Consider the following 72,089-nt stretch of genomic DNA (forward strand, 5'->3'; position numbering starts at 1 on the left):
CTGATATCAATTAATGAACTCAGAAGAATTGAAAGACCAATAATTGAAAAGAAAATACCGAGAAGAATAGAAAAGAAGATAAATATGAAAATTGTTTGCAGATAATATGGTTGCGTACCTTTATTTAATATGCTTAGTGGCCTTATATAGGCTCACATATTTTATCGAATGATAATTCCACTAAACCACTACTGTAAATGCACTAAATAAATTCTTCTAAACTTTAGAAACACATCTCAGCAATACTACAAAACATGAGAACATATCAGAGTTAAAATTAATAAAATACGTACTAACTAACCGATAAAATATAGTTGTACTACGGACTAGTCAAACTAGAAAATAGCAGTTGATGTCATACAACTTTAATAGTTAGAAATTAATATACATTATATAATTTTTCAAATGAAACATCTATTACCAAATTATGCATGAGAATATGTTATAATCTTTAAATATGAGACGAGGCTAGGTATTTGGTTGACACGGGATTTTAAATAAATATTACTAATATATAGAAGTGTCATCAAGTAGGCAGGTGGAAGCTGGCAGGTGGAGGTTGTCCTGCCAGCTTTCGAGGGTTATTTTTGTCATTTAACAGTAAGGGCAAATTGGCCATCTCAGCTTTCAAGGGTTATTTTCGTCATTTAACTGTAAGCGCAAATTCGTCATCTCATTATAGTTGCCTACGTGTCACAAACTCCCGTTATCAGTCCCTTTCTTAGAAAACTCCAGTGTTGTGCTTTTCTTCTATATCTTTCTTTTTTCATCGTATTTGTATATTGATCTTGAATTATGCACCTCAGTAAATGCTTGGTAGCTTCACAATAAGAATTAAAAGAATTTGTTGATTGTAAGTTTTCTTTTCTTTATTCTTCAAATTTCAGAAAGATTCAATTTTTTATTGTTGTAATTTATTTTGACCATACTGGAACATTCTTGAAATTATAAAAAGATGAATTTTTTTTTTTTTTAATTTTGGCGTTAATTTGGTTGATTGTTTCCTTTAATTTTGAAGTTTCGTTGAATGGGTTTGCAAAATTTCAATTTTATCAAAAGTAAAAATAAACATAGCCGAGGAATCACAGAAATTTCAATTGAGAAATCGAAACCCTTTAGGAAGTGAGCCACATAAAGAAACTTACCTGGGTTGTTATTTGAAGTTGTTTGTTTTGTAGTCAAACATTTGACATAAATAGTTGTTGATATAAGTTTGGGGCTAATGAATTTTTGACTTTAGTGGTGTGAGATTTGCTAGAAATTAGTGTAGATAGAAAGGAATAAAAGTAAATCTTTTTAGGTGAGATGCTCCAGAAAGCAAAATATATAACCCTGCAGATACACACTTTAGAAAAATATTTTCCGATGATATATGATGAAGTTAGTAAAAGATGAAATGGGCAAAGAGATTCTAATTTCAAAATGGAGAATAGTAGTAATTAGCCACATTACACCTGTCAATTTCTACAAAGTACAAAAATAATTAGACAAATCTTAGGTACAACTTGTGTTGCTTTATTGCAATTGTACCTTTTTTCTCTTTCTCCTAAATTCATGGCATCTTTCAGCTCCGGCAACTCTGCTCTTGCCGTCAGTAACACCTTTTTCATATATCCAAATATCTAATTTAAGTTAAAGAGTCAATATTTTTTTCATATTTGATTTACTTATTGTTACTTTTGGGTTGATGGGGTTGTGTTATTATAGAGGTAGTTCAAGTTAAAGATTCTATAATTCTATATTTTTTTGGTTTTGGTTTGATGGGGTCGTGCTATATAAGCTGGTAATTTAAGTTAAAGATTCAATGTTCCTGGGATTTGATTAACTTATTTGTTCTTTTAGATTGATGGAGTTGTGTTATTATAGGGGTAGTTTAAGTTAAAAGTTCAATCTTTTGAGGTTTTGTTAGCAGTAAGAGTGTGTACCAAAATTTTTTCTTTATTTGTTAGATCTTCGCTTTTTCAATTCCATTTGAAGTTAGCTTTCACAACATTCATCATCGTCTGAAGAAGAAGTTCATTCCTTTTCATTTTCTTTGTAAAGTGAAAATAGAAGTGGAAAAGTGTAGAAGAAGAATGAGTTGTATTTGAAGTTTGTTATACTAAGAGTTAGTTGGGAATAACTACCCTTGCCGTTAGTTGGGAATAACCGTTACTCTTTTTGACAATATTTATGCCTTTACCTTTTAATTGTGGGCTGGGTTTTAGAAGTATAGTTGGGGTATTTTGGTCAAAGAAGCTAAGAAAAAAATGTTGGCGGGAATGAGAGTTGTTTGGGTAGTTATGAAGTTTGCAGTAACTACGATCGTTGGTTCTTACCTACTGTAAAATTTTATATTATATTCTGGTTATTGGTCGAAATGGGAAGAAATTAACTAAAGAAGGTAGTGTTTGAGAATACGTATTTAGAAAATTAATACTGCTTGGATTTTCATTAATTAAGAAACATCAACTTAATTGCTTCTAATTTTATAGTTAAAGCTGATGCTCGAAACAGTAGAGGTACAATTGTACTGAAAACTTAAAGCATGAGTCAACTGTGTGCATTTTCTTATAGGGTACATTAGAAATGTTGTATTGTTGATCTATTCTATCTATTATTTCAATTGCCCGTTTAGACTTGAGAGGTTTTTGAGATGGATTTACATTTAAAGATATTAAAAATTTGAGGAACACTTCCTGCAGTTGTGATTGTTTTATCATATACCGGAAGATCACTCGATTATAAGAATGCTCTTTTATGCAGCTGTTGAGATTTGTTAGCCATTTATCGCTAATTGAATTCTTGTAGATTCTAATTTTCTTCATTCCTTTGTCTTGTGTCCTGAGAATGGTTAGTGTGCTCATAAAGTGCATTTCTTTGTTGCACAGTCATTTCTATTTACCCTGTTCAAAGCGTAAATGACAATAAAGAAAGAGTCTTCGGTGCAAACTTGTTCTTCTCAAAAAAGGAGGCGCAATTGCTAAGTTGAGAGAGCTTCTAAAATCAGGCTGAGGCAACGTGAGCGATATACACAATTATTGCCTGACAAAAAAGAGCAGCTTTTATTACAGTGACGCAAACAAAAACTTGAATTAATAAATACATCTCCGCCAGCTGCACTCGCTGACGAAGCATTACGCCCTCAGATAAATGTTAGATCACGTAGACAGGCAACTTGAACAATACGAGAGCCCTTATTTGCTTTAAAAAGAAAAGAAAAGAGAAGGAAGTCTTATGATTGGTTACAGATATCCAGGAAGAAGACATAGAAGCGAGTAATTTCCCTTAACAGAGAGCTTCCTCCACGACTGTGCTCAATTTCATATGTGGCAATTCCGCCAAGATTTCTTCGTTAGTTGGGGGAAGAATCCACCCGAATCAGATTTTTTGAGAAACATATCGAGAGAGAATTGAATTTGGTTAGCCAATGTGTGTTTGGTAAATAAGGATCGGTTTTTTTGGCAAGGCATTTTTCACTTGAAAACAATCACTTCTGTTAAATATTTGCTTCTTTTATCTTCTGTTTTACATCTGATAAATCTGACGGCACATGCTTGTTCTTGTGTCTGACATGTTATGCCTGGACTACCGTGGCAGAATCTGTTCTTATTTATTTGATTATTCATTGCAGTACTCAAGCAGAATTTATTCTTTTCGCCAACAGTTTTGCGTGATCTTTGTAAGTTATGGAGCATGTAATATACTTTATATGTATTTAACAAACGAGTACGTTCTTTTTGAAAGATGTTTAATCTTTTTTGTTGCTGCATCAAAATATTTTAGATACACATTATTTTGATACGTTGAATTCTTTATGTTTGTATGTATAACGTAGCAATCGAATTGATCCATGATGCCTAGATTGGGAGATCCCATTTCTGCTTGTAGCAAACTAGATGTAGGCTCTTATGTTGTCTCCTTAACTACTTTTGGCTTAGTTAATAAGATGCTACAGGTGATCTAACTCATGTAAATTAGAATGTTGAAATAGGTGATCGTAAGATCAACATTTACCTTTTCTGAATTAGTATTGCTGCCCGAGCTACTACCCCACTAGCACAATCTAATAGATACGTTCATAATCAAAAATCTATAAATATCGAATAAAATATTACTATAAATACAAGATATATTTAAAAATTATCAAATTTACACGAACCAATATCCTTTGTGCTAAATTCACTGCTAAGAATGATAAAAGATAAATTTGTCATTTATCTATTTTATTCATGTATTACAGATATTTTTTGTATTAGTTATTTTATTTTCTATTTCACATGAACTAAATAACCTAGTTGTCCATCAAAGCTAAAGTATAGAAATGAGAATGTACATTTACATTTACTTTGACGCTATTCAAAATAATAACTTAAATGTAAGCGGCTGAAGTGGCAAATGGCTTGTCGCGTTTTTACTTTGTGAGGCTCTTTTGGCGGGTGTATTAAAAAAAATAATCCATATATTATATATGATATTATTTAATAAGATTTTAAATTTATATATAATTAATACATATATTAGCTATACAATTCACTTGGTATTATAGAATATATAATTAAAAACTTTCATTCGTATTAGTAATACATGAAATTTAATATCATGAGACTAATATATGTAAAGACGGAAATATTCTTCAAATTCTTTTAAGTATTTTTAAAAATATTTTCTTGATTTTATTTTTTATTTTTGTAATAATAAATTTATTTAAATAAATTAGCTTACAAATTTTTTTATTTAGAGAGAGTTATCTGTTGTAAAATAAAATTCAATATCAATTGATACAATATTTGAAATATGAATTGTTTATTTACCCTAAAATAATTTAAGTGAGGATATAAAAAATTACTTTTAGGAATAAACGATAGAGCTTTGGAAAGAAAATACACAAAAGTATATAATATGTAAGATATATTTATAAACAAACAATACTTTTAAAGAAATACAGTAATAAATATTATTTTTAATACATCAATTAAACACTGAATAAAAAATAAAGCCACTACTACTAATTTTAATATTACTAATAAAATAATTTATTTATTAAGCAAATATCTAAAAATTATTTTTAAATTACAAACTTCAAAAAAAATAATTAAAAATTAGTTAAGTCAAATAATATCACAGGATAAAGTATAACGAAAACATTTGGTGTAATTAAATTCACCGATTTCATCTCTCGTCACATATACCAGTACTAGGTGGCTTAGCCGCACTATGCACGACCCAATATTATTACTTAAAAATTTCACAATATGTGTAATTTTAGAATTTAATTAAAATATTTATTTATTTAGTTGATAATTTAAGTTGTTAATATGACACCCATAAGATTTTGAGAGTCAATCAAATATTTTATATTTTAAAATTTTTTTTAGTTGTTAATTATTGTGATTAATATTTTTTTTTTATGTATTTTTTTGAAATATATAACAAATTTATTTTTGTAGATATTTTAAGTTGTTAACTATGACAATTTATAGTACATTTTATGTAATTTATAAATAATAGATTTTTTTGAATGTATAACAGATTAATTATTTTTTAGACATTTTAAATTGTTAACTATTGTAATTTATGTGAGGAAGACAACTACAGACTAGCAGATAAGGAAGAGATTTAGGCAACTTAATTGACCTACCAGACTCTAAAGTAAAGAAAGGGTACCACTTATTTGAAAACTCGAAACTTGCCGGTTTCCAAGCGAAACTCGGTGCTACTTTAACACAAAGGCCGATGTCCATCATTGAAAGTGGCATCTCTGCTTGCGCACATTGGAGAAAGTGCTCTGCTAATGAAATCGGTCCATTGACACCTATAATTGTTTCAACCAAGGTCGAGCACTCTTCTCTAATTTTTGAATGCACTCTTGCTTTAAGTAGCTACCTACTTGTGGAATAGGGGGGTTCCTTGATATTAAGGTGTTAAGGCGGTCGAAGAAGGCCACAGGTGGAAGCAACCGATGCTTTGATTATTCAATTGACTCCTTGCTGCCAGTCCAGCTTAAAGGACGCCCTCTCATACTTTCTCAGCCGCATGCTAGCATACTAACATATGGTGAGTTAGTTTAAATGCAAGCGTCAAACAATTTAGCTAGGTTAGGGGTTGGTGAAGTCGATATTCGCGAGGAAGAATGCTCTTCATCTCCCCTCGCCGTAATTATCTCTGGAAGTCGCCCCTGCAACCCTTTGACTTCTGCGGGCTACGTTCGAACAAAACGAGAGTAAGGCTTTTTCCACGAGAAAACAGACTGACTACTTGGAGAGTGGCAGTGGGTGGCAAAGTGGCTTTGTTGCCTATTCCATTAGGAACCGCCGATTTCTTGGTACACCACATTCATGCATTTACGATTCATGTGACGGTATTGATACTCTTGAAAGGTGTTTTAAATTATTATGATTTATAATAATTTTTCTTCTATTTCAATTTAAGCAACACTGATATAATTTTGATGTCAATCAAATACCACGATTGAAGCAGTAAAGTAGGCATGTTTTAGATGACTCATAATAACTTAATTAGAAGTGTGCTATAAAAATTCTTATGAAAAAAGTCTAAGAAGACCTCATATAAGATGTCAAATTAATTCAAAATATTATTGAGGTAATTTATTATTTTAAGTCTATTTTATTTTTTTTATTAAATACTCTATTATTAATTTTTTATTATATAGATGACCTCTAATAATTAATTAGGATGATATAGTAAAATTATGATTGAAGCAGACTTGTTATAAATATTTATTTTACTTTTTTTTATTAAATATTATTAATTATTAAATATTATATAATAATAATTATGAATGATATAATAAAATAATAGAGCAAACAGATAGATGACAAGCTGACACGACGAGAGCAGCTCCACTCCCACTTATTATATAGGAGAAAGGTCGATGAATAATTAATTGCCGAATGGAATGGATAAAATCATTTGGTCTCTCCTTTGTCAATATTTCTTTTCTTTTCTGTATTGTAGAAACATTGATTTTGACATTGGTGCGTCATTAGCTACTCTTTGATTTTATTATATTATTTTAAATTAATTATTATAAATTATTTATGTATTAAAAAATTAATAATATTTAATTAAAAAAAGAAATAAATATTTATGAGATGTTTGTTTTAACTGTTTTAATTATAATTTTACTATATAATTCCTAATCAATTATTATTGTTATTTGTGTATTGAAAAAATAATAATATTTAATTAAAAAAATAGATATTTATGACATATTTGCTACAATAGCTTCAATCATAATTTTATCAAATATTGCTTCAAATTAATTATTATGAGTCATCTAAGTATTAAAATAATAATATTTAATAAAAAATAAAATAGACATAAAATGATAAATTAAATCTTGATGTTCTAAATTAAGTTAATGTCCTTCAATTGTGATTTTACTATATCGCCATAATTAATTATTGTAAGTCATTTATGGACTAAAAATTTAATAATATTTAATGAAAAAATAGATATTTATGACATGTCTGCTTTAGCTGCTTCAATTGTAATTTTACTTAATATCGCTACTAATTAATCATTAAGTATTAAAAAATTAGTAATATTTAATAAAAAGATAAAATAGACATAAAATGATAGATTAACTCTTGATGTTTTAAATTAAGTTGACGTAGTATAAGTTATCTAAATATTAAAAATTAATAATATTTTTACTGTGTTATAAGAGGGAGTTAAGCAGCTGAAGTAGGCACGAGGCCGACATACCTACTTGTGTTGCCTGCTTCAATTTCCTCATTAGTAATTTTACTCTATCATCCCTAATTAATTATTATAATTTATTTACGTATTAGAAAATTAATAATATTTAATAAAAATAAGTAAAATAGATATTTCTAACATGTCTGTTTCAGCTGCTTCAATCATAATTTTATTATATCATCCCTAATTAATTATTATATGTTATTTATGTATTAAAAATTTAATAAATATTTAATTTTAAAAAGAGGCATAGACTTTTATGACATGTCTATTTCAACTGCTTCGGCCGTGATTTTACTATATCACCCCTAATCAATTATTATAAGTCATTTATATATTACAAAATTAATAATATTTAATTTTTTTAAAAATAAAAATAAACGATAAACATGTCTGCTACAGCTGCTTCAATAGTAATTTTACTAAAACATCTCTTCTAATTAATTATTATGAGTCATCTAAGTATTAAAATAATAATACTTAATAAAAAATAGACATAAAATGATAAATTGACTCTTGATGTACCTTCAATTGTGATTTTCTATATCACTTCTGAATAATTATTATAAGTCATTTATGTATTAAACTAATAATTTTTAATTAAAAAATAAACATTTATGACGTGTCTGTTTCAGTTGTTTCAACTGTAATTTTACTAAATATTGCTCCTAATTAATTATTTCGAGCCGTTTAAGTATTAAAAAATTAATAATGTTTAATACGAAAGATAAAACAGATATCAATGATAAATTAATTCTTGATGTTTTAAATTAAGTTAATGTATTATATGAGACTCACTTAATTTTTTGCACAAATATTTTTTATAGTAATATTGCTATATCATTTCTAGTTAGAAGTTGTAAGTCATTTAAGACACGTCTGTTTCGCTGCTTCAATCTTCATTTTACTATATCACTTCTAATTAATTATTATGGTCATTTAAGCATTGCGTCACTTAAATTGACATTTGTAATTTATTACCTCACTTATAAAGAATGATAAGCAGGTAGCAGATTGATATGTTTACTTATGTTGCCTACTTAGATATTTCCTTTTATATTTGCTTATTTTACTTTTCATTTTAATCTATTATACATTTGAGAATTACGTAAAATATTATAAATCATAGTAATTAACAACTTAAAATAATTAAAAAGACATAAAAATTTTTGATTGGTTCTCTAAATTTTATTATTGTCATATGAATTTTAGAACAAAAGAAAAAGTACTACAAATCACAATAATTAATAATTTAAAATATTTTTAAAATATATAAAAATTTAATAAACTCTCAAAAATTGTATCAATACCACATAAATTAAGACAGAGGGTATAACATGTATCAATTAAAAATTACGTAAAAAGCATTATAAATCACTATAGTTAATCTAAAAATGTTCTACATGTTGGATCCGTACTAACACGGGCTATATCCCTTCTAGTAACTAAATATTTCCTCCCTTTTTTAATACTAGTTTAGGTGTACACGCCTCGCGCGTGTACCTTACTTTATTGAATTCAAATGTTACACTAAATAGAATATTTATTTAAATAATATAGATGAATACAATAATTAAATTCAACATCTTTTGGAGAATTTATTTAATTAAACCTAACCTTTACAAAAAAAAATTGTCAAAGTCAATCAACATTCATCTACCATCTGTAACCGGAATAAAATAATATGATGATCGAGACATCAAAATAATATAATTAAATCTAACCTTTATACAAAAATTTTCTCAAAGCCATCTGATACTCATCTACCACCTGTAAATTATAACAAAATAAAACAATAATAGAGATATCAATACAATTAAACTTAACATTTACACAAAAAAAAAAAAAATCCTCAAAGTAGAGATATAAAAATAGTACAATTAAACCTAACCTTTACCTAAAAAAATTTTCAAAGCCGATCGACATTCATCTATCGCCTGTCAATTCATCTACGACATGTAAACTACAACAAAATAATACAATAGTGATCACAAATTTTGATCCTAAAGAATGAATTGAATGAAAAACATAGAAGATATATATACACACAGTTGAATTCTATTATGTTGACAAAAACAGTGAAGAAGTTGAGGATTAGAAGATTAAACATTCATCAATCTAGACATGCAACTGAATCAAGTTAGATGATCATAAATCATATTTTCCCAATAAGTAAACCGAATTCTTCTCTAGTTTAACGCGCATCTCAATATTTATAGAAGTATTTCCTCAATAGAATCCTATTTTAAGAGTATTTTTCTATCCTATTTTAAGATTATAATTAATTTATAAATTTAATTAAATAATAATTGAAAAAAATTGGTGAAAAAATGATTTTGTCAAAAGGAAAAACTTTTAATGAAGGGTAAAAAGTTCAGATCATATTTCTAAGGGTCTTCACACTTTTAATATATCATAGATATGTATGCTTTATTTTTTGTGAGTTTATTTGACTAAGTTTTAAAGTTAAATTAATTTAATTTTTTTATAAAAATTTTAAAACTATTTTAAAAATACAATAAATTGCATTTTTTTAAACTTAATTAAGAGATACAGTTTAAAATTTTGATTAAAATTTATATTATTTGACTTTATTAAAAAAAAGCATTTTACAAAGAAATGGGGGTGTAATTGCAAATACGTCATGTGTACGCAAACTATTCAAGGACTTTAAAGAGATGAGCAATAATACCAAAAATTGAGTACATATTTATAACTCAAAAATGTCACTCTCTCCGTTCATTTATACATTTACCTTTTGCTTGGTGAAAGTCAAGTTGATCAAATTTTAAAATTAAATTAAAGTTGATTAATTAAATATTTTAAATTCAAATTTTTAAAAAGAATATAAATTTTTTTTATAAATTATAATAGTTCTTATATTAATATGATTAAAAAATATTTATTTTAAAATATTAATTAAAGTTTATATAGTTCGAGAGGGCGTAAACTTAGACAAATCATTTAACGATTGATTCCTTGGTAGTGCTGAGTGGAGATAACTTAAATATCTATAATTGTAGTTGCCGAATGGGTGGGATAAATCATTCCTCGTTTTAATGATGGCAAATATGAGTAATCTGAGAATTTCTTTTTAATTATTTTTGATAAGAAAAAGGAGGAAACTGTTGGAAAGAAACATAAACTATATTTTTCCACCTAATTTAGTTCAAACATTTATTAATAATTTTAATTTAATTAATAATCAAAATAATTAAATGGGTAAAAATAAAAATATGAGGGTAAAATATTCATGGAAGTGTTGCCTTGCATCTCATTATTTCTCTTCACCATCTTCCATTTCCTTTTCGAACGACAATGCAAACCCTCCCCTCTCCAGAAAAATAAATAAATAGACAATGCGACTTCCCCACATGCTTTCTATGGGAAACTCGAGACTCTTTCATAAATAGAGTTTGAACTTTTTTTTCTGTGGGTGGGGGGTGGGGGGGGGGGGGGGGGGGGGAGGGATCGGTTATGGAGGACAAAAAACGCAACTTTAGAAAACTCAAATCCATCGGACACAACTAACAAGGATATAACAATAGATGTGCGGTTGACGTAACACATAAATGAATACCGAGCTGACAAGTAAATATTTAACTTTAAGTATGTATATTCAGATGTATTAATTTATTTTTATTATATTAATTTAATACTTTAATTTATAAAAAATTATTTAAACAATTTTAAATTTTGTATATTACGCCAAAATTTATATTATGAAATGAAATATATTAGTAGGCGTTTGACTATGAAAATTAATTTTTTAAAAGTTAGAGTTGTGTTTAACCATATTTTTTTTTAGATTTTTGAAAAGTTTTTTTTAAATATAATTTTATACCCTCAATTTTTAGAAACTATCAAAATCACTTAACTGACTAATTTACCTACCAACATACAACCAAATGTGATTATTTGGTTCTTCCTTATTTTTCCTTTTTTGTTGTTTCATATATGATAAAAAAAGTAAATAAATAAACTTTCAAATAGCCTCTTACGTTATGAATGATTCACATTAAAATGGAAGAACTGCAGAGTGTAAAGAAAATTTCTAAAACAAATTCTTATATAAGACGCTTATGAATTTTTTTAAGTGGAAAGACAGTGCTGGTTGGAAATGCATGACATCAATGACATCCACTATGGGTCAGGGTGCTTGTTGCGCATTGGAGAGTTCAATGGTTTTAACAAAAAAGTTAGAGAAAGCAATGAAGTGCAAGCATATTTCTATGGAGAATGCATTTAAAACATATGGAAGTGAAAGATGGAGCCATTTCTTTTCATTAACAGTAATGACAAATTATGTGGGAATTTTTTGTTCAAGCATATTTAGGTTAAGAGTTTTTTTTTTTTTTTTTTGAAAAAATTAACAAAATTGAGGTCATTGTAATGATACAAAAGTTGAAATTCGAATTGGAGAAAAGTAAAAATAATAAAAATTTGTTTTCACTTTTTAAAAAATAAATTGAAATTGTTTTTAAAACTTTCATGGCCAAACACCACAAATTTCATGAAGCAAAATACTTTTTCGAAAAAAGTAAAAATATTTTATGGTCAAAAGGCCTCTTAGCTGTTGGTTGAAATCAAATTGAGGTGTTTAGACATATATTATCAAAATTGAGGTGTTTAGACATATATTATCAAAATTGAAGTGATTACTTATTGGCTCATGTCAAGTTTGATTGTATTATGGGCATAGGGATTTCATCATAACTTACTGGGTGTTTGGATGAGAGTTAGCCTTCTGTTCGGGGTTCAGCCGAACCCCCTTCGACGGAAAAATATACTATTTATATATGATTAAAATTATTTTTTATGTGGTTATAATAGGTGTTGAACCCCATTTGATTAAGTTTTTTTTGAATATGAAACCCCCTTAGTTGAAATTCTAAATTTTCTTTGAATATAAAACACCCTTCTTTGAAATTCTGGCTCCGCCTCTGATGAGAGTAGTCATTTTTATGGATTTTTTTCGGCTCCCACGATTTTTTTGTTAACATATGATCATTTTAAGATGTCACTTGCGAAAATGTAATACTTATTATGTTTTAATTTGTTTGGTCTGTTTTAATCTAATATGTCATGAAATTTTAAAAAATGAAGATTAAATTTTGTGGTTTTTAAAAAATGCTTTAATATATCAAATATTATTTAATTTTGTAATACGTGGGAAATCGAAATTAATGAATTGCTAAAAGGAGGAAGTTCAGGACGAAGACTATTTTGACTTATACACTATAATGAAGACCAGATCAGATAAAAAAAAGAGTAGTATAATGAAAGACTGATCATGTCATTTTCCTTAGCCCCTCAGTCGGTGCTTGTACTGCTACTTTGTCCGATTCTCTTAATAAATGGCCTTTCCATAGTAATCCTCAACCTGTAGATTATTCTGTTTTTTGCACTTTCATAACATCAATAATTGGCTCATAATTACAACAATTACAAGGGGTTAATTATCTACATGTTGTATATTAATGTATTGCGAAGTTCCTTTTTGACAAATCTTGAACAGTGGTCAATTGAATTCAAGATTGGTTACTGTTAAATTTTCAGCCGAAAGAAGACAGAAAGTCAGTACTTGGAAGTCAGTCACCTCATTTTTACTTCTGTGTTTGAGCCCAGAATCTTGTTTGAAGAGTATGAATTGAGTAGACACCTGAAAAATGAAAAATCTTGAACACCCCATTGAAGTGGAGATTGGTTACTGTGAATTTTTCAGCCAAAAGAACACAAGAAAGTCAAGATTTTTGGAGTCTGACACTTTGTTTGAAGTTTACTGCTTCCTCCCAGAATCTTGTTTGGTGAGTACAAGTGGTGGAGACACTGAATAATGAAAAATCTTGAACATCCAATTGAAGTCAATATTGGTTAGTGTGCATTTTTCAGCCAAAAGAACTTCAAAAAGTCGAAGGTATTTTGGAGTCTGACAACTTGTTTGGAGAGTACAAATGGAGGAAGCACTGAAAAATGGGATCTTGGTTTTTACGGTCAATGGAAAAAGATTTGAGCTTCCTAGTGTTGATCCTTCAACTACTTTGCTCGAGTTCTTGCGCACTGAGACTTGCTTCAAAAGTCCCAAGTCAGGCTGTGGTGAAGGTCATACTCCTTCCTATATCCTTGTGTTATATATGCATAGAGGCGGATTTAGAATTTAAACTTGAGAACGTCAACCTGTAAGATTCTTAGCATTTGAACACTTTGACTAATGAAATTATAGAGTTCAAACTTTAATATTTGCTGAAATTTTAGAAGTTTTTCACATGTAAATCTATGTGTACTTTTTGATATTGGTATTTTTGTTGTAATGTGTTGACTCCTTCTGCATTATTTTTCTTTTTTTGCTTTTCTTGAAAAATAGGTATCTCTAAATGTGCATAACACGTTACCCGCTTGCTCTAAAGAGAGTTATGAAAATGTCTAAATGACTAAATTCTCTGTAATGCTACCAATCTATTGCTTTTTCTAGGTGCTGACTTTAAACATCGTCTTATGTATAGAAATCGAGCGGTGCTATACTTGTAGGATTGAAACTATATGACTTGAGTTGAGGGGAAAGGAAAAGAAAAGAGAGAGCAGTATTTATGCTGCTAGGTTCTTTTCTTTGTGCTGCTTGGCCTTCTGATTCTGTACATGGTTTAGTTCTGTAATTTTAAGTGCCTGCTGTTTGTGGAGTCCTTCTGTAGCACATAAATTGGTTATTGTTATTTTGTCCTTTTGTAGTAATTGGATGTTTTCCTTTTATAGGTCACTACTACTTTGTATCTCCTATTCCTTTCCGTTTCTGATTATTAGGAAGCTAGGAGACCCAGTGGTGAAATCTTATGCTTATCTTCTGTATCTATCTATATCTAAAACTTAAAGAATACAAGTTAATGTGAGGTATGCCTTTTTTTTATTCTATTGGTAAGTTTAGGCAAGCTTGAAATTGTATTACTTTGGAAGTCTTTGAAGAAGTTTTCAGCTCACCAACTTGATTTTCTAAAATATCTGATGTTTAATGCGCAAAATGAGAATTTAGTTCGAGAAATAGCTATCAAATTCCTAATTTGAATGGTTGCAGGTGGTTGTGGTGCTTGTGTTGTTCTTCTCTCAAAGTATGATCCCCAGCTTAAACGGGTTGAAGATTTTAGTGTGAGTTCATGCCTTACACTTCTTTGCAGTTTAAATGGTTGCGCAATTACTACAAGTGATGGCCTAGGAAACACCAAGGATGGTTTCCACTCAATTCATGAAAGGTTTGCAGGTTTTCATGCTTCTCAATGTGGATACTGCACTCCAGGAATGTGTATGTCCTTTTTCTCGGCTCTTATCAATGCTGATAAAGCAAACCACACAGATCCTGCACCAGGATTCTCTAAGTTGACTGTATCTGAAGCCGAAAAATCTATAGCAGGGAACCTTTGTCGCTGTACTGGATATCGGCCCATTGCTGATGCCTGCAAGACTTTTGCGGCAGATGTTGATGTAGAGGATTTGGGTCTCAATTCCTTTTGGAAAAAGAAAGATTCCAGGGATATAAAAGTGAGTAAGTTACCTCCCTATAATCCAGGTAAGAAGTTTACTACATTTTCTACATCCTTGAAAAGAGAATCTGCCGCATGTTTGGACTCCAGAAAGTATCCATGGGACACTCCTATTTCTATTGACGAGCTTCGAAGTTTGTTGCACTCCAATTTGGCTGAAAATGGGGCAAGAATTAAGCTGGTTGTTGGTAACACAGGGACAGGATATTACAAGGAAACCCAGCGATATGACCGATACGTTGATTTGAGATATATCCCTGAGCTTTCAGTCATCAGATTAGATCACATGGGAATTGAAGTAGGGGCTGCAGTGACCATCTCTAAACTTATTTCATTTTTGAAGGAGGAAAAAAAAATCAGTTTGAATTCATACGGAAAGCTGGTTAGCCAAAAGTTGGCTCAGCACATGGAGAAGATTGCTTCCCCATTTATTAGAAACTCTGCTAGCATTGGGGGAAATTTGGTTATGGCACAGAGGGACGGTTTTCCTTCCGATATTGCTACATTATTTCTTTGTTTGGGTGCTACTATCTGCATAATGACTAGTCAAGGACATGAAAAACTCACATTTGAGGAGTTCTCAGCAAGGCCACAACTGGACTCGAGGAATGTGCTGCTTAGTCTTTTGTTTCCATTTAAAAAGGAAGGAAGTTCAACCTGTTCTAAGTTTTTGTTTGAAACCTATCGAGCTTCACCACGACCTCTTGGAAATGCTTTGGCATATGTAAATGCTGCTTTCCTAGCCAATGTTTCTTTCCACGGGAATGGGGTCCTGATAAACGATATCCAGTTGGCTTTTGGTGCTTACGGCACAAAACATGCAACAAGAGCCAAAAAAGTAGAGGATTATCTAACTGGGAAGATATTAAGCGTTAATGTATTGTCCGAAGCACTTAAATTAGTCAAACATGTTGTGGTACCTGAAGATGGCACTACTCACCCAGATTACAGGTCAAGCACGGTAGTCAGTTTTCTTTTTGAGTTTCTTTTTTGCTTCACCACTGTTGATCCCATGATGTCTAGTGGTTTGTTAAAGGGAATTACTTTGGTAACGGAGGTTTCAGAAAGTAACAAAGCCGGTTATATTAGTGAAGAGAAACGACAGACTCTATTATCATCTGCTAAGCAGGTTGTGGAATCAAGCAAAGAGTACTATCCAGTGGGTGAACCAATGAAAAAATTTGGAGCCTCCATGCAAGCTTCTGGTCTGTTTTCACCTTTAGCAATTTATTTCCCCTCATGCATCATGTAACCTGAGTTTTATGTCATTTTGAATCCTATTTGTGGCGCTTCTGTAAAAGTTGGTCTGTGATGAGGTAAACTGATTATAGCCCTACATGTATTACCTTTGTATGTATCCTTATACCGTTGCCAACCACCTCCACAACCATCAAACCACCAACCACCACAATCGACAACCTCTATCACCAATCACCTCCACCACCAGCCTTCACCATAGAGCCAACATCACCATCCACCTTTACCACTAGTCACCACCACCAACCTCTACATCACAATTACCATCACCAGCTTTCTTTACCAGTAGTCACACCACCAACCACCTCCACCCCCCACTACCACCATAATTCACCACCACACATCCATCATCTTTTGCCAGCACAACGCAACCACTACTGCATAAGCACCATTTCAGCATCTTTCGTTCAACGACGATCACCACCTGCCATAACCCTACAACTTTCATTGCCAAAAAAAACAACCACCATAATTTTTCAGTGTTCAGATCTAGGTGCAATGTTTTAATATTCAGTTTCAGACATTTTAAACTTTGAAAAAATCAACAGGCGTCTTATTACCTTAGTGAGGAAAAACAATTACAATTGCAGGTGAAGCTGTTTATGTAGATGACATTCCATCACCACCAAACTGCCTACATGGAGCATTTATCTATAGTACAAGACCATTAGCAGGGGTAAAGGGCATCCACTTTGGATCTAATTCAATTCCTGATGGAATTGCTGCCATTATTACTTTTAAAGATATCCCAAGCGGAGGAGCAAATGTAGGATCTAAGACCATTTTTGGTCTCGAACCTTTATTTGCAGATGATCTCGCCCGATATGCTGGTGACCGAATTGCTTTTGTGGTAAGCCCTTGGTTTCAAGAATCTTTTGTTAAAATAGGTTTAGGCAAAATGATTGCTTATATACTTCTCTATAGAGGACATTTTAAACTATTTCTTTTATGGTTAATGTTCTCAAATAACTCAGGTTGCGGAAAGTCAGCGATCTGCAGATGTGGCTGCAAGCATGGCCACTGTTGAATATGACACTGAAAATATAGATTCTCCCATTTTAACCGTTGAGGAAGCCGTTCAGAAATCCAGTTTATTCCAAGTACCAGCATTTGTATATCCAAAACAAGTTGGTGATTTCTCAAAAGGAATGGCTGACGCCGACCACAAGATTCTCTCTGCTGAGGTACTTTGATTAGCTCTCTAGTGATTTCTTTTAAACAAGTTCTTGAAACTCACTTACTAAGAGGTGGGATGTCATATGTTTACCTGTAAAATTTACTAATGGTTCATGATGAAGTGTGTGACCATCTCATTTAAAAGCTTAAGGAGTTGGAATGAGCACATTTTTTTTATTTACTTTTTATGTTTTCAACAGTTCAAATTTATCAGTGGTTGGTCCTGCTAATAATATTTTGCAGTTGAGACTTGGGTCCCAGTACTACTTTTATATGGAGGCACAAACTGCTCTAGCAGTTCCAGATGAAGATAACTGTATGGTTGTCTATGCATCAAGTCAGTGTCCTGAGTATGCAGGTAGTGTAATTGCTAGTTGTCTTGGTGTCCCCGAGCATAACATCCGTGTTGTCACAAGAAGGGTTGGAGGTGGATTTGGAGGCAAGGCAGTGAGAGCAATGCCTGTGAGTATCTGCTACTTCTAATAGAGAGTGAAACTAAATGAAGAAAACATGAATTTTCTGCTTACATGGAAGTTAAGTCAACTCTTTGCTTACACGGGATGGAAAACATAACTTGTAACTTTTTGCACATCAATGATCAGAGGAGACAAACTTTAAATCTATATTTTTTTTAAAAAAGCCTCTTTGTGTCTTCCCAGGTGGGATCAAGTTTGACATGAAATTTTTTTCTTTTATTGAGACCTATAAAATTTCCATGCCCTCTAAACAATGTAATCATAGTAGTGGAGTGATATGTGGAAAACATGGCTAAAGTTTGTGGGAGTCTTCAGTAGTAGGATGAGAAAGAAACTTCATATGCAGCTATCTATATGTTTAGATATAATTAGAACTTAGAAGGTGATACAAGTATCTTGTGGACATTCCAATTCATATATTTTTAAATAAGACGTCGTCTAGGTTCCTTTTTCCATTTTTTGGTTCTGTTGTACTAAACTCTCTTTAGAGGCTTTGTTATTCCATAGCTAAGCATGAACAAAATGTCCTCATTTTTTTTCCCGGTGTCCTCTTTGATAACGTCTTTTATGTTTTCCCAATCATGTATGAAAAATTTCACGACATTGATTAGCTTTGGGGTTTAATTATTTACATGATAGATATAGTGCATGGATCCAGATAAACTATGAAATGACAACGGAAGACATGAATAATCCTGAAATGAGTGCCTACCTCATCTTTCAAGACATAACATTCACTTCCACTCCTCCTTTTATATTTCTCTTTTTTTCTTTCTCCTTCCCTCTTTCTATTGCAACAGCATTTATAGTTCTGCTGTGAAAATCTATACATGATATGTTAGGTCTCCACAGCTTGTGCACTTGCAGCGCTGAAGTTACAATGCCCTGTCAGGATATACGTCAACCGAAAGACCGACATGATAATGGCAGGAGGGAGACACCCCATGAAAATAACATACAGTGTTGGATTCAAGTCAAATGGCAGAATCACCGCCTTACATCTTGATGTATTGGTAAATGCTGGGATCACTGAAGATGTAAGCCCTGTCATACCATCAAACTTTATTGGTGCTCTCAAAAAGTATGATTGGGGTGCCTTATCTTTTGATATTAAAGTATGTAAGACAAATCTTACCAGCAAATCAGCTATGCGTGGCCCTGGGGAGGTGCAAGGATCTTATGTCGCCGAAGCTATAATGGAACATGTAGCAAGTGTACTATCTATGGAGGTGGACTCCATCAGAAAACAAAATATTCACACCTTTGAAAGTCTCAAATTATTCTATGGACATAGTGCAGGAGATATAGGTGATTATACTTTGCCAGATATCATCGATAAGTTGGCCACATCATCAAGTTTTGTCCAAAGAAGTGAGATGATAGAACAATATAACCAAAAAACTATATGGAAGAAAAGGGGCATTTCTCGAGTTCCACTGGTCTATGAATCTACACAACGACCAACGCCTGGAAAAGTAAGCATTCTTTCGGACGGATCAGTGATTGTAGAGGTTGGAGGTATTGAAATTGGCCAGGGTCTATGGACAAAGGTCAAGCAAATGACTGCCTATGGTCTTAGTTTGATTGAAAGTAGTTGGAGTGAAGAGCTTGTGGAGAAAGTACGTGTCATACAAGCAGACACTTTAAGCTTAGTGCAAGGCGGGTTTACTGCTGGAAGTACTACATCTGAATCGAGCTGTGAAGCAGTTAGATTGTGCTGCAAAATATTAGTTGAAAGACTAACGCCTCTGAAGAAGAAATTGCAAGAACAAAATGGTTCTGTTGATTGGACTACTCTGATTTGCCAGGTTTCTCTTTTCTGTTGTGCTTCTCTTTTAACTTCCTTATATTACAATTTTCTATGATATAATCATTCACTGTCCCTTCATGAGGTTATAGTTCATGCTCCAAACAGAATTATAGTTTCTATAGATGACTTCAAACTGAAGCAGTCACAAGGATAGTATATGGTGAAGAACAGACTAAAATTGGAAACATCTGTCAGTATAGTGCTGGGCTTTAATTTTTTAAGACCATAATAAATTAATTTAGACTTGAAAGGGAATGTATGAAATCTAGCTCCTGATCCATTTGTGTGAACGAAATCTCTTAAAACAATAATACATTATGCATATCTAGATATCTCAATTCATCTCAACTGTGACAGTTGAATACTCCATCTTACAAAATGATCATCTAGACACCTCCAAAATTGTCCCGCCAGCGTCGGGTGTCCACGAGACGCAGTGGGGACAAGTTGGAGTGTTTAGTTGCGAGCTGAAATCAAGTTGAGGTGTCTGGATGTGCACTCTCAAAGTTGGAGTGCTTACGTGCTAACTGAAGCTAAGTTTAAGTGTTTGTTTATGTATTATGCCCTCTTTGTGTATGCATCGAATAATATTCAAGTGTTCAAATTCTGATTCTTCCGTACCCCTCTCAGGCACAATTTCAAGCAATAAACTTAGCAGCAAATTCTTATTATGTGCCGGAATCCAGCTCTGTGCAATATCTGAATTATGGTGCTGCTGTCAGCGAGGTAAACTTAATTCTTTTCCCACTCAATCTTGTAGCTCAATGTGGAAACTCTTGTTGTTTCATCTCGTTCTCGAGGATTACATCAATTCTCAATATCCTAATGAGCTCAAAACATTTTACCGGATATTCTAGTTTTTGAAGCATTTAGCAACCATATGGTGCTGTAGCACCTTTTAAAGGAAACTAACAGTAAAGATGTTGGTTTTTGCAGGTGGAGATAGATATCCTGACAGGAGAAACAACAATTTTGCAATCAGATATTATGTATGACTGTGGACAGAGCTTGAACCCAGCTGTTGATATGGGACAGGTCTATCGAAAATTTACTCCCAAGTTTTTGCTTTTATAATGCGGATTTCCTTAAACAATTAAGAAGTATATGACGGTAACTATTGTTCATGACAGTAACTATTGTTCAGTTGAAAGAACCCGTTCTTAATTGTGTTTGCTTATTTTAAATTCATCTTATTCATCTAACCCCTTTTTTTCCGATAGATAGGATTTATTAATAACAAAAAACATTCGTACAAGGTTTGACTTATCTTAGCGCATATATCATTATTTGGTAATGACTTACAACATTAAACTCTCGAAAATTACCTTGTTTTTTCTGTGTAGATATTCTTCATGGTTGGGCATCCTAACTTAGCCAGCATGGACCCGCAATTGTCAATGATGTTCGAATAGTGATTGTTTCCATGTGCATGAAAATTTCCTATTGATCACCTTCTTAATATCAATTTATTTTCTTTCAGATTGAAGGGGCTTTTGTACAGGGGATTGGATTTTTTATGCTCGAAGAATATCTTACGAACACAGATGGATTGGTTGTTTCAGATAGCACTTGGACATATAAGATCCCCACAATGGACACAATACCCAAAAGTTTCAATGTTCAAGTGCTAAACAGCGGACATCACGAGAAACGTGTTCTGTCTTCTAAAGGTACCGTTCTATCTTCATTCCATCAATCAGACAAGATCTCAATTTTCTTTTCATTTGTTTCTTAGTTACTATTATGGTGACTTGTCAGTGAATTCTTCTTGATGATTTTGTGACCATTTTCCATGAATTATGGATAAACTTAATTACTAGAAGAAGGTAAAAAAGAGGACCAAGGCTATTTCCAATTATAGGGATAAAGCAAATCTCACTTTGAGGTTTCCTCAAAATGATACATGTCCATTTGTTTGTGTATATTATTGATTCTACTATTACGACTTTTTGCAGCATCCGGTGAACCGCCACTGCTTTTGGCATCCTCAGTTCATTGTGCAACAAGAGCAGCCATTAAAGCAGCAAGGAAACAGCTTAAACTTTGGGGAAAGCTCGACGGGTCAGTTACAGAATTCTATCTGGAGGTCCCTGCCACTTTGCCTGTAGTGAAAACACAGTGCGGCCTAGATTATGTGGAGAAATACTTGGAAACTTTGCTTGATCTGACATCTAGCTAAAATGCCTGAATTCTAGCATTTGGAGACACTCCGTGGACTGGATCTATGTTAGCTCGAACTCTCTAAAAATGTTGTCGTACCTGTGTCGGATCCTTAAGAAATACACTACTTACGGAATATTCGAGAAGCATCCATCAACATTTGTGAAGAGTCCAACAGAGGCTTGGATCATATGTATAAACAAAGACTTAGCTTGAAAAAGAATTTGGTTTGTTACGATTCCATAAAATAGCATAAGCAAATTTTATATTTTCTTGTATACAAGCCCAGTCATAAATCTACAAGATTTTGTCCATATATACCATATATATAATAAAGCAAAGAAGTTTGCATAATTTTATGACAAGTGGTATATTAAGAACCAGCCACTTAGTATTTTGGCAATAAAAATCTATTTTCTTGGCAACAAAATTTATTTTACTGATTAATTATTTATTTTATATATAGATTTTTAAATTTTCATGTCTATTTTCATATTGTGGTAAAAAATATTGAATGAACACTATTATTTATTTTTATTCTATTATTTCATATTTTCATATTTATTTTCATATTTTCACAATATTTTTATATCGTCATAAAAATAATTATAATTGACTCCTATGAATGAACACTATTTTAAGTATTTATATATTTCAACTCTATATATATAATAAAGCAAAATGTTTGATGAATACTTTTATTTATTTTTATTCTATTATTTCATATTGTGATAAAAAAAATAATTAGAATTGACTCCTATTAATGAACACTATTATAATTATTTATATATTTTATATTGTGGTAAAAAATAATTAAGTTTGACTTCTATTTAATTAGTATATAGATTATTTCATAGATATGTAAAAATTAAAAAAAAAATCGACATAAAAATTTCGTCAATTACTCTTAATTACACTATCATTAGGAGTAATTTCACAATTTGTATTCTAAATATATATTTCAATCAAGCTATAGAAGTAATTTCACAATCTGTATTCCAATTTTCAAATATATATTTCAATCAATCAAGTGATTTAAGAAGATAATCCGTCAATTACTTCTAATTCCACTATCATTAGGAGTAATTTCACAATTTGTATTCCAAATATATATTTCAATCAAGCTATAAGAGTAATTCCACAATCTGTATTCCAATTTTTAAATATATATTGCAATCAAACGATACTTTTAATTCCACAATTTGTATTCCAATTTTCAAATATATATTCCAATCAATCAAGTGATTTAAGAAGATCATACAAATGGTAGATGGATATGATAAGTGAATTGTAGATTTTATTAGTCCCATGAGTGAAAAGTAGATGGCTATGGTTAGTGAATCGTATATACATTAAACAAACCTTTATACTGCCAATCATTACTATATATGGCTATGGTAAGTGCTACTAAATTGTAATACAACTAATCATGATGCAATAATTTTATATGGAAAAGTAATATATTTTCGTCATATATTCTGATCATAGTTGATTCTAACTAATTTTGTAAAAAAAATCATATAATTATAAAAGAAAATGCATATTTAACATAATTATTATTAGTTAAGACAAGTATCATCTTGAGAACTAACTATTTGAATTCTTATAACAAAAAACTATCATTTCATAACAAAAAGTTATTTTGTTGATTATTAACATTCATTTCTATTAGATGAAAACTATTATGATTGTTTAATTATTTCATATTAAGAATAGTAGTTAATTATTTCATATTTATTTTATATTATGATAAAAATAACTAAGTTTTATTTATATTGGATGAAAAATATTAAGAGTTAAGGGACATTAATATCATACATTTATTCAAAATTTTCATATTATGGTATATATAAATCAATTAAGTTTGACTAATATTGAATGAGAACTACAATTACGGAAAGAGAGATAATTATGTAATCAATTAAATATAAAAAATTACAGGAGATGTAGTGCACAAAAATAGAAAATTTTAAGTATTTACTTTTCAACAATTCTATATTTATCAGAATTAAAGCATAATATTTATATTTAAATGATTTATACTTGAGTTGTAGGTTAAGAATTATAAATTGCCAATAAGATTATTAATTCGGATTAATTTTCCTTTATCGATAGGCTTTTTTCAATATGTTAGGTTATTCTATAAAATATTTACTATATTGTGTATAATATTACCATAACAAATAATTTACATGACATAAAATCTCTTTTTTGCCATATTAATGAATTTTAAAAAAATATAAAAGCAAACGATCTATAGTATATTTCAATCAATATCGATTATTTCCTTTTTTAGCTAGAATTTTTTTTGCTAATTCTACCTAAACAATTTATTACTAATTTATTGCTCAAACATGGTAAATTGCTTACAAATTAAAATCTCAATTAATTCTCTTTCATGTAGGGACTCTTTTTCGCAAGTAAACAAACTTGTTCATTTAAATCACAGCCTTTTGTGTGACCAAATTAATTGATCAATTTATTTATTTTTACTTTGTTTAGATTTTTAAGCAAATATTAATATGAAAAAGTTATTTCATATTTTAATTATCACATTAATTATATGAAAGTTTTGATTAGTAGTCAAGCAACATATATTGTAAAATAATATTGTAATTAAGAGTCATTTCTATATAAAAATTTCTATGTAAAATACTATATATATGTGAATTCTAACTCCACAATATCAATCTATGAGATTATCTGAAGAAGAAAGCATAGAAATAAGAACTCGCTCAACTAAGGAGGAGGCTTTATTCAACTCTTAGTTTATTTCCACAGAAGAAAGAAAAGACCATTGTTGTGTACACATACGGTTCTATAGAGAATTAGTTTTGAACTTTTTTATTATTTTCTCTGAATACTATTCACTCACATACTCACTATCATATTCTATAATGATTTAATTATTGTTATATAGTTTCTTCTGCAATTTGTAAAAAAAAAAATTGATACTAATTGCTTGAGGATATGTATTTTGTTTTTTAATTTATTTCTGAGTAGTTGATGATTTCTAGATTATGAACCCAACTGATTTTATTTTCTTATTTAGTCTTGCTATTTTTTTTTTATCTTCCAATTAATAGTTGTATTCTCTTTCCTGTATTTTTCATTACTTCGATTTTGTTTACATGTTTGAAATCTTTGTTATTGGTATGATTATTCATTAAACTTAATTGATACTACTTTGTTTTTCTATATAGTTTTTGGAAGAAATTAAGATACAAAAACCTAACAGAATTACAAATTATTGAGTGTCATTTTGAGAAAATGTGAATTTCCCTATTTGATTTTCAATGAGGTTGTGAATACTTGTCTCTGTGTGTGTGTATTGGTGAAATATTTATATACACATCTATATACATAATAAAGTTATATAGTCTAGCCTAAATTTAAGTCAAGTGGCATCTTGAGAACTATCCTCTTGAATTCTTACAACAAAAAACTATCATTTTATAACAAAAAGCTATTTTATTGATTATTTAAATATTTAATATTATTTCTTATTTTGTATTTTGGTAAAAAATAACTAATATTTATTTCTATTGGGTGTAAGCTATTATGATTTCATACTATTTCATTTAATATTATTTCATATTGTGATTAAAATAAATTAATTTTATCGATGAAAACTATTACGATTGTTTGATTATTTCATATTAAGATTAGTAGTTAATTATGTCATATTATTCTATGTTTTTATTGCTTATTTATTTATTTATTTAATATTATCTCACATTTCATATTGTGGTAAAAATAAATGATTGTTCAATTATTTCATATTAAGATTAGTAGTTAGTTAATTTATGTTTTATCGATTATTTATTTATTTATTTGTTTGTTTATTTATTTATTTATTTATTTATTTATTTATTTATTTCATAGCCTTCATATGTTTAAAAAAAGTTTGTAATATTATTTGTGCAATTACTTGACATATATGAAAAGACATATTGAGTAACTCAATATGACAGGGTAATCAATTACAATCAAGAGATATAATTGGAAAAGAAATATTTTAATTGAGATGAGAAACTTTTAGTATTAATGGAAGGATGTAAAATTTTGAATTCAAATAAAACAAAAATACGAATTTAATTGAAAGACAGTGAAAATTAGATATTACTACTATATTGAGACTAATCCAACTAATTAAACAAATATTGAGACTAATCCAACTAATTAAACAATCTTTGTATGAATTTCACTAATTACATTTTTGTATAATAGAAAATAGTTAATTTCCAATCTTGAAACAAATATTATCAATTGGGGAATATGATAATATAGATGTCACCAATATGGGTTGTGGTGCAGTGGATGGAGCTACTCCACCCTTGACCAGAGGTCGAGGGTTTGACCTTGGGTATGGAGAAAACTCTGTTGGGAGCGCTGCCACCTTAAAAATATAGATGTCATCCCTCAAAATATGCAAACAATATAAATAATAATATTATATTTAAAAAAATTATGATTTCATTATAACTGAGTAAATCAAGAAAGTATTATAAGAAAAATTTGTGAATTAATAATCAGTAAGCAATCAAACAAATTATATGAAAAAAGTTTAATTGACATTTAAAATAAAAAATTTCAACTTTAATTGTAAATAAGTTTGACCTATTTTTGTAAAATAATAAATGAATGAATATAAGAAAATCCGTAATTAGGAAAGAAAATAATTGTTACCTCATTTGAGTAATTAGAAAATTATAAAGATAATTAAATAATCAATTGACTATAGTAAAATCATAATTTTATAAGAAATTTTTGAGAAATAAATCAGTATTGAGAAAAAAATTAATTGTTACCTTTTCAAAATTCTTCCCCAAATTATAAAGGTAACTAATATCAAATTAATATAATCAAACTATAAAAATATGAGAAATTTATGGGATTGAATTTCCGAAATCATAAAGGTAACTAATATCAATTATTTCCGTTTTTGAGTCCTTTATGTAATTGTACATTAATTAAATATAATCAAGATATAAAATTAGGACATATTTATGGTAAGTAGATATTTATAATATTAATAATAATTTTATTTTCATCAAATTAATTAGATTAAATTGATGTAAAAATCCGTTAATATTGAGAATTATTTTAACAGAAAATACATTCAAAGTTACGTAATTGATATACATCACAACAATAGCAAACCCAGTATACTTCCACAAAATGAGGTCTGGGGTAATTGATATACATATATTGGTAAAAAAAAATCAAACATTGACTACTACTTTAGCCATAAATATATTTTTAAATTTACAACATTAAATTTAAGGAACTTGAGTTATATATTATGATTATAAAATTGGTTGTTATTAATTGAAGTTAATTTGTTGATTGCGTAGTCGTATTACAATTATATCGTACATTATTTATTTAATGAAAACACATATAATTAATTAACTTATTTTGTGCAATCTACTATGAACTTATTAATTCAAATGAAATAATTTTTAAATGGTAAGTTTGGACTATAAAAGAACGGAGATTATTTTATTAAAATTTTAAATTAATATGCATTAATCTATTTTAGTGGGGTATTAGTCTTCAACAAGATCTCCACATTTAAATGGAGTAATTGTATGACTTTAGCATCTCTTATGTATTAAAAAAATAGAGACAAAAAAATATAATGCCACAATATTTTTGAATTATTTAATTCATTTATCACGTTTTAAAATACTGTTTATATCAATTCAGTGATGACTATATGAAAAAGTTAAATTTTGAAAAAATGAATATCTTAAATTTTATAATTTAAGTTAATTTGTGTACTAATTTGAAAAAGTTAATTTATAATTTACATTCTATTTTTATTATATGAAAAATTTGACCTTATATGGCTACATATACTAATTCAATAACACAAAAATATTGTCGCACATTTCTTCTCTCTCTCTCTCTCTCTCTCTGTGTGTGTGTGTGTGTCTGTCTCTGTTATTGTTATTGATCATTAGCCTTATTGGTATTTATCAAGTTTTTCATTATTAATATGTAGAAATAAGAATTGTCAATAGTTTGCTAAATATTAATTCAAAATTTTCATAAATTTCAGGCTTTATATATAAAGATTTCGACATAATAAGAATCACACATATTGATGAAAAGTTATCAATATTTCAGAATGCGAGTTCAGCAGCAGTATATATATATGAGAAGGTTGAACAATGTAATCACAATGTAACATAGGTTTGAAACAAGAAAATCATTTGTTGAAAATGATTTGAATTATTTGCAGTGATTCTTCTTTCTTGAGAAAATTAAGTTTGTTAATTTTTTAATCTCTTTATACAAATATAAATTTATAGTATGAATAATATAATTTCTTCATTATATATTATTTTGACGTCTTGCAAAATGATTGATTTTTTTATTTTATTAATCGTTATTCAATATCATATTTTAGTATAGTAAAAGGCCCACATATTGAAGGAGTGTTATCACTAATTAATAATGAGATTTCAAGAAGAAGAAATCTATAATAAGGTCACTATATATTCAAACAATATAGGTTTGAAACAAGAATATTATTTATTAAAAATGATTTTAATTATTCATAGTGTTTTTCTTTCTTGAGAAAATTAAGTTTGTTACCTTAGTGATTTCTTTATCCAAATACAAATTTTCGTAATATAGGCTCACTAAATAATAAATCTATTAATAAAACAAAAAAAAAACATATCAATTTTTTTGACGCGAATGAAAAATAAAAATTTTAAGATCTTACTTGAGATTATTATGATTTATTCGTTTAAAATTTTAAAATTTTTAGAGATAAATTTTATCCCTTTTTTATATTTAGTATTTTATGATTCTATTTTGACTTAAATATGAATGTTATAAATGATATAACTAGAACAATAATATTTTTTCTTTATACTTGGTCTCCTTTCAATATTCGTATATAGGTAAATAGTTTTAACAAATTTAAATTGATTTTGTCTATTTTTTTTTTTCATTTGAACTAATTTATTATGAATTATTTGTTATGAACTATTCAAAAAACTATAATTTATTGGAGATTTTAACTTACATTTCATTAGTTTATGTTGGTTCATCTGGTCAATGAAATATTTTTTTATGCTTTACTATTTGATAAATTTGTAAATCCAAATTATTTTTTTAATTTATCTTTGTTTAATGATTACTTTTACTTAAATATTATCCGCACATCGTGCGGGTATTAATTCTAGTTTATGTTAAAAGTATTATAAATTACATAATTAACAACTTAAAAAATCTAAAAGATATAAAATATTCAGCCGACTCTTAAAATTATATTAGTGTGACGATACTTAAATTGAAATAGAAGAAAAATTATAATTTAAATTTAAATTATTTTAATGATTGATTATTTAAATTATATTTGTGTTATATAAACTGAGACAAGAAAATAAGCTAGCACGGGCCCTTCGATGTCTAATATATATATATATATATAAAATTATGTCAAAGTGTTGTTCAATACACTTGAGATTTCTTGAATTGCAGGGATTCTGTAGGCTTTGTGGTGTCAAAGATTCTTGAATTGCAGGGATTCTGTAGGCTTTGTGGTGTCAAAGATTCGAGAAAATTATAATGTACTCATAAATACTAATCAGCAAAGTCTCTGTTTCATTGTATTTTATTTTTTGCAGTTTATTTTTGATCACTTTAAAATTTCTTGCAAACAAGGACGACATAAGGTAACATTTGACAAGAATTTAACCTTTGTTCCAGCTTTCAGCAGCAGCAGGGCATCCAAAAATAGCCAAATGACTATAATTAGATCCATAATCAGGTGTATGAAGAGCTTGGTATTAGTCGGGATTGCTCATGTACACTGCCACAGCATGTGCATCTATTGTCTTAATTTGTCTACAATACGCATCATATCTAAGGTCCCCTAATGGAAAAAAAATACTAGCGCCATTGGAGGTTCAAGTACGCCTGGAGGTTTATATGCCACTCCTCCCCATTAACGATTGATGCAAAATCATTCAATTCATTAAAAATACGACTAGGCCAAAAATTAACGGTTGTTTGATTTATTGTGAGTGTAAACCGGCCGTCAGTTTCCAAAGGATTCTGCTTGCCAAAGGAAGATCAATTTTAGGTATTATTGAATAACTTTGAAAAAGTGAAAAAAAGTAAACGTTTATTACCTGTGTTATGTAAATAGAATCTTCCCACGCAATGTCATTTCCTCGTTCTGTCACATGAGAATATCAACAAGAAGATACCCAGTGTATTCCCACCTAGTGGGGTCTGGGGAGGGTAGAGTGTACGCAGATTATACCACTACCTCAAGAGAAGTAGAGTGTCACATGAGAATATACATAATCTAAAGGTATAGCTGTGTTTACAATCACAAAACCACGACATTGTGTATCGAAACAATGACTTGTGCCCGCCTATATAGATTTTTTTTTTGGTAAAGCCTATATAGATACTATAATAAGAAATGCATATAATTTGTTATTAAGATGTTAGGGAATTGATATTAATACTCATACAAGATTCGTTAACGAATGAACTTACTTGAAAGTGTGTATAGAGCGTCGTTCTATTGTCTCCATAAGTTATAGGATTCACCTACAATTAATATCACATAACAAAAAAGATATATACAAACACATAGAGCACGCCATGACACTTTTATTTTATGGTGTTCGGGTACAAGAATCTGTATACAAGCAACACCAACTTCAACTCTAGTTCAAGTCTAAGACAAGAATACTTTTGAAGTTACTTAACACCTTCAACACTAGATTATGAATATCTATCTAAGAAGTGTGTTTATTTTCAGAAAATAGATGAAATAGAATTTGTAAGGCCAAGTCCCCCGACTTCACGGAGTGTCCTTAAGGAATAATTCCCCTCACTGTACCCGAGGTTTTGGAATCTTCCTCCCAGGATAAAATGGCATTCTATCCGAACAATAGCGGTACCTCAAATTGTTGGATTCAATTAACTCACTCAACAGTTTGATTGATCACACCGAATGTTTTGAAGACAAGAAGAGAGTTTGTAATTTAGAAAATTTCGTGTCTAAACCTATGGATAAAAGCAGGTTTATATAGCCTTCATATGCCTTTTCTGAAAAGTGGCAATGGTTCACTTAAAAGGTGTGACCTTTCCTGAAAAATCATGTCTGTTCGTCCAAAGATTACATCTTTTCCGAACAGGCATGCCATTTCATGAATCAGTGTGTCATTTCATTGAAGGATTGCATCCTTCTGAAGCATAAGTTCGAAAGAGTGCATCCTTCTGAAGCATCAGTTCGAAATAGTGCATCCTTTTGAAGCATCAGTTTGAAACAGTGTATTCTTCTGAAGCATCAGTTCGAAACACTGCATGCATGCATATAACTGGAGGATCAAAACACAGAAAATTTTTTACTATGTTTATATTTTTACTTCGGATTAAATTTCTGTCAAATAAATTTTTGTCTAAAAAGATAGATCTCATTGATCGATCATTTGCCAAAGCCAAATCTGAAGCCGAAGCCAAAGCGAGCGATGATGACAGCGCGAGGCATCTCTTATTTCTTGCCTCACTTAACAAGTGGAATAAGTTTTTCTTAATATAAACACTAGAAAGTCACATTCTCCCATCAATTTGGGAGAAATAGTATACTTTCCATTTTAGAGTACACTTTTCATTTTAGTGTTTTCTTCTCTATTTTTCCTTCCACTTGGTTTCCTCCATTTTTCATTCACACTTTTCATATACTTTGAACCCAAAAATCCCCCACATGAATGGGAAATGGCTATTTTTCATAAAATTTTTACGGACAAGTATGTGATCATCAAGCAAAGACTGATTGTATCTGGATAAGTGGGTTTCCTTTTGAACTTTCCATAGTGAATATGCATCGGATGCACTCGGTCAATCGGTAGATTTGATATCTTTGAACCGTCGAGCTTTAATGTACACCTAGAAAACACATGTCACACAACCAACCTTTTACCATTTATGGTTCTCACGGTTTTATTCTTTTCAGCTATGAACACGTCCCGGTTTCTGAGAGCTTAGAGAATAGACCTTTACTAACATTCTCCTTGAAGCGGATTCCACTTTGCCCTTACACAGGTGATTTTTAAACATTCAATCCTATATATTAAACTATTTGGTCAAATCTGCCAAATTTAGATAATCATTAAAAGACTTTTCACCTTAAGTATTATCCTTGTTTACTAAACATTATCTACATCATGAGAATGGGTTGGGTAATTGATAATGTTGAATTTGTCAGACAAAACTTTGTTTGATCCCCTTGAACCTAGCTCTTGGGATCTCCAGTCTGCTAGGTAGAGTTACCTCCATGCTGACTTGTCCTAGGCCTTAAACCCATTCCTTTGGATGTCCTTTCCACTCCTTCTCTAAATAGGCCTTTTGTAGGTGGATCCGACACATTATCCTTTAACTTTACATAGTCAACAGTGATAATTCCTCTAGAGAGAAGTTCCCTAACGATATTATGTCTCTGTCGTATGTGACGAGATTTATCGTTGTACATCATGCTCCCTGCCCTACCTATTACCGCTTGGCTATCACAGTGTATACATGCTGCTGCCACTGGTTTGGGCCAATAAGGAATATTTTTCAAGAAATTTTAGAGCCATTCTGCTTCTTCACCAGCTTTATCCAATGTAATAAATTCAGATTCCATTGTAGAGCGAGCAATACAAGTCTGTTTGGATGATTTCCAAGAGACTGCTCCTCCATCGATAGTAAATACATATCCACTTATGGATTTTACTTTGTTGGATCCGGTGATCCAATTTGCATCACTATATCCTTCGAGTACCGCGGGATATTTATTATAATGCAAGGCATAGTCTTGAGTGTATTTAAGATACCCCAAAACTCTTTTCATTGCCGTCCAATGAGTTTTGTTGGGATTACTCGTGTACCGACTCAATTTACTAATATCTCATACTATGTCTGGTTGCGTACAGTTCATTATATATATTAAACATCCCAATAATCTTACGTACTCCAATTGTGAGTCACTTTCACCTTTATTCTTTCGAAGTGCAAAGCTCACATCCAATAGAGTCTTGGCAATACCAAATTCCATATGCTTGAATTTTTTAAGTACATTTTTAATATAGTGAGTCTGTGACAATGCCAACCCTTGTGGAGTTCTATGGATTCTTATTCCTAAGATCACATCCGCAACTCTAAGGTCTTTCATATCGAACTTACTCTCGAGCATTCTTTTGTTGCATTTAAGTCAGAAATGTCTCTACTGATGATCAGCATATCATCCACATATAAACAAACAATGACTTGGTGATTCAGAGTGTCTTTAATATAAACTCATTGATTACATTCATTTATCTTGAACCCATTTTCCAACATGGTTTGGTCAAACTTTGCATGCCATTGTTTAGGTGCTTGATTTAGTCCATACAACAACTTAATAAGTTTACACACCTTATTCTCCTTTCCTGGAACCAAAAAATCCTCAGGCTATTCCATGTAAATTTCTTCCTCTAATTCTTCATTTAGGAATGCGTTTTTTTACATCCATTTGATGAATTTCAAGATCATATACCGCCGCCAAGGAAATTAACATTTGAATCGATGTTATCCTTGTTACTGGTGAGTATATATCAAAGTAATCAAGGCCTTCTTTTTATTTGAAGCCTTTTACTATAAGTCTTGCCTTGTATTTGTCAATAGTACCATCCACTTTCATTTTATTTTTGAAGATCCATTTAGAACCTAAAGGTTTATTTTCTGGAGGAAGATCAACCAATTCCCACGTATGGTTGCTTAAGATTGAATCAATTTCACTACTGATTGCCCCTTTCCAAAAGGATGATTCTGACGAAGACATCGCTTCTTTAAATGTTTGAGGCTCATTTTCTAAGAGAAATGTTACAAAATCTGATCCAAACGAAGTAGACGTTCTTTGACATGTACTACGTCTTGGATTCTCTTCATTATGTACATTCTCACTTAGTTCATCTCGAGGTCATTTAAATCCTCTATTAGACTGCTCATGTCTAATTTTATATGGGTAACTGTTTTCAAAGAATTCAGCATTATTTAATTCAATTATCGTATTTTCATTTATATCCGAATGTTCAGATTTATGAACCAAAAATCGACATGCTTTACAGCTTTTAGCATATCCTATGAACACGCAGTCTATAGTTTTAGGTCCTATCTTAACCCTTTCAGGCATAGGAACTTGGACCTTTGCTAGATACCCCACACTTTAAAATATTTCAAGTTGGGTTTCCTTTCTTTCCAATTTTCATAAGGAATTGATTGTGTCTTACTATGAGGAACTCTATTGAGTATGTGATTGGCTGTAGGGATAGCCTCCCCCCATAAGTTTTATGGTAAACCGAAACTTTTAAGTAAGGCATTCATCATTTTCTTCAACGTTAGGTTTTTCCTTTCCATAATTCCGTTAGATTGAGGTGAATATGGGGTCGTAGTTTGATGGACGATTCTATTCTATACACATATTTTGGTGAAGGGAGATTCATATTCTCTGCCTCTATCACTTCTTATCATTTTTATCTTTTTCTCTAACTGATTTTCTACTTCAGTTTTGTATTGACTAAATGCATCTATTGCTTCATCCTTACTATTTAGCAAGTAGACATAACAATATCTAGTGCAATTGTCAATAAAAGTTATGAAATACTTTTTCCCACTACATGATGGTGTTGACTTTATATCACAAATGTCAGTGTGTATTAAGTCTAAGGGATTGGAATTCCTTTTAATGGACTTATAAGGAGGCTTTGCATACTTTTATTCCACACATATTTGACACTTTGATTTATTGCACTCAAAGTTTGGCAAAACCTCTAAGTTAATCAGTTTTTGTAACGTTTTGTAATTAACATGGCCTAAACGTTCATGCCATAAATTATAAGACTCAAGCAAGTAAGAAGAATTTAAATTTTTATTGATTTCAACATTCATTAAATTCATCTTATAAAGGCCCTCGGTGAGATAGCCTTTTCCTACATACACTTTTCCTTTGCTAATTACAAATATTCCAGAAACGGTTACACATTTGAATCTTTTCTTGTCTAGAAGTGAAACATAAATCAAGTTCCTATATAATTCCAGAACGTACAAGACATTGTTAAGTGTCAAGACCTTTCCTGAAGTTATTTTCAAGCCTACTTTTCCTGTTCCTTCTACCATAGCCGCAGCGGAGTGTAATTATCCGTACTTTTTTCTAGCTAATTTCGTCCCAAGAATGCCTAGTATTAGCTTCTAAATTTAATGATAACTATTTCATGAGGAATTTTCAAGATTTTCATTTTTTGTCATGTGGGAAATTCAATAAGCTTTCCATCGATATAAGATTCGCCCAAATCCGATAATCGGGTAAAAAGTTATGACTATTTCAAGTTTCTGTCGTAAAACAACGCCATATTAGTCAGTGGCATGCCGTGTCACAAGAGAAAATGACATTTGGAAAATTCTAGTAGGAGTCCATGATTATGGCGCGTCGCGCTAGGGCCCAAATTTAGAATTGTCTTTTTTCAGTGTCTCGGCGTGATCTACCCCTCATCGTGTCAATGTTCTAGGTCACAAAGGAAAGGGAAATGTGATGGCTCTGCATCACGCCATCCCTTAGTTTCCCAATTTTCAAATTCCAGTGACATGGCGTGATAGCGCCGCATTTCGCCAAGGGCCTATTTTGGAAAGTTTTTACTAAAATTACAAGTCGCGTCCAAGGGTTAAAAGGATCAATTTCCTACCCCTATTTAAACCCAATAACATATGATTTAGCCATTCTTCACCCAAAATATACTAGTTTCTCTCAAGAACAAGCTAGGGTTTCTATTGGGATTCAAATTCAAGAAGGTTTCACCGTCATTCCTCATGAAATCATGAACTAAGGTATGTATAGTGTTCATTCATGGACTTCTTTCATCCATGAAGCCCAAAAATCCCTTTTCTAAATTCAAGTTTATGGATCTTTTTATGAATTTCAAGATTTGGCTGCTCTTGTTCATGCGGATAATGAGAAATTGAATTCTACCCCATGTTGGGTGATAAATTCTATGTGGATTAAATTATTATAGATATAGATTCATACAAACCTATGACTAAACCCTTGAATGATAAAATTAGAATTGAACCATGATGTTTAATTATTGTACAATGATGTTACATGTACCATGCCTACAATATGTTTGATTAAATGCCTAGATGAAGGAAAAGTGCCTAACTAGCATGATACCATGAAATCCCCATGTATGTACATGTTATGCCAATCACATGTTTTGATGAAATGCTTCTATAAATGTATTATGGATTATGATGTTAGTTATATGTTCAAGTAAGTTATACTTGGTCAGTTTCTTTCCATCGAGTCCTGGGGGTACTCGTACCCGAAACATTAGTTGTGTGCCTAGAGCCATGTCATGTTTTCACGATACTCTTAGTCAAGCTACGAATCCTTAGACTTCAAACAGTCTTATGACTTAGGAAATCTCCATGATCTCATAAACTCAGTCAGTTTTCAGATATCAGTAGTACTCCGTCAGTCAACGGAATTCAGCAATTCAGCCCATGTCTAGTTCAGTTAAATCATGTTCAGTGTCAATTCAGATGGGAGTAGAAATTAGCAATAAGTGAACCCAAGGATGGGGACACACACTATCAGATGAGGGTGTGATCCTTAGAAGTCATCCTTGCGTTCCAAAACTATGTATCCAACATAGGTTGAGACATCAACACTGTCCAATGAGGGTTGATGAGGTGGATAAATACTGTAAGATAAGAGCCCTACCGTTCTCGTATAGGGGATACTATCAGATGAGGGTCGGCCACAACTTGTCCTTACCGGTGGCGCGATATTGACACCCTTCTAATTGGGGTTACAGATTAGACCCCAACTTAGCCATAATGGCGTATCAGGGGCATGTCGGTTTGATAACTACTTCCCATAGTTTCATGTTACAGAATCAAGACTATCAGATATAGTCAATTAGTCTCAGTAATAGAACTCAGATAGTTCTTCAGATTTCAAGACTGTTAGATACAGTTAACTCAGATACAATACAAAACTCAGATAGTTCCATCAGATTCAGAACTATCAGATACAATCACTCATGTTATCAGTTATATTTAGATTCAGTAATTATGTTATCACAGTATTAGTGTCAGTTGTTATGTCTCATGCATGTATTTTAATGCTCATGATAGTTAGTCAGTTATTATTATTGTTCATGCATATGAACCCTATGCATTTGGCCTATCTCACATGCATACCACTACATTCAAAGTACTGACGTATTTGCGCTATGGTGTCTTATACCACAGGTTCAGAGATATGAGCTTCAGAGCAACAGTAGATTCCAGATATCTGCAGACAGAGTTAGAAGCGAGTCCTAATCTTTTGAGGACATGATTATTTCCCTATTATCTCATTAATCAGTTCATTAGTTGGAGTTAGTTGGGGACATGTCCCATTAACTCCTTACTCAGACAGTTCAGTCAGTTAGAGGCTTTCTAGACTATCATATTTCAGACTTCAGTATGTTCAGTTTTGTTTTGGGTATTCTATTACCCCACACAGATGTTATATCATTCAGATCATCTTTAATATTGAACCTTATGGCCTTTCAGTTCATGTTTCTGCATTATAAAGTATTTTATATAGTATACAGGTACAAATATCAGTCATGGGTTAGCTTATGGTCCTTCGGGGTCATGAGCACCGTGTAGCATTCCAGGTACCAGATTTGAGGCGTTACACGGAGTTAGCCATGTAGATCATTTCTTTTACTTGAGCTGGAGCGAATGAAAAAAACAACTCTTTGTTGGCACAAACATGGCGGGTGGCACCGGAATCCATCCACCACTAGCAAGGTTCCCCACCAAGTTGCATTCTAAAAACATAGCGCACAGATCATCACATTCTTTGTTGGACTCAATTATATTTTCTTGGTCCTTTTTCTTGTCTTTCTTAGAGGCACGACAATCTGTGAACTTATGGCCAATCTTACCACAGTTGAAGCACTTTCCCTTGAATTTCTTCTTGGGTTGATTGATTCCTTGTTCAACTTTCTTCTTTTTCTTAGAATTGTTTTGGTCATCTTCTACAATATGTGCTTCATTAATTATAAAATTCCCTTTTGACCTTCTCTCGGAAGCCTTATTATCCTCTTTAATACGCAGTCGGACAATAAGATCTTCAACAGTCATCTCCTTGCGTTTGTGCTTCAAGTAGTTTTTGAAGTCTTTCCACATAAGTGGTAGCTTCTCAATGATTGCTACTACTTGAAATGCATCATTCACAATCAAACCTACAAAACAGTTTATGTGAGTACTAAGAACATTTTCAATTTGTTAAACTAAGTTATTCTTCAAAGATTTACCTTCCTCTAGGACATCATGGATGATTACTTATAATTCCTGAATTTGAGAGACAACCGATTTGCTATCTATCATTTTAAAGTTCAGGAACCTTGCAACAAAGAATTTCTTAATTCCCACATCCTCTGTATTGTATTTTTGTTTTAGTGCCCCTTATAATTCCTTCGATGTTTTAGTTCAACTGTAAATATTATAGAGGTCGTCTTGGATACCACTCAATATATAATTCCTGCAAAGAAAGTCCAAGTGTTTCCAAGCCTCTACAATTATGGAACGCTTTTTGTCCAAGGTTCCCTCGGGCACCTTAGGAGAATTCTCACTAGTGAACCTTTGAATGCATAGAGTCGCGAGGTAAAATAACATCTTTTGCTGCCATCGCTTAAAGTCAATGCCCATAAATTTTTTGGGCTGCTCCGCAGGTGCTATTGGTTGCGGAGTATTTGCTCGACTTGTTGATGCAATAATAGTTGCCCCCACAGTCATATCCGCATCTTGCATTTGAATTTTCTTAGTCATTTTTCCTGTCAACACAAGATAATAAAATTTAGTATTTTCAGAATACTACTTATAAAGTTAAGCAACTTTAAATTCTTCTTCTTGTTTCTAGTTAATGACAAGGTTTTATGACTTCCAATAATCAACTGAGTGATGTTTAACTTGTGATAAAGAGTTTATGTCTTCGAATCACTAGTTAAGTTCAAACGGAGTAGAAAGCTTAAAGTTTTAATCTCTAAAAACAAGCAATACAGATTCTACAAAGTTATTCCTTAAGATTGTTATTTTATGGTGTTCGGGTACAAGAATCTGTATACAAGCAACACCAACTTCAACTCTAAGACAAGAACACTTCTGAAGTTACTTAACACCTTCAACACTAAATTATGAATAATCTATCTAAGAAATGTGTTTATTTTTAGAAAATAGGTGAAATAAAATTTGTAAGGCCAAGTCCCCCGACTTCACAGATTATTCTTAAGGAATAATTCTCCTCACTGTACCCGAGGTTTTGAAATCTTCTCCCAGGATAAAATGCCCTTCAATCCAAATAATAGCAGTACCTCAATTATTGGATTCAACGAACTCACTCAACAGTTTGATTGATCACACCGAATGTTTTGAAGACAAGAAGAAAGTTTATAATTTAGAAAATTATTGTTGCATCAAAATATATCTTTGTTGTCAAAAATCCAGGGTGTGTTATGAAATGGGGGAACTGTTGAAACTCCCCCAAGTTTCTGTTTAAGGACTGTCGTTGCGGTCAGGTCACCACTGCGGTGAGGCCACTATGACGGTTGACCAACCGTTGTGGTGGCGTGCATGAGAAGTGGTGGACCATAGTGGTGGGCCACTTGGCTGCTGTGGCGGGTCACGATAATGGTCAAGTGCCCGCCGCAACGGTCATTGTGCAGTGTAAATGCCTTGAGTTTGTTCTTCAAGTGTTCTATTCCCAAACACTGAATGGTTCGTGCTTAACCTTGAGAGAGATAATTTTTTTCACTTGTTTGTACGATATTTTCATTCTCCGATAGTACTCCCTAGATGAGACATGATGCTTAAGATTATAAGTAGACTGAAGCTAACCTATGGCATCTAACATAATGCTGAATTCATATTCTAAGTATTTTAAAATCATGAGCAGAACCTATAATCGTGAGTCTGAAATGAAATAGACAAATCAAATTCCAATACTGTCAATATCAACTAAAAAAACAATATGAACATACTAATGAACAAAAACATCTTCTAAGTCTAGAAAAGCCTCTAAACATACCGAAAGCTGCTGGAAAAAAATCCCCTGCTTGCCAAAATCATAAAAGTATGAACTGCGTATAAAACTAAACTACTGACTATAGGAAACATAACCAAAGTTCTCGGAATATGAGGACTCACCAATTGAACGACTGGTAGTAGGCATTGCAATCATCGTTAATTGGGAATATGAGAATGAACACTAGAACCTACATCATTATAGTGTTAGGATTTTTGCCTCAATTTTCTTACTAAATTTTATGTTTTACTTTTTCTTGTAAGGAAATAAAAGTAACCATAAATACTTTTACTTTTCCTGAAAGGAAAATATAAGACTTTTCCATATTTGGCTAACCTCTTTCTTGGAGGAAAGGTTTTGGGCATATATAAATAGAAGACCCTTCTTCTCATACAATAACATAATAGTATCCACAATATAGTCTTTAAAGTGTTTTTGTTTAGGGGGAGATTTTCTCTCTAATAGTTTTATGTTTTATTTTATATTAGGTTTTTATATGTAGGTTAATTGGCCAAACTATATAATAATCATGTTTTTAGTATGTTTTTCTTTTCGTCTGATTTATCGTCTCAATAATTTACAACTAATAGCTTCCGCATCACGCCCTCTCGATTTCAAACCCAACAAGTGGTATTAGAGCTTATGGTTAATGGTCCAATGGTGTGGTGAGACGAGATTAAGCAGGTTCAAAGCGGTTTCAAAATCAAGCTGCAACAATTTAGATGATAATAAAGATTTTTGTCGAACAACATGTGGAGAATAAGTTTCAACCATATTTTCAACACTCCTGCTGCTGTATCTTTAAAAATAAAAATAAAATATTACTATTAAATCAATTTTTAACCATGATATTTTAAACTTTATTTTCAACCATGGCAAGAAACAGTTATGGAGATTCTATCAAGAACAAAATTCATGCATGTGATGTTAAGAAGGCGGATTAAGTAAAGAAAATCAAGCCAAAAAGGGGAGATTACTTAGGATTTTTGCCCCGATTTTCTTACCAAATTTTAAGTTTTAATTTTTCTTGTAAGGAAATAAAAGTAACCATAACTACTTTTCTTTTTCCTGAAAGGAAAATATAAAACTTTTCCATATTTGGCTAACCTCTTTTTTGGAGGAAAGGTTTTGGGCATCTATAAATAGAAGACCCCTCTTCTCATACAAAAACATAATAGCATCCACAATGTAGTCTTTAAAGTGTCTTTATTTAGAGGGAGATTTTCTCTGTAATAGTTTTATGTTTTCTTTTATATTAGGTTTTTATATGTAGGACAATTGGCCAAACTTTATAATAATCATGTTTTTAGTATGTTTTTCTTTTCGTCTGATTTATCGCCTCAATAGTTTGCAACTAATAGCTTCCGCATAACGCCCTCTCAATTTCGAACCCAACAAGTGGTATCAGAGCTTACGGTTCAATGGTCTAATGGCGTGGTGAGACGAGATTAAACAGGTTCAAAGTTGTTTCAAAATCAAGCTGCAACAATTTGGATGATAATAAAGATTTTTATCGAACAACATGTGGAGAACACGTTTCAACCATATTTTCAACACTCCTGCTGCTGCATCTTTAAAAATAAAAATAAAATATTACTTTTAAACTAATTTTTAACCATGATATTATAAACTTTATTTTTAACCATGGCAAGCAACAGTTATGAAGATTATATTAAGAATGAAGTTCATGCATGTGATGTAAAGAAGGCGGATCAAGTGAAAAAAATCAAGCCAAAAAGGGGAGATTTGTTAGGATTTTTGCCCCGATTTTCTTACCAAATTTTAAGTTTTACTTTTTCTTGTAAGAAAATAAAATTAATCATAAATACTTTTAGTTTTCCTGAAAGGGAAATATAAAACTTTTCAATATTTGGATAACCTCTTTCTTGGAGGAAAGATTTTGGGCATCTATAAATAGCAGACCCCTCTTCTCATACAATAACATAATAGCATGTAGAATGTAGTCTTTAAAGTATCTTTGTTTATGGGGAGATTTTCTCTCTAATAGTTTTATGTTTTCTTTTATATTAGGTTTTTATATGTAGGACAATTGGCTAAACTATATAATAATCATGTTTTTAGTATGTTTTTCTTTTTGTCTGATTTATCGTCTCAATAGTTTATAACTAATAGCTTCCGCATGACGCCCTTTTGATTTCGAACCCAACAAGTGGTATCAGAGCTTACGGTTCAATGGTCCAATGGTATGGTGCGACGAGATTAAATAGTTTCAAAGTGGTTTCAAAATCAAGCTGCAACAATTTAGATGATAATAAAGATTTTTGTCGAACTACATGTGGAGAACAAGTTTCAACCATATTTTCAACACTCCTGCTGCTGCATCTTTAAAAATAAAATATTACTTTTAAATCAATTTTTAATCATGATATTTTAAACTTTATTTTTAACCCTGGCAAGCAACAGTTATGAAGATTATATCAAGAACGAAGTTTATGCATGTGATGTGAAGAAAGCGGATCAAGTAAAGAAAATCAAGCCAAAAAGGGGAGATTTTTTAGGATTTTCTCCCCGATTTTCTTACCAAATTTTAAGTTTTACTTTTTCTTTTAAGGAAATAAAAGTAACCATAAATACTTTTACTTTTCCTGAAAAGAAAATATAAAACTTTTCTATATTTGGCTAACCTCTTTCTTGGAGGAAAGGTTTTGGGCATCTATAAATAGAAGATCCCTCTTCTCATACAATAACATAATAACATCCATAATGTAGTCTTTAAAGTGTCTTTGTTTAGGGGGAGATTTTCTCTCTAATAGTTTTACGTTTTATTTTATATTAGGTTTTTATATGTAGGCCAATTGGCCAAACAATATAATAATCATATTTTTAGTATGTTTTTCTTTTCGTCTGATTTATCGTCTCAATAGTTTGCAACTAATAGCTTCCGCATGACGCCCTCTCGAATTAAAACCCAACAAGTGGTATCAGAGCTTATGGTTTAATGGTCCAATGGTGTGATGAGACTAGATTAAACAGGTTCAAAGCGGTTTCAAAATCAAGCTACAACAATTTGGATGATAATAAATATTTTTGTCGAATAACATGTGGAGAATAAGTTTCAGCCATATTTTTAACACTCATACTGCTGCATCTTTAAAAATAAAAATAAAATATTACTTTTAAACTAATTTTTAACTATGATATTTTAAACTTTATTTTTAACCATGGCAAGCAATAGTTATGAAGATTATATCAAGAACGAAGTTCATGCATGTGATGTGAAGAAGGCGGATCAAGTGAAGAAAATCAAGCCAAAAAGGGAAAATTTGTTAGGATTTTTGCCCCAATTTTCTTACCAAATTTTAAGTTTTACTTTTTCTTGTAAGAAAATAAAAGTAACCATAAATACTTTTAGTTTTCCTGAAAGGGAAATATAAAACTTTTCAATATTTGGATAACCTCTTTCTTGGAGGAAAGATTTTGGACATCTATAAATAGCAGACCCCTCTTCTCATACAATAACATAATAACATGTAGAATGTAGTCTTTAAAGTATCTTTGTTTATGGGGAGATTTTCTCTCTAATAGTTTTATGTTTTCTTTTATATTAGGTTTTTATATATAGGCCAATTGGCCAAACTATATAATAATCATGTTTTTAGTATGTTTTTCTTTTCGTCTGATTTATCGCCTCAATAGTTTGCAACTAATAGTTTCCGCATGATGCCCTCTCGATTTTGAACCCAATAGATAGGATGCAACATAAAATAGTATGTAGTCAATATTATAGAGCGTATTGAGTATGCAAGGAATGCATGAAGTATATAAAATTGAGATAAATCATATAGAGAGTAAAACAAGTGCATGAAAAGTATATAATGACTAGCATCCTATTCTATAATAAATCAAATTAGTAAAATATGGATGTAAAATATAAAGCATCATAACCGAACAAACAAGCAAGCCATATATACTTATATTTGTAAAACTATTTAACTGTGGGAAATTCTCTTAACTAACATGCCCCATTTGAGCAAATATGGAACCTAACTTATAATCCTTGTTGAGAGGGTATTCAATATCTTACCAAGGGTAGAGAGCCATGATTTGACATAAATTCACTTATGAGCCTATTTTAACCAAAGGAAGACTGTCTCTACTGACGAGGATTCCCTTCTTAACCTACATGACATGTAGTTTGGGAATTTAGATTTTATCTGAATCCTCTTTTTTTGGTGCGAAATACTACTTTCAAAACATTTGATATTACTCATATTGTGGGAAATTATCATGAAGTAAGCACAAACTAGTTTATAAATTTAAAATTCAACTATGCTTTTGAATTCGTTGCATGTCAACATATACAATTTATTAATACTGATGGCAAGTCTGAGACCATAAGGTTGAATCATATAAAATAATTTAGATCATGCTAATTTATGAAAATCTAGGTAAGTTCATATCATGATAGCAAAAGTTCATGAAACTCATAAACTAAGAAATCATACAGTTTGACACATAATACCATGAAAAAAAATAAAAATAGTAGAATGAAACCAAAATCATAAAGTGGATATAACCCTAGAATTTGAATTCAGAAAATTCATAGTTTAGAAACTAAAATTAGGGGCATAAAGGTGGAAGGAAGTCCTTGCTGAATCCCCACATATGTGAGACTAATGAAATTTTTGAGAAAACTACTTGAATTTGACCTTTCTAGCTTGAATTTGAAACCTCTTCTTGTTGTTCTTTGGAATCATAGGAGAATGAGAGCTTCTTCTTCTAAGTGTTTGGGATGACTTTCAAGGTTAAAATGAATTTTAAAAGGTTAGATGCAGGTATAAGGATAAAATTGCCCTTAATCTTTAAAGGACAAGTAAAATTTTTATGCCTGGAAAAGGGATGTGCTGCGCACACCCCTTTGTGCAACACCATGTTATGCACCGTATGACCATCATGCGGTACATTGTTGTGCCTTACATGGGCTGAACAATTCCATTTTAGTGTTTCTTGTTGATGCGAGACCCAAAGTTGAGATCCCTGTGTGCGGCACACAACTTTCATTTTCATTCCATGACGTTCTTTTTTGATCCAATACTTACACCAAATATTTTTCAACCTTCTTAAGATTTAAATGACCTTATTTTATGACCTTACACACATAAAAAATTCACTACCAACATGCATAAACTTTAGTGGTGTTACATATTTTCAGCGATAAGGTAGGATTATTATTTCCTTATAACAACGTTTAATCCATTTAATTCATATAATGATTAGAACATGAGTTTATGGTGAAATTATTGAGTTTAGGCCCTTGTTCATGAATTGATGGTCATAACCTATGTGTGTTGGAAAAATTAATTTTATATCTCAAAATATAATAATTATTTTAATGAGATTTCAATTTGAGTAACTTTAGTAGTCTTTATTATGAAAATAATCTTTAATATCCACTCTCTAAATAACCCTTTTGACCATCATTTATTGGCATTTGAGAGGACACTTTGATTAACCTTTATTTGTATTCTATAATATCTTTAAGGATTTGTCATTATATTTTTTTAATGGTCAAATCATTTTTTGTCATTGACGGTAATGAAGGGCTATAATGGTGATCAATGGTGTTGACTATTTGGGTTGATTATGTTGAACCAACATTCATTTAAGTTGAGTGTATGTATACATATATATTTTCTATTCCTAATAAAGGTAGAGATAGAAATGAAGAGAAGATAAAGAAAATAAGTTCTTTTTCCCTCTCTCTCTCTCTCATACACACACTCTCTCTTTCTCTCTCTCTCTCTCTCACACACACACACTCTCTCTCTTTATCTCTCTCTCTCTCTATATATATATATTTGTGCTGTATTTTTTAATTTAATAAATCTTTGTCAGATTTTAATTCCTAATATATACTAGAATAACTTGTTCAATCCTAGAAGATACACCTATATCAGGTAAAATTATTAAGTTTTACATGAGCTAAGAATAGACAGAGATAGGAAGAGTCTAGAAGAAGTGGAATTTCAGTAATTGAATTAGTTAGTTACATTAAGCTGCTACTACATGCTATTTATTAACACATTTGGCAGCTGTACAGTGACATTTATCACCTCTAACTAACTCACACATACATGCACGCTTATAGTGTGCACTAATAAACTTGAGTTGTCATCAACTTGATCATCATCTCTCTTAGCTCAACATTTCTCCTCAAGTTGATGGCTTAGAGATCATGGTTTGAAGAGGTTCTTCATTCCCATCTTTTTGAGCAAACACTTATGTTGGTTTCTTCCCAAGGCTTTTGTGATGATGTCTGCAAGTTGTTATTTAGAGTTCACATGATTAGTCTTGATCATGTTCTGATTAATTCATTCCCTCACAAAGTGATAATCTATGTTAATGTGTTTTGTCTTCTCATGAAATATAGGATTAGCTGCAATCTGTACTGCAACCTTGTTATCACACATTAAGTCTACTGGTATTTGATTTGAACTCCTAGTTCTTTAAACAAATCAAGCAACCATGTAATCTTAGCACTACATGTAGCCATGCTTCTAAATTCTTCTTCTGTAGAGCTTCTGGAAACTACCTCTTGTTTCTTTGAATTCTAAGAGATCAAAGCATCTCCAAACTTTACTATATATCCTGTAACAGGCCTTCTCGTTTGCAAGCAAGCACCCTAATTAGAGTCACAGTAGGCTATTAACTTATTTGTAGATTCTGCAGGCATAAACAGTCCTAGCCCAGAACTTTGTTTTATATATCTCACAACTTTTAGAGTAGCTTCCATATAGACTTAGTACCTGTACTATAAATGACAGGTCTGGTCTGGTCATGTTTAGATTTAGTAACCTTCCCATTAACCTTTGATAGGCTATTGGACCTTAAGAACTGCATTAACTACTGCTCCATTGGAAATATGATCATCATATTCTACTGAGGTTAACTTCTGGTTTACTTTAAGTGGCGTACTCGCAGGCGTTGCTCCACTCAGACTAACCTCAGAAATAGGCTCAAAAGCATATTTTCTTTGGCTTAAACTATTCCCTCTTTAGACCTGGCTACTTCTATTCCTAAGAAGAATTTCAAGTCTCCAAGATTTTTCATTTTGAACTTTTGTTGTAGGTATACTCTTGCTTAAAATATTAAAGTCATATTGTTCCTAGTAACTAATAAATCATCCACATAAAACAAAATAACCACTATGTCATCACTTGACTTCTTAGTGAATAGGAATAGTCAAAATGACTTTGAACAAAGCCTATTTGGGAAAGTGCATCAGTTAACTTTTTGTTCCACTGTCTAGAGGCTTGTTTTAAGCCATACAAGGGCTTGTGTAGTTTGTATACCTTCAGAGTCTCCCCCTGTCTGCAAAAACCATCAAGAATCTGTATGTAAACTTCTTCAAATAGATCACAATTAATGAAAGCATTGTGGACATCCATATAAAATATGCACCACTATGTTGAAGCAACAAGAGCAATGAGGGACCTAACAATCACCATCTTAGCAACAAGTGAGAAAGTGTCTGAGTAATCCCCCCAGCCTTTTGACCATAGACCTGGGCTAATAGTCTAGCCTTGTACCTTTATACCTCTTGAGAGGCTTTACATTTAACCTTATACACCCATCTACAGCCAAGAGGAACCTTTCCAGGAGGAAAATCCATAATAGACCAGGCGTTGTTTTCTTCAAGGGAAGCAATCTCCAACTTCATAACTTCAATCTAAAATATTTAGAAGGCTCAAAGAAGAAAGATAGTTCAGGAATAGATGAATACACTGATAGGACATGACAGTAATAAGGTGACAGTGAGAGTAAGACACATAGGAAGATATAAGATATAGAAACTAATGAGATGAAGTAGGCTTGGAGGTAACAAAGTCATGCATCCATATGGGAGGATTTTTGGATCTGGTGGATTTTTTGAGTATTGGAGAACTAGAAGGAACTGATGGGATGGAGGAATGAGTAGGGGGTTGGAAGAAATTAGGAAGATGTGATGGTGAGGATGGACCAGTTTTATGTTCCTGCTCAAGGGTTGCAAAAGGAAAGAAAGGAGAGGGTGGAGTGATCTCATCAGAAGATAGGTATATTATAGGAAAGAAAGGAGAACTAGTAGAGTGAGCTTGGATAAAAGAAAAAAAATAGATTAATGAAATATTACATTTCTACTAGTAAAGAAGGACTTAGTGAAGATCATACAACCTATAACTTTTCTGAGTTGAAGAATAACCCATGACCACACTAGGAATAGCCCTGGCTGCAAATTTTTCTGAAGCATAAGAGCTGGATGCATAGCCAAGACAACCAAATACTTTTACATGATATAAAGAGGGAGAATGTTGATGTAATAACTTATAGAGGGACTGATGATACAGAATTCTAGAGGGTATTGTATTTAGAAGATACACAATAATGTGAACACACTCACCCCAAAATTTAAGAGGAATACCAGCTTAAAACCTGAGAGATCTAGCAATCCCTATGATAGTTCTACATTTTCTTTTAGTAACTTCATTCCGATGAGGAGTATAAACATAAGAAGTTTGATGCAATATGCCAAGAGAAGACATAAGAGATTTGAACTCATGACTGAAAAGTTCACTTTCATTATCAATTCTAGGTACCTTTTTTTCTAGAGTAAATCTAGAGTAATCATCCACTATAGTAACAAAGAACCTTTTATTATTGTAAGTAGGAACTCTATAAGGTCTCCATATATAATAGTGTACTAGTGCAAGGGGAGCCTTGGATACAGACAAGCTAGGTTGAAAGGGTAACTTGATATATTTAGCAAGAGGGCATATAGTGCATACACGATCTTCATACTTCAAATAACTTAGTTTAGTATGTTTCTTAAGCACTGCAATGGGACCATGTCCTATTATTCAGTGACAAAGAATACTTGAGTCAACATATATCTGCACATTATTAACACGCCTATGTATACCATCTTTGGAAGAAAAACTTCTTTTGAGAATGTATAAACATGGAAAGCGGTGCTAAGGTTCACCTTAGTCCCCAAAAATTCCTGAAACAAACATCAAAAGTGAGAAGTAAATGTGTACCTCAGTCTGAAATAATGGACACTGGCACTCTATACAATTTAACAATCTCCCGAATAAACAACTTGGCATAATACTTTTTGAGTAGTTAGTCCTTATAGGAAAGAAGTGAGCAGACTTAGTCATCCTATCCAATATAACTCAAATCGAGTCATACTAATTGCGAGATCGAGGAATACCCATAATGAAATCTATATTGATCATCTTCTATTTTCACATGAGCATCTCTATCTCTTGAGCCATGCCACCAGGCCTCAAGTGTTCTACCTTAACTTGCAGAAAAACTATACATTTGGCAACAAAATTTGCCATCCCTTTTCATATTTTCCACCAGTAGATTTCCTTCAAGTCATGATACATCTTAGTAAAAACTGGATAAATCGTATATTTAGGCTTATGATCCTCAATTAAAATTCTTTCCCACATCCCATCAACATCAGGAACACACAATCTACCTTGGTACCTCAAGATGCCATCTACCCTAATCTAGAAAGCCATAACCTTTTATTGATCCACATTATCCTTAATTTGTATAAATATGGGTTCCAATGTCTGCGTCTCCTTTACCTTAACACCAAGAATGATTTAACCACTTCTTGAATAATGACTCTCCCATTCTCAAAGTCTAAAAGACAAAATCTCAAGTTAGCTAACCTATGAATGTATTTCACCAAACCTGTCTTCTCCTCATCAACATGGGATAAGCTCCCCATATATAACCTTCTAAAAGCACCAGAAATAATGTTAGCCTTACCTTAATGGTAATAAAGACTCATGTCATAATACTTAAGCAATTTAAGCCATCACCTCTATCTGAGATTCAACTCCTTATGAGTGAACACATATAACAAGCTCTTATGATCTGAATAGATATCCATATGCACCCCATACATATAATGATGCCAAATTTTCAATACAAAGACCACAACCACGAACTCTAAATCATGAGTTGAGTAATTTCTCTCATAAACCTTAAGATCCTTGGAACCATAGTCTACAATCATTCCATGTTGCATCAAGACACAACCCAGTCCCATACTGGATGCATGACAATACACCATGAACCCATCCGTACCCTCGAGCAGGGTAAAAAAACCTAGATAAGAAGTCAACTTATCCTTTAACTTCTCAAAAATACCCTCATAAGTATCAGACCACAAAAACTTAACCTTCTTTTGAATTGGATTCGTTAAAAGAGCAATAATAGAAGAGAAAATCTCTACAAGCCTCCTATAATACCTGGCCAAGCCCAAGAAACTCCTAATATCAGTTGGAGTCGTAGATCTAGGCCACCTATTAACCGCCTCAAATTTCTGTGGATCCACCTTAATCCCCTCACTAGACACCACATGCCTAACAAAAGTCACAACATTCAGCCAAACCTCACACTTAGAAAATTTAGCATACAACCTCTGATCCTTAAGAGTCTACAACACAATTTGAAGGTGATTGCATGATCCTTCTTACCCTTATAATACCCCAAGATATCATCACTATCTCTAATAGATCTAGAAATTCCCTAAATACCCAATTCATAAGATCCATAAAAGTAGCCAAAGCATTAGTCAACCCAAATGACATAACTAGGAACTCATAATGGCTATATCAGGTTTGAAAAGCAGTCTTAGGAATATCAACCTCCCTAATTATTAATTGATGATATCCTGAATGAAGATCAATCTTAGAGAAATATCTAGCACCCTAAAGCTGGTCAAAAAGATCATTAATCCTAGGAAGGGGATACTTATTCTTTACTACCCATCTTCTTACGCACAAAAAATGCAAAAGAACCCCATGGAGAAACACTAGGAAGAATGAAACCCTTATAAAAAAGGTCCTTTAACTGCTTCTTCAGCCCTCTTTAATTTATTCAAAGCCATTCTATAAGGATGAATGGAAATAGGACTAGTATTTGGTAGAAGATCAATTCAAAATCTATTTCCCTACTGGGAGAAATTCTAGGATTATCATTGAGGAAAACATCAGGGAATTCATTAACCCTAGGGATAGATAACAAAGAGGGACTCTCAAAGTTAGAATCTTTAACCTAAGCTAAATGATATCGGCACCCTTTGAAAATTAATTTCCGAGTTCTAAGATAAGAAATAATCCTCTCTTTAGGCACTAAGAACTTCCTTCCCATTCAATTATCAGTTCATTAGGAAAGTGGAAACTAACCTTTTTGGTCCTACAATCCAGAGACGCATAGCACGAATGAAGCCAATCCATCCCCAAAAGCACATCAAAATCTACTATTTTAAGCTCTATCAGATCCACTAATGTCTCCATATGAAAGATAGATACCACACAACCCCTATAGATCTTTCTAGAAATTATAGAATCACCCACCAAAGTAGAAACAAAGAAGGAGTCAAAAATACTTTCAGGACCAAAACCAAAATGCACAGCCACATGAGGGGTTACATAGAATAGGGTATACCCTAGATCAAGCAATTATAAATACCATAAGAGAAATGATGTAACATACCAGTAACAATATCAGGAGATCCCTTATAATAGGTGGTAAGAGTATAGAGATGATTTTATCTAATGTCGATACCTGAGGTGGTGCCCTTTGGTATAGGAGCTGAAGAAGCGACGACTGGAACCTTATTAGCTCCAGTGGAAACTTTAGCTGCAGTATAGTTCTTTTACATATGTATGATATGACCATAGTTGAAGAACAAGTTCCTCTCCATCACAATAACCATAGTGAAGCTATCCACAAAATCTACAAGAAGGATAAGGTGGGGATGACTACCTTAGGACCATTGCTAGTTTGAAAATGATGATCACCATACGACTTAAGATAAGGAGAACTATCCAAATAATATGAATTAGAATTTCCTCAAGTTTTCTTCTTGGTCTATTGCCTGTCATTCCTGCTACTATTCTGATGATTCACACCCTGTTCTGAATATTTAAACTTCTTATTCTACCTCTCTCCTATCTTTGTCTATCTTTTTTTCATCCTCTACCTACTTTTTATATGCCACAAGCTTGGAAATGTTCATATCATTGTTAACCATTGCAGCCTTACATTATAATACTAAGTCACGGGCAACCCTGAAGCAAATTTCCTCATTTTGGATCTCATGGTAGACACCAACTCTGAGGCATAATGATACAACTGCTGAAATTTTAATGCATACTCTTTCACACTCAACTTCCCTTACTTCAAATTCATGAACTCCTCAGCCTTTTTTTTTCTCAACTCCTTAGGAAAGAAATGATCAAGAAATCCACCTAAAACTCATCCCATATAGCCGTATCATCATCATCGCCTCTCAGCTGTTCCCACTCCTTATACTACTGATAAGCTACATTTTTTAGCTAATAAATAAAAAACTCTACACCCCTTGAATCAGTAGCATCACTATAAAAATCTTATCCATCTTATCAACAAACCCTTGAGGATCCTCTTCAAACTTAGAGCATATGAAGGTTGGGGGATTCAACCCCATGAATTGGCCAACTCGACTGACCTCAAAAGAAGGAGCAACAGAACCAACATTATCAAAATGGCAATACTGAGATGCTACTAATTGAGTTAGTAAGTGAACAGACTGGCGAAACTCCATATAAGAGATGTCTCTCTAAGGCGGATGATCATAGGTATCACCACCTCTAGGAGCTTGAGGAGGATTAGTGGGGACTGATGGAACTCTATGTGGGGCAGTGCTATCAGAAATGGGGACCCTAGACCAGGTCTGCACTCCATAAACAGAGCGAGTTCTCTCCATATTATCCTTAATTAGGACAGATGGTGCTATGGTATTTCTATGAATATCAGATCTTTCGGGAGGTATACTATGAAATATGAGTAAATCGAGAGTTAGGGAAATTCATGAAACTAGACTCTATAGCTCGCAATTGAACACAAGTAAGTAAAACATTCCTAGATAACTTTTAGCCTCCCTCTTATAAGTGTGGCATACTACTCACTTATAAAAAAGACTCTAATCTATGAGATTTTATGCACACCCAAGGACCTTAAACCGTGCTCTGATACCAAGCTTTTCATGACCCGAGTTAGGGATATAACTCCTAGAGACTACCCCTAGACGTCATACGATGCTTAGAACCATAAATGATCCCAAGCTACCCTTATATTGGCATAACTCGTGAGCAACTACATAAAATAAACAAATCTAAAAGAAAAGAAATAAATATGAAAGATAAATCTTTTTGGAATATGATCAATACAAACTATATTAAAATGATTACCATTCTGATTATACAAACAAGACTAGAATAAAATACATCAACACTACTGACTGCCTATGAAGCCTCTACTAGTATTGACTATAGGTAATTGGTACATGACCCCCAACTATCACCAATGAATACAACTGAATAAAGAATACAAGACTCTACTCGAACTATGACTGACTCAATCCCTCAAAATAAAAGGACTTATCACCTGCTGACTGGAAGCTGCACACTATCTGATTATGATGTCTGGACTACAACTGGTACCTACATTATGAGACAATATAGCACATAGACGTATATGTAGATTCGTACTTTTGGAATGTGCTGAGCATGTGGGGGTGAATGCATAAGTAAAGCCATAACTTAATCTCTATACAAAACTTTTGAAGAATGCATTCTAAGTGTAAATGACTCACCTTGGCTCGAATAAAACATGTATTGCAAAATAATAAAGCATGAGTATGTAAAGCATATATAATCTTTGTGATTCATAACACTTACTTCCAAAAGCTGTACTTTTACTCTTTCTATTGGGAGTTTCTTCTAACCGACATAAACCATGTTAGCTGTCATAGAGTCCAACGTCTTGCCCACACTGGGGAGAGCTGTTCTATCCTTGCCATTAGAATAAAACCTTATTTTAAGTGATCACTAACTTAGCCTACTTTGTGAATTCTTAAAGCTACGGTGGCACATAGTTCTGGGGCATGAGACATTGGAATCATAACTAACTCTGTTCTAAATACTACTCCCATTCTTATGCTCAAACTTTAGGAAATCTACCTTAAAATAGCACAAGGGTTTATAACGAAAATCAATTATGCTTCTTTCTTTAAATCATGATCAAGATGAATAATTGTGGATTTCAATCTTAGCTTATGATCAGAACATTAATTTGTTTCTTAAAATCTAAATATATGCTTAACAAAGATTTCTTAAAACACAATCTTCTTGAAATATCAAGACTTAAACTTAGGGCTTAAAACCCATTCTTCAAACTCATATCAAGTCATAACAAACTTTATGCATAATAATAGTAATCTTTAAATACTTTAACAATTCTAGTCAAGATAATGAAATTCAATTCTCAACATAAGAAATCAAATCACACGCATAAATAGGTGAAAGTAATTATGTAATTCAACACTTAAATCACTCGGTAACTTTATAAACTTCAAACAATGCTATTTGGATATGAACCCTAGACTGCAAATCATGTAAATTTAACTTTTAAAACTAGTATTGGGCACAAGGATGAAAGAAGTATCCTTGTTCATAACCCCACATACCTTAATTTTCTTGAATTGTGAGGAAACTTGAATCTTGGAACTTGAATGATGAACTTGTGAAAGAAAATTTATTATTGATACTTCTTGAAGAATTATTAAACTTGGAAGATTGAACTCTTCGATTTATTGAAGGAATCTTGAAATTGAAGCTTGAATTCTTTGTGTTCTTGAGAAAAAACCTTGAACTTTGTTTATGGGAAAGGGGAGGGTCTTACATGAGTTGTTGTGAGGAAGATTTGAAATTAGAATTCCAACCAAGTTCCCTTCCCAAAGAGGGAACAGGTTGGTGCGACCGATTAAAGAAGAAGGACAACTCGCAATGGTACTATGGCTAGTTGGAGGGCAAATAATGCCCCTTTTGATTTATAAATTGTGTGTGTATTCCTAGGGTTGAGGGGAAAGGAATAAAATGCCCCTTGGACTCTTTTTCTTGTGGAAATCACCATCGTGGTGCGATCTCTAGTCGGGTTAAGCAGCCCTCTCGGCACGGGGCTATCGTGACCCCTTATTGCCTCTCCCAAAAAAGGTTATAACTTTTCGTTTGGATACCAAATGAAGGATAAATTGACATCATTGGAAAGATAACTCAATTGCCTACTATTTGGTGGTTATTGATCTAAAAAATTCTACGTATTTGAAAAGTTATACACGTTCAAAGTGGACCCTTGTAGAATCGAATATCAAACTTTGGATAAATCAAAGGCTCTTATTTCACTTTGTTCTAAGCAATTTCTATGAAAATTTTTCACATCGAAAGCACTTAACACACTAGGATAAAGATCATGACACATGAATTCAAATGCAAATCATAGAATTATAGTTTACACACATAAGAATGATAGTTCAAAGTCTAGTCCAAAAATATGGGGTGTTACATTATCTCCCTTTTGGAATTATTTGTCCTCGAATGTTGGATAGGAACTTTTTGAAGTATTATAAATATAGAATGATGCACAAATTACATGTCTAGTAATGAAGGATATAGATGGGTTGAAATGTTATAACTTTATCATTAAACTGATTTCTGAGATGACTTGACTATAGTGACTGTACGGAGCTGATTCATGCTGAGAGTTTAGAACTCACTTGAAATATTCATGATACAATCATACATATAGAACTATGAAGTGATAAATGATGCAACGTAAGCATCGATCATGAGATAATGAGATCAAGGTCGTACAAGGGATATTACACTGTCTGAGCTGGAATACTTGGAAAACTGAGATCATGCACTGAAAACTTATGAACTGAGTCATGACTAGATATATGAATCTGAAACATGATGCATGGACTAAAAAAGATTTCTAACTTACATGGACATGAATAAATTACCTCATAAATAGGAAAGATGGAAAACTGCAGGAACTTGTCTGTCTGACTGCTAGACTGGATTGCTGGCTATATTGACTGAATTATACTGAAATTTTATACTCAACTGGAGTATTTCTTCAACACTCTTTCTAAGAAGTCTCAATAATATCGGTGAGCAAGGAATCTTGGGCATGATCTGAATAAGATATGTAAGTAAGGAATCTTATTATGGCTATAACCCTATAAAATGAAAAATAGACCTATGAAACATAAGCTAGGATAGAACTTCTAAGCCTTATCCAATGCAATTTGTAACTTTAAAGTTAGCCCCAAGTTCGAGTTTAACTACATACCCTTACCATGTCAAGCCAAACTCAAAATCAAAAGGTACTGCACATAACATCATAATACTAGTCTGAACTATGAATTCAATATTATATGCATGTTTCACATCTTTCATCTTATGAATAATTCTTATTACCACTTCAACTACACACAATGCATTCATCCACTTATACATAAACATGACATTCAAGCCTATCATTGTAACCACATATGAACTTCTAGGCAAACAACGATAAAAACTTCTTTCTCATATTCTCTAAACCTCTAACAACAATAACTTTCATGCACTATCCCTAAGAAAACACACATGAAACTTCAACTAACCATGACATATATTAAAAACTCTACCTCAATCACACTCTACCTCTATCATTTCATAAGGAGGGGTCACTATAAAGTTAGAACATGGGGGCCTAAAATATAAAAGAATATTATGTATAACTTGAACACTTAACTGAGGTTTGAGGAATAGTATATCAAAAGTATAAATTCATCAAAGAGAGATAAAATAAGGATATATATGACGTAATCTGAATTTCAATAGTATCATGTGTTCTGATAACTGATCATTCTTTGAAACATGAGTTCATACTTATCATAAGTTATTCAACAAAAGGTTGGAGTTCATAGATTTATGAGGGATGACTCGAATCACAGAGCGAAGCTGTTACTTATCAGAAGCTGAGAATGAACTTGAATATGCATGAAGTGTATGAGCATTGGCCTTTGGTATGGATCTATCATACAAGACATGAATATGGTGTGATAATGACTGAAATCCAAGGAGTACTCTAGAGTAAGAAGGGATCAGTATCTCATCCCAACTCTTATTGACATGCATCATAATCTAATTCTCAAATCTTGATTTGGTTCTTCACTCTACCATCTCCCCTTTAGACCAAAGTTGACATTCTATGCTTATGGGTCTACTCCATATACTCGAGATTGAGCTATACCTTTTTTTGCTCTAACGGTCTACACATGAATTCTCACTCTCCTAAATAAACTATATCTAGAAAATACCAACTTCATTCTTGGACACTCTTTTAATACATACCACCCTTAACTTTCTTTAACTTCATTAATCATCATCACAGACTTACATTCTATTAACTCAACAAATATACCTGCCTCACTAAACACATAATCAGCCTTACTAACTTAAATCATACCAAAAGACTTAGCTTCATCTATCCATAAATCCTTAACATAGCCCACAAGAATACCATATACTATATGACTAGCCTTATTCATACTTGGAAACTCACGGGCACTATCTAAGCACAAATGACAGGCACTATCTAAGCACAAATGACACTTAATAATTTTAGAAAATAATTCAATCCCCATATCACCTTAGGTACACCTCTATATCATACCTATAATATCATACTCAATTGCAAATAAATAAACTTATACTCTTGCATACATTATCTCAAGCCTGCTCGATCACTTCCATATAACTAACATCACTAATCAAGCAATTATTATTTCCACCTTGATGATCATCTACTATTTAAAACTTAGTGTCTAGCATCAGGCATGATTAACAACCCAACCTCACATACTATTCTCACTTGGAAGCTATAAAATAAGACATCAAGAAACACTATTCCTCTAAAGCCTCATAATAATAATATTTGATCATAATCCTATGGTATACCATGTTAAAACCTGTTAGCACATCCTCCTTTTACACATTACTACTATTTACTCATCTATAACCTAAATTACTTTCATAACTCTCTAAGTTTCAATTAAACTCTCTTTTTGGACCTCAAGGGAAGTCTAAATTAACTATACTCAACCACCAGATACTTTCATTAATAACCTATACTTTTCTAACCTAACAAATACCATCAATAACTCTTTTCATACTTCAAGCAAATAATAATTCACCTTAACTTATAACTCCTTCTCTACCTTTAACCAAGGAACCTGTACCACATTCATTACCTCTAAACTAACACACAAGGACTTATCACATCACTAATAACTCGATCATATATGAAAGTTCATCTATACATATTCGATCAACTACTATTACCACCTTTATTGTCACTACACTTCTATCACCAACGAGCTCCTCTTAAGCCCTTTATGTGACTTTTGAAGTTACTAATAGTAAATATGAGAGCATCATCTTTGGAGGAATTAGGACTTGATAATCATGTTATCTCAAGAATAAGTCATAGATTAAGAATTATGGAGTTACACACAAATCAATGAAGGTTTCTGAGAGAACAACTTTACAACACGACCTAGAGCATGAAGAAGGGAAATATTTCTTAAATGCCCTGTAGCCTCTCGAAGAAAAGTATAGACGTTTCCGTACTATTCCACAAGACTCTACTAGACATGACTTCACCGTCACCCTAGGACACTTGAAACCTGGCTCTAATAGAAAGTTTGTAATGCTCCGAGACTACCTCCTAGACTTCACACAATGCTTAGGACCATAAATGATCCTAAGCTAACCCTTATACTAGCATAACTTGTGAGCAACTAAATAAAATACATAAATCCAGAAGAAAAGAAATAAATATGAAAGATAAATCTTTTTTGAATATGATCAATACAAACTATATTAAAATAATTACAACTTTGATTTTACAAATAAGACTAGAATCAAATACATCAACTCTGCTAACTGTCTATGAAGCCTCTACTACTATTGACTATAGGTAGTTGGGACATGACCCCCCAACTATACCCAATCAATATGACTGAATAAAGAATACAAAATGCTACTCGAACTATGACTGACTTAATCCCTCGAATCAAAAGGACTCATCACCTTTTGACTGAAAGCTGCGCACTGTCTGATTATGATGTTTGGGCTAAAAGTGGTACCTACATTATGAGACAATGTAGCACATAGACGTATATGTGGATCAGTATATTTGGAATGTACTGAGTATATGGGGGTGAATGCATAAGTAAAACCAAAACTCAATCGCTATAAAAAACTTTTGAAGAAAGTATGCTAAGTGTAAATGACTTACCTTGGCTCGAATAAAACATGTAGTCCAAAATAATAAAGCATGAGTATGTAAAGGATAGATAATCTTTGTGAGTCATAACACTTAAGCATAGATAATCTTTGTGAGTCATAACACTTAGTTCTAAAAACTGTACTTTTACTCTTTCTATTGAGAGTTTCTTCTCACCAACATAAACTATGTGAGATGTTATGGAGTCCAATGTCTTACCCACGTTGGAGAGAGCTATTATTTCCTTGCCATTGGATAGAACCTTATCTTAAGTGATCACTGACTTAGCCTACTATAGGCATTCTTAAACCTATGATAGCATGTAGTTCTGCGGCATAAGACCTTGGAATCATACCCAACTCGATGCTAAATACTACTCTCATTCTTAAGCTCAGACTTTAGGAAATCCACCTTAAAATAGCACAAGGTTTTATAATAAGAACCAATTATGCTTCTCTTTCTTTAAATCATGATAAAGATAAATAATTGTGGATTTAAACCTTATATTATGATCAAAAGATTAGTTTCTTTCTTAAAATCTGAATACATGCTTAACAAAGATTTGTTAAAACATAATCTTCTTGAAATATCAAGACTTAAAAATAACAATCTTGAAATACTTTAACAATTCTAGTCAAGATAATGAAATTCAATTCTTAACATAAGAAATCAAATCACATACATAAAAAGGTGAAAGTAATTATGCAATTCAATACTTAAATCCCTTGGTAACTTCATAAACTTCAAATAATGATATTTGGGTATGAACCCTAGACTGAAAATTATGTAAAATGAACTTTTAAAACTAGTATTGGACATAAGAATGAAAGGAGTATCCTTGTTCATAACCCCACATACCTTAATTTTCTTGAATTGTGAAGAATTCTTGAATCTTGAAACTTGAATGATGAAGTTGTGAAAGAAACTTTATTCTTAATATTTTTTGAAGAATTATTGAGCTTGGAAGCTTAAAATCTTAGATTTATTAAAGGAATCTTGAAATTGAAGCTTGGATTCTTTATTTTCTTGAGAGAGAACCTTGAACTTTGTCTATGGGAAAGGGGAGGGTTTTTATGCGAGTTGTTGTGAGGAAGACGGGCAAATAATGCCCCTTTTAATTTATAAATCGTGTTTGGACATCTGGGGTTGAGTGGAAAGGACTAAACTTTTCTTTGGATTTTTTCCCCATGTAAATCACAATCATGGCGCGACCCCTAGTCAGGTTAAGCAGCCCTCGCGATGCGGGGCTATCGCGACCCCTTACCGCCTCTCATAAAAAAGGTCATAACTTTTTGCTCGGGTATCAAATTAAGGAAAAGTTAGTATCGTTAGAAAGGTAACTCAATTATCTACACTTTGTTATGTCTTGAGATTAAAAATTCTATATATATATATATTAAATGTTATACACATTCAAAGTAGACCCTTGTAGAATCAAAGACCAAACTTTAGATTAATCAAAGGCTCTTAGCTCAACTTTGTTCTAAGCGATTTCTATGAACATTTTTCACCTCAATGGGACTTCACACACTAGGATAAATATCATGAAACATGAATTCAAAAGTAAATCATGGGATTATAGTTTATATACGTAAGAACGATGCTTTAAAGTCTAGCCTAAAAATACGGGGTGTTACAAGGGCCTAGCCGTGATGGGTATCTCAAGCTCACTATGTACCAGAGACCACCCCTTAGCCTAATCACGTGATCATAATAAAAGAGTAACAAAATAAAAACCAAATAATAAGAGTGATATACAATCCAATAGAAAGGTTCTAAGGCTCCATTTGAGTTTTTATGACCAGACGTCTGAATCTGAATGCATATCTGAATGATTAAGATATTGTCTCTAGATCTAAAAAATGAATGATTAAGACTGTTTGTTTTTCAGTATCTGAATGTATAAAAAAAGTTTATTTGTATACATAATAAAATAAAAAATATAATTCAAATAAAAATTAATTATGTATTAAAAAAGTATGTAATTCAATACAACAAAATTAATAGTAGTTGATTGAGAAAAAATATTGCATGTTTGTTAGCTATAATGGAGATGGATTATAATGGTGGTTGCAATGACAATGATTGATGTTAGTGATTAATTATGTTGGTGGTGATAATTATGATGGTTGGTATTGTAGTGACTGTTATCATGGTGGTGATTGATGGTGGTGGTTGTTGTTGTGATGTGATGTTGCTTGATGTTAGTAGTTTAAGGTATTGATTTTATTGGCTGAAACATGAAGGCATGATGATTGATGATGTGTTAGTTCTAGTTAAAGATGTTATCTGTCGCGATGATGGAGATGGTTGTTAGCAGAGATGAATTATAGCGATGGTATTAGTTAAAGTGGTGGTAGAGGTGGCGTTACTAGTACAATGGTGGTGGCGGCTAAAGAATGTGTAGAGGTTGTGATGTATTAGTGGTAGTTAGTGGTGGTGCTAGTTGTGATAAATGAGTTGGTTGGTAGTAGGAATTGGACGTTAGTGGTTGCTGATTATGGTGCTGTTGACGGCAGTGGTGAATATAATTAGAATAAAAGAGGTATTACGTGTGGTGGTGGTTGACAATTATGGTTGGTAGCGGTATTTTTCATCGATGGTGATTGTGATGGTAGAGGTGGTTGGTGGTGGTGGGTGGTGGTTGACAATGGTGGCGGTGGTAGAGGTGGTTAATGGTGGTGACTGCTGATTAGTGGTGAAAATTATCCAACACCAGAATATCCCTTCTGACCGATGAAGACTTGATTCTAGATCTGAATGATTAAGACCTATTTAGAGTTAAAACCTTAATAAAAAACAAATGCACTTAATGGTCTAAATTCTGAACCATTCAGATTTAGACCTCCATTAAGTGCAAAAAAATGAGGCCTAAGAATCCAAAATGAATAACCAACCCACACTTTGTACATAAAAGCCTAAACCAGAATACAAAATTAAGTCAAGATATGCCTCTGACTGTGACAATGAAATTCTTCAATTCCCAAGATCTAAAAAGAAACCTAAGGAAATGGCAAAGCTTTCTGGAATATGGAGGCTCACTATTTCACTGCAACTCAATGGATAACAACACCACCTATCTCCGCATAGGGGTGATAGAAAAGTCTTTGGACCCTACATCATGAAATAATGTAGCTTCCTAGGATGGTCAGTGGATAATCAATGACATTTAACTCATGGAAAGTGATAAAATAATGCCATGTCAAAAATTAGCCAAACCATATGCACACATTCACATACATATATATATACACGTATACAATATATCAGGATAGGGTATGGGTAATAAATATGAGAGTTTAAATTCATTAACCTGGACCGTGTATCTCTATCCATCCTAAAGGCACTCATGGGCTATATTTTCTCTTTATAGGATGGCCTTGGCTAAGTTGAAGGAATTGAAGGAGTAGGATTTGTTTAGTAAGGGTTTCATTATACCTAGTGTGTCTCCTTAGGGTGCCTTAGTCTTATTTGTGAAGAAGAAGGATGGATCTATGCGTATGCATATTGACTATAGGCGATTAAATAAGGTGAACATTAAGAATAAGCATTCTCTTCCTTGCATTGAGATCTATTTGGCCATCTTTGGGTACCTCAATGTTTTCTAAGATTGACTTGAAATCTAAATATCGTCACTTAAGGATAGGCCTTTAGATGTTCCACAAATGACTTTTCAAACTCAGTATGGTCACTATGAGTTTTTAGTCATGTCTTTTGGGGTTGATCAATGTTATAGAAATATTCATGGTTTTGATGAACCAATTATTTTGATTATATCTTATTCCTTCATGATTGTACTCATAGATGATATCTTGAGGTTGGCTTGTGAAATCCTTGAGGACTATGCTTTAGAACTTGTGAGATGAGAAGTTATATGCCATGTTCTCCAAGTGTGAGTTATGGTTGAACTCTATTTCTTTCTTTGTTCTTGTAGTGACCAAGGATGGCATTATGGTCGATTCAACCAGGATAGTGGCATTTTATGATTGGAATAGACCCGCTTCTCCTATCGAGATTTGGAGTTTTGTTGGATTGGTGAGTTACTATTAGCATATTATAGATGGTTTCTCTTTATTACGGCTCCTTTGACCAAGATGACTCAGAAGAAGATTGGTTTTTTAATGGCGAAGGTGTGTGAGGAGAGTTTTCAAAAGGTCAGGAAGTTGTTGACTTTTCCTAAGGAGGACATAGGTTTTATTGTGTTTTATAATGCTCCCAGAGTTGGGTTGGGTGCTGTGTTGATTCAGGAGGGTAAGGTGACTTCTTATGCTTTTTGCCAATTGAAGCCCCATGAGAACATGTAACGCCTTGAAAATTAGTCCTGGGATGCCACATGGTGCTCCGAACTTCAAGTAATCCCAAGCTAACCCTGAAAGCGTGTAACTCATTCTGATGACTCAACTAAAGGTAATATAAGCATTTGGTACGAGAAAAATACTGAAATACTGTCTGAACTGAACTAAGTTTATCTTCATATAATGTCTGAAAATACTTAACTAAGAAAATCTAAAGAACTAACACTAAATATCTAAAATGTATCTAGTAGTCGGACAAGCCTCTAATACTACTAGTAGAGAGTCGCTGGGATAGATCCCCATTAGACTTGAACTGTCTGACATAATTGAATAAAATAATCTGGAAAGTTGGGAATCTGAATAACTAGGTCCCCAAACTATGAGGACTCACCATTGTTGGAATGTATATAGAGATGCTCACGGTCAATCACACTGCTGGAACTGAGCACCTGAACCTACATTATGAGACAATGTAGCACATAGACATATATGTGGATCAATACTTTTGGAATGTACTAAGCATGTGGGGTGAATTCATAAGTAGAAATATGTCTCCATGTTATCAAAATTCATAAAATATGCATGCACATGACTCACATAAGCTGGAATATATGAAAGCTGAAAATCATGAATCATGAATGATAAAACATACTACATAAATCTAATGTCACAACATTTAGTTCTGAAAGGTGTACTTTTATTCTTTCTGCTAGTGAAATAAGTAGGACTGAAGTTAAGTCTGTTTTCAAATCATGCATGCTAAGTGCATAAGGACTCACCGTTGTATCTGTAAACTAAAAGCTAAAATCTCATAGCTAACGACTTATGTAAAACAAAACAATATCTGAATAAAAATGTGAGCCTTTACACTTAGTTTCTAAAAGTGTTCTGTTATTCTATTTTAGGACTTCGGATTCAGGGAAATACTTTTAAAAACTATTCTTCAAGGGAGGTTCTTCTAACCGACATACACTATGTGAGCTATCATAGTGTCCAACGTCTAGCTCCCTTATGGGAAAATCTCTCATTGGGGAGAGGTGTCATACTCTTGCCAAGGACTATAACCTAATCTAAGTGATCGCATCTGTAACTATCATCCATATAGAAATGGGAATAATCTAAATAATCTATACCTACACTGGCTTGTAGTTCTGGGGCATGTAAACATATCCAACTCGGTGCTAAATACTACTCCTTTTAAATCTGTATGCTTATTCTGTTGGAAATCCATTTTAAAAGCTAGCATAAGGGCTTATAATGAAAACCAGTTATGTATTTGTCTATTTTAAGCTGTAATAAAAACTAATCTGTTTTTCATAAACTGTAATAAAACTGTAAAGTGGATTCCATAACTTAGCTGAGGATCAAAAGATCAAGTCTGTTCTGAAAAATCTGAATATAAACTAATCATGGGATGCTTAAAGACATCATCTTCTTGAAATATCAATATTCATACTTGGGGCATAAAGCCTATGATCAAACTCATGTCAAATTATCATAAAGTCATTCTCAATAATAAAAATCTTGAATTTCTTGAATAATTCTAGTCAAGATAGTGAAATTCAACTCTCAATTCATATAAAATCACTTCACATGCATAAACATGCAAAAGTAGAGATGTAATTAAACATTTAATCACTTATAACATCAACATCTTCAAATAATGATAATTTGGTACGAAACCTAAACTGTAAATCATAAGAATTCATGTAATTTCCTCTTTAAAATCTAGTATTGGTGAAAAGGATGAAAGAGGATCCTTATTCATAACCCCACATACCTTGTGTCACGACCCGAACCATGGCCTAGTCGTGACGAGCATTTCGAACCATGGAGGCCTGGAACACCCCTATCTGTCTGGTAATCATGTACCTAATTCATATGATCAAGGTAATGTGGAAGAAACACAATAATTCGAAAACATGGTCATAAATATAAAAAGAAACAATAACGGGGAAATAAGGTTCCCTCAACATCAATCAACCTCTAAATAACTGTTTGCGAAAATCTCTAACAAATGACTGAGTCAAGTAACTGTATATAGACTGGGACAAGGCCCCCAGTAGACCCCAAAACTAAATATAAGAAAAAAGGACTGCAGGGTATAAGACCTTTCAAAACATAGAAGACTCACCACTTGTCTCTGCAACTCTGTCTGAATGATCTACTGATTCTCTTGACCTCTAGACTGGGCCTTTGAAACTCAGAGGTTGGAGATGGGAGGGGGTCAGCACAAAAGTACTGGCACGCAGAGATATCAAAACAAAACATAATATTTTTACAAAATATAGTTGAGAGCCATTATAAAGCAATTTTATATCAAATCATTTGAAACCACATGGGCACAATGCAATAGTTTCTCAACAACAATGAAATACAACTGAGCTAGGTGGAATACCCTACATAATTTACATCAACTTTCATACCTCGGTTTCCGCCGAGATTAGAGTATAAGTGAGGGAGAGACACACAAGACCATGAAGCATGGTGTCTCTACCCAATGGTAGTGCCCAAGATCACTTAGCTCGAGCTCCTACCTATAGTCCCAATTTGGGAAATAAAATAAAGTCAAGTACTCAAGATTACTTAGCCTGGTATGAAATTCCTGTGTCGGCAAACACGGTTTCCAGAAATGAGCCCTTACACTCAAACGCCTTCTTTGGGCATCCACCTATCTCATGTAAAAATCAATGCATTCAAATTTTATCTGATTCAATCACATATCATATTCTGTAGGGTATCATCATACCCGACTTGCAAGCCATCAATATCACATCATTCTTCTCATTCAACCATTGCATTCAATATGAATAACCTTCTCGATTTCAAGTCAAAATCATATCAATTCTCAAAATATTTCATGTGATGCTCTTCAAGATGTTTTCAAACAATTTACATCATATTAACATTTAAAACAAATTCATATCAAGAGAGGAAATTTCATATCATTCATGCTCTCAAGTTAACATCTTTTCAAAATACATGCGTATACATATATCATATAGCAAATCACTTTGGGAGTAGGCCTAAGGGCCAAATCAATATCATAAAATATTTAAAACATAATCATATTCGTAATTTCAAAACCCCCATTTGAAAACATGAATTTTTAAAGCCCATGAGATTTTTGAGATAACCCCACGTACCTCGATTACTACGAATATTAGATGATTCTTGAAGCCTACGCTGCGAGGATTCCAAAGATGCAATTAGTTCCTAAAGCCTCCGGTTGAATCTTGAGTTACTTGGGTTTTTATTTTGAAACCCTAAGGAGAATCCTTGAGCACTTTTGATGAATGAAGGTGTATTTTGGGGTCCTTGGAACTAAATTTCTTGTTTTAGGGCTAAGTAAGGGTGGAAAAGGACCATTTTGCCCCTAAAACGGAGTGTTTAAGTCACTTGAATTCTTTACATAGGCGCCACCCATCCCATCGCCTATGTTCACATAGGTGCCGCCTAGGATATCGCCTATGTTTACATAGGCTCCGCCTAGGATATCGCCTATGCTCTCCAGTGGCCATGGGTGATTGGTTATGCGATGCATATCACTTTGAAAGGCCATAACTTCTTGCTCGGGTGTTGGATTTAGCAAAATTGGTATCATTGGAAAGCTAACTCAAAGAACTATCATTTGACATATAGTAGGCTCCCTAATTCGACATATACAAAGAGTTATGGTCGATGGAAACTGGCACAATTTACAACGTCCACTAAAACTTAGTCCATCAAAATAGTTTCAACTCGTCCTTGAGTTGAAGGACCTCTATGGTCTAAATTCAAGCTTGAATGAATTCACATGCTACACAAATCATTAACATGCCGTATTGGCATAGGATTTTATGGCTTCGGGGTTTATCAACACATCAAAATCGTGGTCTATATTGTAGCCCAAAATGCGAGGCGTTACATTATCCCCCCTTAGGATCATTCGTCCCTGAATGATGATGCAGGACACAGAAAGACACGATTTCAAGCATAATAAAGGACTAGGAAAGATAAGATATGAATAGTGCCTTCTATCTCATCCTCCATCAAAGCAACTAAATTGGGATATCTAATTCTCATGTCATCTTCTGACTCCCAAGTTACTTCTTTGACTTTCTGATTCCTCCACAGTACCTTTACTGAGGCTATCTTTTTGCTCCTCAGCTTTCAAACTTGGCAATCAAAAATTTCAACGGGATCTTCTTTGTAAGACAAGGAGTCTGTCACTTTGATACCCTTTACTGGAAAAACCAGAGAATGATCTCCATTGCATTTCTTCAACATGGATACGTGGAATACCCGATGAATGGAACCCAAACTTGCAGGAAGTTCTATCTCATAAGTAGCTGTACCAATCTTTTTCAGAATCTGATATGGTCCTATGTAGCGAGGGCTCAATTTACCCCTTTTTTGAAGCCGCATAACTCCTTTCATAGGAGAAACCTTGAGAAACACCCAATCACCAACTTCAAACTCTAGTTCTCTTCTCCGAACATGGGCATAGGACTTCTGACGAATCTGAGCAGTCTTGAGTTATTTTCTAATGATCTTCACTTTCTCCATCGACTGATGAACAAGATCAGGCCCGTACAACTAAGTTTCACCCACTTTATACCATCCTATCAGAGACCTACATCTCCTTCCATATAAAGTCTCAAAAGGATCCATCTTGATACTGGCATGGTAACTATTATTGTAAGCAAATTCAACCAGTGGCAGGTGATCTACCTAACTACCTTTGAAATCAATGACGCATGCCCTTAATATATCTTCGAGGGTCTGAATGGTATGCTCAGCTTGCCCATCCGTCTGAGGGTGGAAAGCTCTGCTCAAATTCACTTGTGTACCTAAACCCTTCTGAAAAGATCTCCAGAACTGAGATGAAAATTGCGTACCTCTATCGGATATAATGGACACTGGTGCCCCATGCAACCGAACTATCTTATCAATGTAAATCATAACATAACCCTCTCCCAAATAATTAGTCCTCACAGGCAAAAAGTGGGCTGACTTTGTCAACCGATCTATAATCACCCATATAGAATCATACTGGTTTTGGGATCTCGGAAGTCGTGTAATGAAGTCCATGTTTATCATCTCCCACTTCCATAAAGGTAGGTCTATCTCTTGGGAAGTACCACCTGGCCTCATGTGTTCTACCTTCACTTGTTGACAGTTCAAACACTTGAACACAAAATCAGCTACATCACGTTTTATGTTATTCCACCAGTACAAGGTTTTCAGATCATGGTACATCTTAGTAGATCCTGGGTGAACGACATACCTCAAAGTGTGTACCTCATTAAGGATTCTTTCCCACAGTCCATCAACATCTAGAACGCACAACCTACCCTGAAACGACATAACCTTTTGTTGACCCACATCTTTCTTGATTTGCATCAAGATAGGATCTTCAACCTGCTTCTCCTTAACTTCAGCACAAAGGGATGACTTAGCTAACTCATGAACAATCACCCCTCTATCTTTGGAATCTAAGAGTCTCACTTCCAGATTTGCAAGGCGGTGAATATCCTTCACCATCTCTTTCTTTCCTTCTTCTACATGAGAAAGGCTGCCCATAGACAACCTACTGAGGGCGTCGACTACAATATTCGACTTGCCCAGATGGTAATGTAGACTCATATCATAGTCTTTTAAAATCTCCATCCAACGCATCTTCCTGAGGTTTAATTATTTCTGTGAGAAAACATCTTACAAACTCTTATGGTCAGTATAAATATCAACATGCACTCCATAGAGATAGTGCCTCCAGATTCTAAGTACAAACACCACGGCTGCTAACTCCAAGTCAAGAGTGGGGTAATTGTGCTCATGCACCTTTAACTACCTAGATGCATAAAATATCACCTTACCACGCTACATCTATACACAACCAAGTCCCACACGGGACACATCACAATAAACCACAAAATCATCTACACCCTCGGGAAGGGTCAAAATAGGAGCAGTAGTCAGCTTGTCCTTCAACTTCTCAAAACTATTTTCACACAAGTTAGACCATAAAAACTTCATCTTTTTCTGAGTCAGTTTAGTAAGTGGAGCAGTGATGGAAGAAAAACTCTCTACGAACCTTCTATAATACCCCACCAAACCCAAGAAGCTCCGAATATTGATTAGAGTCGTGGGTCTGGGCTATTTTCTCACTGCTTCAACTTTCTAGGGATCCACTCTTATCCCATCACTGGACACCATATTCCCCAAGAAGGCAATAGCATCTAACCAGAATTCACACTTAGAAAATTTGGCATACAGATGATGATCCTTAAGGGTATGAAGAATAATTCGGAGGTGATTGGCGTGATCCTCTTTACTCTTAGAATAAATCAGAATATCATCAATAAATACAATGACAAACAGGTCAAGAAACTGACAGAACACTCTATTCATAAGATCCATGAAGGATGCAGGGGCGTTAGTCAACCCGAAGGACATGACTAGAAATTTATAGTGACCATATCGGGTTCGGAAGGCTGTCTTAGAAAAGTCTGACACCCTAACTTTCAACTGATAATAACCCAAACGAAGATCTATTTTTGAAAAATACTTGGCACTCTGAAGATGGTCAAAAAGGTCTTCAATCCTAGGAAGAGGATATTTATTTTTAATCGTGACCTTATTCAACTGGCGGTAGTCTATGCACATATGAAGGGACCTATCCTTCTTTCGCACGAAGAGCACGGGTGCACCCCGTAGGGAAACACTAGGATGAATAAAAACTTTGTCTAGGAGGTCTGCAAGCTGTTCCTTTAGCTCCCTTTAGTTCTATGGGAGCCATTCTATATGGTGGAATAGAAATAGGACGAGTGTCTGGCAACACATTAATGCCAAAATCTATCTCCCTGTCAGGGGGTATCCCTGGGAGATCTTCGGGAAAGACTTCTGGGAATTCATTCACTACAGGGACTGACTGCAGAGGAAGATTTTCAACTTTTGAATCTTTTACTCAGATTATATGGTACATACAGCCTTTGGAGATAAGCTTTCGGGCTCTAAGATAAGAGATAAAATGACCTCTAGGTTCCACAGAACACCCTGCCCATACAATTGGTGTCTCATTTGGGAAAGAAAAAGTGACCTTTCGGGTTCTGCAATCAAGTATGGTATAGCTTGAATAGAGCCAGTCCATCCCAAAGATGGCATCAAAATCTATCATATGAAGTTCTATAAGGTCTGCCACAGTTTTCCTACTATGAATAGACACGACACAATTTCTATACACTCTTCTAGCAACAACAAAATCACCTACAGAAGTAGAAACAGAGAAGGGTTCTACAATAAATTTGGGCTCAAACACAAAACCAACAACCACATAAGGGGTCACATAAGATAAAGTAGACTCAATATCAAGCAATACATAAACATCATGAGAAAAGATTCGTAACATACCGGTGAACACATCTGGTGAAGCTTCCACCTCCTGGCGGTTAGTCAAAGAATATAACCGGTTGCGATAGCTCCTGGCAGCTGAAGGGGCACCCTTAGGAGGAGGAGCTGTGGAGGCGGCTTGGGACTTAGCCCCCCCGCATTTCCCTCAGCAGAAGGACAATCTCTCTCAAGGTGACCTATTTTGCCACAAGTATAGCAATTTCTCCCCTCAAACCAGCACTTCCCTAGATGATTCCTTATGCAAACCTCGCACCACGGATAAGTACGACGCTGCTGGGACACACTACCCTGAGACTATGTACCTAGAGCTTTGGATCTATGAAGAGTCTAAAAGCTCTGAGTTTGTCTGTCTGTCGGTGGTCTGGGTGCTGCGACATTGGCTGCTAACTGTGCATTATTCCAAAACTTCTTCTTCTTCAACCACTTATTACCCTAGTTACCACTCTGCAGCTGACTCTGGTGCCGGTCCATAGATTTAGCGCTCTTAGCCTGTCTGTCTTTCTCTCTAGATTCAGCAATATTTTTCTTCTTCTCTTCCACCTGCTGCATATGAACGGTCAGTTGAGCAAAGTATAACTCCTTATTCAACATAGCCCCCTGGAACTCAAGTACTAGGTTATCAGCAAGGCCAGATGCAAATTTCCTCATCCGGGCTCTCATATTACTAGTCAACTCTGGTACATAGCGGGTTAGTTTATTAAACTTCAAAGTGTACTCCTGGACACTCATACTTCCCTGCTTCAGATTTATAAACTCTTCCGCTTTGGTCTCCCTCAACTCCAGAGGAAAGAATCAACCAAGGAAAGCTTCCACAAATTTGCCCCAAATTGTGGGCTCAGCACTCTCACCTTTTGCATTTTCCCAGTCGGCATACCACTGATTCGCAATGTCCTTAAGCTGATAGGTTACTTGTTCCACCTCTTCAACCTCATCCACATACATCACTTTAAAGATCTTTTCCATCTCACC

General features: G+C 33.0%; 1 protein-coding gene across 5 annotated transcripts; it reads left to right on the forward strand.

Annotated features, from left to right (window-relative positions):
- The first annotated feature begins 12,990 nt into the window (after positions 1-12,990).
- On the forward strand, positions 12,991-22,437 carry LOC107875936 (indole-3-acetaldehyde oxidase). 5 transcript variants are annotated; one of them, XM_047402156.1, is made up of 11 exons: positions 12,992-13,883; positions 14,771-14,841; positions 14,954-16,438; positions 17,081-17,340; positions 17,465-17,674; positions 17,910-18,128; positions 18,985-19,950; positions 20,583-20,678; positions 20,889-20,987; positions 21,433-21,622; positions 21,908-22,437. In XM_047402156.1, exons 3-11 carry the CDS (start codon positions 14,992-14,994, stop codon positions 22,129-22,131), a joined length of 3,711 nt encoding a protein of 1,236 aa, XP_047258112.1. In that variant the 5' UTR covers positions 12,992-13,883; positions 14,771-14,841; positions 14,954-14,991; the 3' UTR covers positions 22,132-22,437. The 5 variants fall into 5 exon arrangements, with proteins under 5 accessions (XP_016578330.1, XP_047258109.1, XP_047258112.1 ...); XM_016722844.2 differs by having other exon boundaries at positions 12,991-13,806; positions 14,771-16,438; XM_047402154.1 differs by having other exon boundaries at positions 14,771-16,438.
- Positions 22,438-72,089: the final 49,652 nt, after the last annotated feature.

The sequence above is a fragment of the Capsicum annuum genome, unplaced genomic scaffold, assembly GCF_002878395.1.
Source record: "Capsicum annuum cultivar UCD-10X-F1 unplaced genomic scaffold, UCD10Xv1.1 ctg1491, whole genome shotgun sequence".
Classification (NCBI taxonomy): Eukaryota; Viridiplantae; Streptophyta; class Magnoliopsida; order Solanales; family Solanaceae; genus Capsicum; species Capsicum annuum.

What these genes read in the sequence shown, in the direction of transcription:
- LOC107875936 (XM_016722844.2), top strand. Translation starts at nt 13,659, where the DNA reads ATGGAGGAAGCACTGAAAAATGGGATCTTGGTTTTTACGGTCAATGGA. An exon ending in GTGACCGAATTGCTTTTGTG is followed by an intron (nt 17,341 to 17,464) that starts GTAAGCCCTTGG and finishes CAAATAACTCAG; the next exon opens with GTTGCGGAAAGTCAGCGATC. An exon ending in ATGGTGCTGCTGTCAGCGAG is followed by an intron (nt 20,679 to 20,888) that starts GTAAACTTAATT and finishes TGGTTTTTGCAG; the next exon opens with GTGGAGATAGATATCCTGAC.